General features: G+C 42.3%; 4 protein-coding genes and 3 long non-coding RNA genes across 9 annotated transcripts; 3 read left to right on the top strand and 4 right to left on the bottom strand.

Moving 5' to 3' along the window:
* Positions 1 to 17,695: 17,695 nt before the first annotated feature.
* LOC129773823 (uncharacterized) lies at positions 17,696 to 19,312 on the top strand. Its single transcript, XM_055777474.1, has one exon. It carries the CDS (start codon positions 17,696 to 17,698, stop codon positions 19,310 to 19,312), a length of 1,617 nt encoding a protein of 538 aa, XP_055633449.1.
* Positions 19,313 to 20,731: 1,419 nt separating this feature from the next.
* LOC129773822 (uncharacterized) lies at positions 20,732 to 25,038 on the top strand. Its single transcript, XM_055777473.1, has 6 exons — positions 20,732 to 21,087; positions 21,129 to 21,458; positions 21,536 to 21,764; positions 21,888 to 22,250; positions 22,313 to 23,134; positions 24,427 to 25,038. Exons 1-6 carry the CDS (start codon positions 20,732 to 20,734, stop codon positions 25,036 to 25,038), a joined length of 2,712 nt encoding a protein of 903 aa, XP_055633448.1.
* A 9,104-nt stretch (positions 25,039 to 34,142) lies between these two features.
* On the bottom strand, positions 34,143 to 35,823 carry LOC129779917 (uncharacterized). The gene is made up of 3 exons (XR_008743801.1): positions 34,917 to 35,823; positions 34,525 to 34,724; positions 34,143 to 34,424 (listed from the first exon to the last, which is right to left on the bottom strand). It is a non-coding gene; the product is annotated as an uncharacterized LOC129779917 (long non-coding RNA).
* Positions 35,824 to 38,991: 3,168 nt separating this feature from the next.
* Positions 38,992 to 43,428, top strand: LOC129775761 (uncharacterized). Of its 3 annotated transcripts, none has more exons than XR_008743008.1 (6): positions 38,992 to 39,205; positions 39,717 to 39,849; positions 39,911 to 41,324; positions 41,379 to 41,596; positions 41,651 to 41,904; positions 41,967 to 43,428. It is a non-coding gene; the product is annotated as an uncharacterized LOC129775761 (long non-coding RNA). The 3 variants fall into 3 exon arrangements; XR_008743009.1 differs by lacking the exon at positions 38,992 to 39,205 and adding an exon at positions 39,449 to 39,517; XR_008743007.1 differs by lacking the exon at positions 38,992 to 39,205 and having other exon boundaries at positions 39,545 to 39,849.
* A 1,106-nt stretch (positions 43,429 to 44,534) lies between these two features.
* On the bottom strand, positions 44,535 to 46,070 carry LOC129773820 (uncharacterized). The gene has a single exon (XM_055777472.1). It carries the CDS (start codon positions 46,068 to 46,070, stop codon positions 44,535 to 44,537), a length of 1,536 nt encoding a protein of 511 aa, XP_055633447.1.
* Positions 46,071 to 46,229: 159 nt separating this feature from the next.
* On the bottom strand, positions 46,230 to 48,423 carry LOC129773819 (uncharacterized). The gene is made up of 3 exons (XM_055777471.1): positions 48,075 to 48,423; positions 46,553 to 48,004; positions 46,230 to 46,462 (listed from the first exon to the last, which is right to left on the bottom strand). The coding sequence occupies exons 1-3, from the start codon at positions 48,421 to 48,423 to the stop codon at positions 46,230 to 46,232; spliced, it is 2,034 nt and encodes a 677-aa protein (XP_055633446.1).
* Positions 48,424 to 57,030: 8,607 nt separating this feature from the next.
* LOC129778239 (uncharacterized) lies at positions 57,031 to 60,000 on the bottom strand. The gene is made up of 2 exons (XR_008743408.1): positions 59,716 to 60,000; positions 57,031 to 58,285 (listed from the first exon to the last, which is right to left on the bottom strand). It is a non-coding gene; the product is annotated as an uncharacterized LOC129778239 (long non-coding RNA).
* Between the last annotated feature and the right edge of the window lie 979 nt (positions 60,001 to 60,979).

The raw sequence follows: 60,979 nt of genomic DNA, 5'->3' as shown, positions 1-60,979 counted from the left end.
GTTATGGAGTTAAAGGAGACAAAGGACCCGGTTAAGGAATAGTGTATCGCACGGTTCCACATGGCAACATCCAGTGTATCAAACCCGCTATCCGTTGTTTAGCTCACCGTGATGGTGTCAACGAAACCCTTGCAAACCGACGCACAGAAGCCGAAGATGCCAAAACCAAGGAAAGCAGCAGCGACTCCGAAAATCTACCGCTGCCAAAAAGTTAACAACTACTACATCCGACTGAAACCTCATTACATTAGCACGCAGCAGATTCCAGACAACCCATTTTACCATTCCAGTTCTTTTCAGGACTTTCGATATTGCTTTGAAACGAAAGAGTTTAATTTATTGTTTTCCACTGATCATAAAAATGAAATAAAACTACGATCAAAAATACTGTTTACTTTTCATCATTCTTTGTGTGGACACCGACTGGACAACATCGTTGCTGGACGGGCTGGACGGCGAGGGATCGAGTGCCTTTCTCAAGGCAAGAGGGCGGAGGTGGTAGCGCTGGAGTAGAATAGAGTAGAGTTTTCAAAGGGCCTTTCTCAAGGCTAGAGACGAATGAACTGCAAAAGTTTAAAGTCTCTATAATACAATACCTTCATTCCTTCCTGTTTACTTTTACATTTTCTTTGATCATGTGCAACTAACAGGAAACTTATCACGTCAGAAACATACTTTCCATCAACCAACCTGACTGGATGCGGTAAGGGAGGCGAATGACATATGTATGCATATGCTCCGGTCATACACAGCACGTTTCAGACAAATGCCTCAAGGAATTTTCTAAAATAATATTTTGCCGATGCCTTTGCGCGAACTACACAGGCGAGTAGCACCATAATAGCAAATCAAATGTCGAAGTTCGTGATATGGGTGCGTTCATCGCTATTCGGTTCGGCGTCGGTTTAACCCTTTCATTACGGCAGTGTGCTCCGCCGAAGTGCTACCCCTGTACGAAGCACTGCGCCGAAAAGTATGCACATCGCGCTGGTGTGATCGAAGAGCAGTATGAATTTCATGTCGTCTAAAGACGACGCTCGTACACACAGCTCGTCGCGTGGATGTCGTCTATAGACGACATTCGTACACACAGGACGTCGCGCGGATGTCGTCTATAGACGACGCTCGTAACGGAAGGGTTAACCATCAATAACTACGCTTGGCAACATTGACATCTGGCAATTTTCATATAAGATTTTTTCCCCGCATGTTAAAAGTGGTTTTTCATGTACATAAAAGCGCAGCGTAGTATGTCAACTGCTTCCCGGTTAGAAAATAAATGATCGTTAGAAAATAAATGAGCGACCCGTCCAATTTCAAACGCTTATTGCTCATTCATTTCATGATGGATTGATGAGATGTTTGCATCATACGTTGTCGGCACTCCATAATATTTTTTCACATTGAATAAAATAATATATATCATGTAACTAACAATCGAACAATTAAAAAATCTCAACCACTATCCAAACAGAAGATACCTAGGCCTGATTGATCGAAATTGACGTCATTTCTTTTTCGCGCCCGATTCGTTCGTTCACCGGCAAGCTGTATGACAATCGAGGAGGAGGCGCCTACATCACACATACCAAATGATATAAAAGGATGGAGCGTTCGTGGATTTTATTCATTTTTACAACGGACGTGGAATGGACAACAGTGGAGAGCAGCAGCAGTGGACGCGGCTAATATATAGACGAGCATCGAAGCTGTGTGGTCAATAGGCTAGCTGTGCCTCACATCAAGCTTCTATGGCAGTATAAGCAGCGACAAACTACTACTCTACTAGTGGCAGCAGCAAGCATCGCGAGCGGAGCATTTCGGGCACGCTCTCTCCATCAGAAGTGCGAGCACATGCTTCTTGGAATCGTGAAAGTGCAGCAGTGAACTTCAAGACGAGCATCGAATCTGAGCGGCCAACAATTGAGCTGTGTCTCATATCGAACTTAAGTGGCAGTAGCAGCAGCAGCGGCGGTAAACATCGAGGCCTAACATCAACAATCGAGCTGTGTCCCGCATCGGTCCAGTACTGATGGCAACAGCAAACATCATGAGCAGAAAGTTTCAGGCTGTTCTCTCTTTTTGCTGATGCTGCTGCTCAGTCAGATTTCTCATTTTGTTCGACGCTCAGATCGGTAAACATATATGTTTTTAGTGTTTTAAGTGTGGTCACATCAGATCAACATCAACCAACATGACTTCATGCGGCAAGGAAGGCAAAGGAGGATCGAAACGTATCGCAAGGTTCTACATGACAATATCCAGTGTATCAAATTCGCTATTCGCCGTTTAGCTCGACGTGATGGTGTCAACGAAAACCACCAAAATAAAAACAGAAATAAGCAGCAGCGGCTCCGAAAAAGCTACCGCTGCCAAAAAACAACAGAAGTGAATTGTTGTTTTTCTTGCCCCATAATGTTTTACGCGAGTAAATATGTCGGAATATATGTTCACGCAATATGAGCGCCAATCTCGTAAACGTGCATCGGAGCTGAAACAACTTTCTATCACTGATACCGAAAGCTCGATTGTAACACTGGTGAAATGAACAAAAAATACCCAACAACCAAATCAAACGGCCCTTTTCAGGGCCATCAGATCATTATCAAAGAGTTTAACAATATATTTTTTCAAACATCCAAAATCAGCATGCGACAGATAGCCTAACGTAATCCTACGTCAACTATGCGGTCGTGTCTCGGACACAACCTTCTGTGACTTTTTTTTTTTTGGCGCTTAATACTTATGACAGACATACAGCTGTACTACCGCTGTACTTCGAAAATTGTATGTCTGTCACCATGTACAGCGCTAGAACCATGCAAGCAACTCGGTACAATCGCTGTATCTGTACCGACCTATTTCACCGTTGTACATGGTTACAGCTTGTCAATTTCAACTGCTCGCAGCGCCATAGACGGGTAGTGGTGGCACCATGAACAAGTTTTGACGTAGGACTACGTCTAACCGGAATATATAGGGGGTGAAATGGAAATCTAGGCACTGAACAAGTAGGAAAAAATGCAAGATTTGGAACGCTTATAACTCGAGCATTTCTCAATAGATCGCAAAGGTTTTTGCATCAATTGATAGGAAATATATCTACGCATCTATCATAACGAATAACATTTCATTTTTCTTGAGATAAATAATTGAATAATTGTGAAATATCAAGCATTGTCAAAATGCACTATGTGCCCATTTTTGATTGGTCCATTTTGTGCTCCTCAAATCGTACCGACCAAAACGGGCAACCAGAGCAGCAGCGAAATAGAATGAAGCACGATTGGAAAGAAAAAAGAAAAAATATGAACGACACATTGGTCGCAGTCTCACACATGCGTAATTCTTGAGCCAGCCAGTCAGCTTAAAAATCCCCGCTCCGCTGCCGTAACGATTATTCTCATTCAAACCGTACACCACATCGGTTCGCATCACAACACATCAACAAACCAACCCAAGCAGCCATGTCTGGACATGGTAAAGGAGGAAAAGTGAAGGGAAAGGCAAAATCCCGCTCGAACCGTGTTGATCTGGAGTTCCCCGCAAGGGTAGCTAGGCCGAGCGCGTTAGTACCAGTGCACCAGTCCACCTAGCCGGCGTTATATAGTTTCGGCCGATCGAGTTGGCTGATTAAGCTGCTCGCGACGATAAGAAAAACCGCATTCAGAACAGAACACATTCGGTTCGGTGGACATCAAGACAACAGGCAATTGCAGCGAGTGGCGAGTGGCAAACGCAATCGCAAAACGGCATCAGGTAGCAGAAGAAAAAAGTTTGTTCTTTATACAAACTGCTTTGGTGGCAAATCCAGAACAAGGCGGCATCGAGGGCGTTCGAAATGGTTTTTTTTTCAAAACCACGAGTACTAAGTTTTCTAAATTGGAACCATTCCATAAAACAAGGCGCTTTTCAGGGCCATTAAACCTTGCAAAAAAGAGTTTAGGAAATACAGTTCAATGCTTTCTAAAACAATATCCAAAATAATAATAAAACACAAATTGATTTTTTCATAATTTGTTTGCCAGGATATGATGAGTATGTGAATTTGGCAGTTGTTCTTAGCTTATTGATTTTCACCAATTCTTAAAGTGCTTCTAGATTGAAAGTACAGTAATTTACACTTATCTCGACATTTAGCTAATTGAACGGACCTGTAATGCGACATATTTAGTTGGAGATTTTTGTAAACATAGAGTTCGGGGTCCAAATTATGACCCCACATTGAAAGTCGACACTGTACCACTGTCATCGCAAATGTTCAATTACAGGTTAAAATTACCTCTAATCCGATACTGAGTGGTGGTAATGCGACGTGCCATTGAATGTAATTTACTGTAAAATATGTCACAAGCTGGATGGGAAGAAATTTTCCAACTGTGAAAGCTGTGGCGAGTGGCAAACGCAATAGCTAAACAGGAAGGTTTAACCGAACAAGATGGGAATATCGAGTGATAACAAAAACACAACACCAAAGGTTCTTTTCAGAACCATCAACATATTCATAAAGAGTAAACAGTAAACTAATCCATTTTTCAGGTAGATAGGTAGGTATTCACGTAGGAGAAGAAAATAAAACAATATATTTAAAACATATATTTAACAAAAGCTGTCCCCTTTGTATAGTCCTACGTCACTCCGGTTATGTCCCCGACATTACCCACCCGTCTTTTTGTCAACACCGAATCAAAACACCGCAGTGTTAAATATTCAGTTAGAGACGAATGAACTCCCAGAGTTTAAAATCTCTTAAATCCAACACCAATTCCAATTCCTATTCAGTTCGTGAGGAAAAAAACTATAAACTATATATACCTGTGGCCAAGAGTAGTTGAACAATGGTAATGGAGCTAGCAAAGAAAAGGAAGGCTACGATGCTCGACAAATCGGGGATGCTGGTCGTCATTGAAGTGTGGAAGGACAATATTCTGTCCCTTCGGAGCACTTCCAAGAACTCCCACATCTACAAGCAAATGTGTGAGGAGCTGAAAGGCCACGGCGTTATACTTACGGCGGTCGAATTGAAAAACCGGATCAATAATCTCTCTCGGAAGTACAGGTAGATACTTTTTGAAAAGAATATAAAATCAAGTCAAAATAATAGCATATTTGGTCCCTATGTGGGGAAATGTGCCCTTTGTCAAAATAATCACAAGTGCCCCTGATTTTCATAAATTCCTGATCCACTGAAAAAATTCATGAAATTAATGCCAGAGATAAGATATTTTTTTGTGGCATTTGTGATTATTTTGACAACTGAGCTACTAAAAAGACATATTTACAAAGCATACGGACCAAATATGCTTTTATTTTGGCTCGAATTAACATGCTTTTCGGCTGTTAAAACGTTTGAGTCAGCACTCTACGGGCAATTTTGACGTAGGACTACGTCTAACCGGAAGATATAGGGGGTGAAATGGAAATCTAGGCACTGAACAAGTAGGAAAAAATGCAAGATTTGGAACGCTTATAACTCGAGCATTTCTCAATAGATCGCAAAGGTTTTTGCATCAATTGATAGGAAATATATCTACGCATCTATCATAACGAATAACATTCCATTTTTCTTGAGATAAATAATTGAATAATTGTGAAATATCAAGCATTGTCAAAATGCACTATGTGCCCATTTTTGATTGGTTCATTTTGTGCTCCTCAAATCGTACCGACCAAAACGGGCAACCAGAGCAGCAGCGAAATAGTATGAAGTACGATTGGAAAGGAAAAAGAAAAAAATGAACGAAACATAGGTCGCAGTCTCACACATGCGTAATTCTCGAGCCAGCCAGTCAGCTTAAAAATCCCCGCTCCGCTGCCGTAACGATCATTCTCATTCAAACCGTACACCACATCGGTTCGCATCACAACAAATCAACAAACCAACCCAAGCAGCCATGTCTGGACATGGTAAAGGAGGAAAAGTGAAGGGAAAGGCAAAATCCCGCTCGAACCGTGTTGATCTGGAGTTCCCCGCAAGGGTAGCTAGGCCGAGCGCGTTAGTACCAGTGCACCAGTCCACCTAGCCGACGTTATATAGTTTCGGCCGCCGAAGTGATCGAGATGGCAAAGCTGCTCGCGACGATAAGGATACCCGCATTCGGAACAGAACATATTCGGTTCGGTGGACATCAAGACAACAGGCAGTTGCAGCGAGTGGCGAGTGGCAAACGCAATCGCAAAACGGCATCAGGTAGCAGAAGAAAAAAGTTTGTTCTTTATACAAACTGCTTTGGTGGCAAATCCAGAACAAGGCGGCATCGAGGGCGTTCGAAATGGTTTTTTCAAAACCACGAGTACTAAGTTTTCTAAATTGGAACCATTCCATAAAACAAGGCGCTTTTCAGGGCCATTAAACCTTCCAAAAAAGAGTTTAGGAAATACAGTTTAATGTTTTCTAAAACAATATCCAAAATAATAATAAAACACAAATTGATTTTTTCATAATTTGTTTGCCAGGATATGATGAGTATGTGAATTTGGCAGTTGTTCTGAGCTTATTGATTTTCACCAATTCTTAAATTGCTTCTAGATTGAAAGTACAGTAATTTACACTTATCTCGACATTTAGCTAATTGGTCGGACCAGTAATGCGACATATTTAGTTGGAGATTTTTGTAAACATAGAGTTCGGGGTCCAAATTATGACCCCACATTGAAAGTCGACACTGTACCACTGTCATCGCAAATGTTCAATTACAGGTTAAAATTACCTCCAATCCGATACTGAGTGGTGGTAATGCGACGTGCCATTGAATGTAATTTACTGTAAAATATGTCACAAGCTGGATGGAAAGAAATTTTCCAACTGTGAAAGCTGTAGCGAGTGGCAAATGCAATCGCTAAACAGAAAAGTTTAGCAGAACAAGATGGGGATATCGAGTGATAACAAAACAATAAACTCTTTAGATTGAAGATAATTTTGTGATCCTGAAAAGGACTCTTTTTAGCCTGCATGTGAATCCAACGAGCGAACAAATCGTAATGAATGTATTTTTTTGCCATCGCTGCCTTTTAACGCTCATTCGTTCGTCTCGTTGGACTCGCCCTTCTGGCTGAGTCTGCCGATTTGTCTCTATCCTGTGAGTGTGTACCGCTAGAGTATAAAACACGCGGACCCCAAAAAAATATCTTATATTCTTTCAAACCGTAAACCCGTGTGGTTGTACGGCATCGGCATCGTGGACGTAACAAAGGAGGACAAGTTAAGGGAAAGGCAAAGTCTCACTCGAACCGTGCAGGTTTCCAGTTCCCTGTTGGTCGCATTCACTGATTGCTCCGCAAGGGTAACTAGGCCGAACGGATTGGTGCCGGAGCACCAGTATACCTAACAGCGATTATAGAGTTTCGGCCGTCGGAGTGCTCGAGTTGGCTTGCAAAGCTGCTCACGACAATCAGAAAACCCGCATCAAGAACAGAGCAGCTTCGGTTCGGCGCTCATCAAGGCAACAATTAGTTTCAGTGAGTGGCAAAGTGTTTCTCCGGCACGTCGCATTAAATGTAATTTACTGAACAACATGTCACAAGCTGGATGGGAAGAAATTTTCCAACTGTGACAGCTGTGGCGAGTGGCAAACGCAATAGCGAAACAGGAAGGTTTAACCGAACAAGATGGGAATATCGAGTGATAACAAAAACACAACACCAAAGTTTTTTTTCAGAACCATCAACATATTTTTTTTTTTTTTTTTTTTTTTTAAGTTCTTAATACGTTTATTTGTCGTTTGTATGATTAGTTAAAATTATTTACATAATATTTAATCCCCGACATCAAAATAAAATTTTAGTTCATCAATATCTATCCTATCATTACATCTATCAATGAAGGTGATATAAGTCAACAATAATTTCAATATCAATGTTCTCTCATTCGCTGCTATCCCCTCCAGTGAGGGCCGGAGAAGATTATCTGAATGGAGAACGCGACGCCTGCCAGTTATCACTAGCAGCTTTTGTTATAGTAGATCGTACGCAGCCCGTACTCTAGGGCACCCAAAAAATTTGTGTTGTATTGTCTCGATGGTGGCAGAACAGTGCAGACAACTCTCATCGTTTGTTCTCCTCATTACGTACATTAGTCGCCGGTGTGAAAATTTTTCATTTGTCCACATATAAAGGGTGCTGCGTTGCGAAGGCAATAAGTTCCGAGCAGCTATATTCATCCACAAACGTGGCCAATTGATTGCAGGATTTGCTGTTTCGACCTTCGGTTTGGCTGTTTGTTCGAGGAAAATGTGATGGATGAGGTTGGCGGAAGGTTGTTGTCGGATTTGGAAGGGGAAATTTGGGATATGGTTTAGGATAAGCTTTAGGCAGGGGAGATCTGAAGGAGGAACATTTGTGTGGGAAAGGAAAGAACAGTAGTAAGGAAGAGAGACGATTTCTTGCAGATGTCGATTGATGAGCAGCGCCTTACATTTAAGCGCTGGCAGTTGTAGATTTAGCCCACCATCCTCCCGTCTTCGCGCTAGCTGCTCCATAGGAATGGTTGCACATGCACCACGAAAAAGATAGCTTCGCATAGTGGCTGTTAATTTCGCCACGTGTACTGTAGCCGGAAGCAGATTTGCTGCCATGTACCATATCCTTGATGATACGAAAATGTTTAACAGCGTTACCTTTTGGTGCAAAGATAAGCTGCGTAAGGAATGAAGCCACACTAGACGCGAGAAATTTGTAACGAGTAAGTCCCAATTCGTCTTTACCATTGATCGTATTGAGTTGACGAAAATCACACCAAGAATTTTTATGGAGTTCTCCGTGCGAAGCCATGGAACAACGATGGGATTGGTTATAACGCCGACGTCGATTGCCGTAGTTTTCTCCTCATTCAAACGTGCCCCCGCTGACCGCTCGAAGCGTCGGAATAAATCTCGCATCGCTTCAAGTTTATCGACACTGGTTGAAATGGCACTAATGTCATCTGCGTAAGCGATGATGAGATCTGCTCCACACACTTCTTCTAATCGCCGCAGAAGCGGGTGAAGGTAGAGCACGAACAGATGCATTGAGAGAGGGTCTCCTTGACGGACAGAACGTTTGATTTGAAACGGAGCGGAGAGGTGCCCATTGATGAGTAATCGAGAGGAAGATAATGATGCTATGTGGGAGAGTAAATCCACAAACGCTGTATCGAAGCCCAAAGCTCGCATAGTACCAAACAAGAAGCGATGGTCTACACGATCGAATGCATGGTCGAGATCGAAAGAGATCAATTTTCCTGTTTGCCTGTTCGCTTTTAGTTGTGCGATCCTGTCTTTTAATGCTAAAGTTGCTTGAAATATATTGCGTTTAGCGTTCGAACATTTTTGGGAGCCAGTCAAAACTCCATGAACTCGGAGCACATTCTCCAGCCGCTGTTTTAGAACACGTGATAATATTTTGTAATCATAGTTGATTAGGCTTATTGGCCGGTAGGAGCGTGCGCTGTCCCCCGTCCCTCGTTTTTTCACTAGCACGATCACCCCATCGACGAACTGAGGTGGGAAATTTGACCTGATAGCGTCGTTAAGCACCAAATTCAATTCACGGTGTATTACATCAAAAGTGCGTAAATAAAATTCCTTCGGCAGTCCGTCGGAGCCTGGTGATTTTCTTGATGCGCTCGTGCGGATAGCCGTAAGAATTTCAGCCGTTGTGATGTCATTCATGCACGCTCCATTTACGTCATCTTGTTCGGGTATAATTCTCTCGCACTGAAATGCGCTATTTTCTTCTACATGTCCGGCTGTATATAGATTGGTGAAGTATTCGACCATGTAGTTTTGTATCGCAGTAGAATCATGCATAACTTCGTCTCTCTCATTTCTCAGCCGCTCGATAGTGGTTTTCCGGCGCACTCGCTCGCCCAGCTGGTAGGTCGATAGCGGCTCACCAGCAACGAGGGTTTCGTTAATTCGCACGAACATTTCGGAGAAAGCTCGCTGATGTGTTAGCATCTTTGCTTTTATCCGATTGATGGTGGTAAGCATGGCACGGTTGTTTTGGTAGCCATCGTACGCATGCCGTAGTAGCTGATATAATCGTTGTTGTTCACGATGGAAGATATCAAATGCTGTTCTAGACTTCCATCGGAAAAAAGACTTGATTTTAGGTTTTGCGCACGACAGCCACCATTCCATCCATGAACGGTAATTTTGCCGTTGACGAGTCCAGTACTGCCACCTTATTTGTAACTCGTTTATATTTTCGGCGGTGAGTAGATGTGGACGTAGGGACCAAAAGCCACGACCATGCGCTCTGTCGGGGAGAGGAAGGCAAATTCTTGCGGTAACTGCTTTGTGATCCGAGAAACAGCACACATGGACAGCTGTTGATCTCAGCTGTTCTCGGAGACCATTGCTCACGTAGAGTCGATCGAGCCTGGACGATGAATTGTGTGTGATGTATGTGTATTCCATCTCTCGTGGACGAATTTGCTGCCACACATCAAACAGACGTAGCTGCTGAACGGTGGCTTGAAGAGCGGGACTCGAATTTTGACCAGTCGCATCGCATTGTCTGATAACGCAGTTGAAGTCGCCTCCTAATATGATGTGATCGGAGTGATGACGAAGGTAGTATGCGATGGTGTTGTTAAAAAATCGTTCTCGTTCGGCACGTAGAACGGAACCCGAAGGGGCATACACATTGCACAGCGTAACATTATGAACACGCAGGGCAACTAATCTACCGTCCAGGCTCTTCTCTACGTGTGTGAATTTTATATGTTCTTTCAGAGCAATTGCCGTTCCTCTCCTCGTATGGTCGACATTGCATATAACGTTGTAACCGGGCAATACAAGTTGGTCGTTTTCAACCTCCTGCAGAAATACTATATCTAGCTCCATTGAGCGAACGAATGTGCGAAGGGCGTTAATCTTATTTTGGTTGGTGATGGTGTTGATATTTATCGTTCCAATATTACAGCTTACGTTATCCATTTCTAAATGCATTCGTCGTCAGAAATTCTCACATGTTCATGTTCGGCGGTGATGGTGTCTTCTCCGGAATGGCGCATTTTCTTGCCCGGCGGTTGTCTTCGTGAGCGTCGGCTGTTATTCGAGGTCTGGGAGGTTTGTGAGCAATCGGTTTCATTTCCATCAGGCCTGCGATGCGATGTGATCGCGTTCGGAACAGAAATCGGCGAGAGCTGGATTACAGCTTGTGATGTGGAGGGTTTCATTGTCGCAGGTGTTGCGGGGGGTGGCATCGTGTGTTTCTTGTTGGGTACTGGAGTTTGCATCTCACTTACTCCAAGGAGACTTGGGTGTTGACCCGCAATATCGTTAAGTCCGATTGTACGCGGACCTTTTGTCGGTTTACTTGGATTCGTTTGTTTGTTCTGTAAGGGTTCGGACGGTTTACTTTTCGTTACGCTAGCGTACGATTGATCTGCTGCGAGCTTCTGTACCAGCAGTTTCTTGTTTTGTACACATGGAATGCCTATGTGTACAAACTCATGGCAGTGTAGGCAAGTTTGTCGTTGTCCTTTGTACCTCAACGCAGTTTCTTCGCCCTGGATTGTAACGAGAGAGGGAATATTCTTGGTGACTATCATTCGAGCAACACGAACTCCGGTTTTTACACCACCAAATTCGCTGAATCTGTCGTCCCACAGTAGGTCACGAATGCTAATGACTTCGCCGTATTCTGCGAGAAAATCGGTAATCTGGTCGTTTGTGACGCTCTCGGGTAGCTCAAGCAACTTGACTTCTACCGAACCGTCCTCCATCGTAATTCGTATCTTGTAGGTCTTTCCATCAAATACGAAATCGTGTTTGTTGTCGTGCTGTTGCACTATCTTCTCGGCAAGTTGGAAGTCGTTGACCTTAACGAAGGTACATCCAAGTCGTCTGCTGGGTTGGAGTTGGAGAACATTTTCTCTCGTAAGACCAAGCTCCTCCCCAATGAACTTATGGATCTCTTCATGGGAGAGTAACTTCGGAAACTGCGAATAGTCAACGCGAAACGTATTTTCGCGGCGCGGCATCGCGAGGTGTCACGTCGCGGATAACGTTAGAAGAATAACCGATAAAAAAAACGTATTTAGTAGTCCGTGAACGACTTCCGAAATCTGCTTGTCTAAAAACGTCGACTGATCAGCTCGGAAGTTGAGCGCTAACTGATGTACCGTCTTCGCAAGCTGGGATTCAAGAATTCATTTTCATTGAAGCAGCTTTGGATTTATGAGTAATTTGAGTTGGGTTCTGATTCAAGATAGAATAGATAGTTCATCCGGCATCTTCTGGAAAGTATTCCAGCCAAATTTTATAGTTTTTCACTCAACTTGAAAACAGTTTTTTGATCTATATCAGGCATTAACGAAGCAACTAACAATATCTTTTATTTTGTTCCAGATCATGACTACTGCGATGCTGAGTATTTAGATGAAGCGTTCAACCCGGAGAACGACACATTCGCTCAATCTATGTTTATGTCACCTTCTGCGCCGACATCATCAGTATCATCGCCATCACCAACACTGCCATCATCAAGCCGCAGGCATTCCGCTTCTAAAAAGAGAAAACAAAATGTGCAGGAAAAATTGTTGGAATTGGCTATAAAATAAAACGAAAATATAGTTACTTTTATGGAGCATTCCAAGACTACAGAACTGTGTGGCATTAAACTGCCAATCATATAATTACTCAACATGCATCATAATGATGTGAGAGTAACGACACACCATCCACTCACCCCTCAACCGTCGGTTTTCCGTTCGGTTCCCAACCAGTCCACTTCGTTGCTACACATCGTTCGTGTGGTGGGTGACAATAACCGAATGAAGTCAACATTTGCGAAGGCAGCGTTCTTGAGGTAAGTTGTGGCGGCAGTTGTCGCGCATTGGGTGATGTTACGGCGTTTGAGGAAGAATCAGCAAGTCCCCTAGTTCCCACAGTTGATTGTGTGTGAGTCGTCCAAAAATGACAAGGTAGAAATGACAGATGGTAGAAAAACGATAGTCGAAGAAAAAGAAAGTAGATTGAATTGAATAAAGAAAGTAAATTTAAGGCATACGATAATAAAAGAATAATTGTTGAACTAAAAAGATAAGGCAACCAAATGTAAGTAGGAAATGAAATGAAATATTTACGTTTGAACTTATCGAAATAAATAGCTTTTAGCAGTTTCCATAAAAACGCTGGTTTTTTCTGCTCAAAGGAGAGCTTTGATAACTTCTCGTTCAACAAAACTAAAAGATTTGCAATGGCCGACAATCACCATTGCCAGGCTTGCAATGAATTGGACCAAGAACCTATGGTGGCCTGCGATAAATGCGATTCATGGTGGCATTTCGAATGCGTGGGTGTCGGAGACAGCATAAGCGAGAAGGAATTTATTTGTCCGAAGTGTAGCGGCAATACGGAAAAAGAGAACCCAACAACAGAACCCATGAAATCTGCTGATACGAACGCTGGTGGTTCGACGACAGGAAAACATTCCAACACAAATCTTCGACTACAAATGCTAGAAGAACAGAAGGTATTGATGGCGCGAAAATTGGAGATGGAACGCGCCGAGCAACGAAGACAACACGAGGTGGAGAGACTATTAAAGGACACCGAAATTGAAAAGAAGCAGTTGGAGATGGAGATAGACTTTTTGGAGGAGAAGTTCCGGGTTCTGGAACAGGATGGTGATGACGACGGTGACGACGTGATGAGTAGAGTATCCGCACAAAGCAGTATCAGCAAGGTGAATCGATGGCGAGAACAACTTCTAGGAGGTGTGGTCAATTCAACCATGGCAATCCAAGAGACCGTTCCTATTCCGGTTACATCTTCGAAAACTGCTGTGAATGTTTGACCGCAAACAACTATCCAGTCTAACGCCGAAGGAATTCCAACGACATCTGGAAATGGTCCTGTTCCCGCTACACTCCCCGAAGTCGCCGCCCATAACTCCAATAATGAGGGTGTCAATCGTCAGCATCAACCGATGCGAGCTGTCACCGTACCCGAAGGTAGAATTCCCGTTCCAGTTCCGATCCGTACTGTAGGGCTTCCGTAGGGTTGTAACGACAACACTCGTCCAATTGGTGGTGTAATAAATGAAATCCCACCACAGGGCCAGTTATTTAATGCAAAGATAGGATGTGAAACGAACAGGAGACGTTATGATACTAGTAATATTATGAGTCACGACTATGTGCTAGGTAGACAGGTGTTAGCAGGAACAAATGGCTTGCAAGGCAATGTACCGTCTTCGCAAGCTGGGATTCAAGAATTCGGTTCTCGATATTATTTTTCACCTACACAAAATCATTCATTTCTCCAAGGCGCACCCAATCAATATTCCTTTCCTCCTGGACCATCCGGTAACAGTCTACCACAGTCGTATCCTCCGTCGAACTCATACCTTTCTCGGACCAACCCTTCAATGCTCCGGGTAGGTCCCACTCCGGAACAGTTAGCAGCGTGTCAAGTTTTGCCAAAGGAGCTTCCACCATTTTCGGGCAACCCGGAAGATTGGCCACTTTTATAAGTTCATTCAACAATTCAAACGACGCATGTGGGTTCACGCACGCGGAGAACTTGATGCGACTCCAGCGGTGTTTGCGTGGTCCAGCTCTAGATGCTGTTCGAAGTAGGCTTCTATTACCAAATTCAGTGCCGCAAGTGATATCTACGTTGCAGACACTATATGGAAGACCGAAAATACTTGTGTACGCTCTTCTAAAAAAGTTCGCGATGTTCCCGCCCCAAAATCAGAAAGGCTGGAGACTTTGATAGGATTTGGTATGGCAGTTCAGAACCTCTGCGATCACCTGCAGGCTGGTGAGCAAGAGGCTCATTTGAACAACCCCACATTGCTTTTCGAGCTAGTCGATAAGTTGCCGTCAAATCTCAAACTGGACTGGGCAATGGTTAAACGGCAACAGCCGAGAGCTAACCTTCGCACATTCGCTTCGTACATGTCGATGATAGTATCGGCAGCCACCGAGGTCACGTTGACGGTGGACACGAAAATCCCTCATCATCGGATGAAGGAGAAGAATTACTGCAATTCTCATTCTGCAGAAGCTATTACCTCAGATAGTCACCCGAAGCCGGTGGATAACAGTTTCGGCATAAAACAATGCCTGATATGCAAAGATTCACAGCACAGAGTGAAAAGTTGCGATTCTTTTAAAAAATTGACAGTTGATGAGCGCTGGAAGTTGGTGCAAAAATTATCACTTTGTCGCATTTGTTTATTTTCTCACGGAAGACGTCCGTGCAGATCCAAAGAGCGCTGTCAAATTGATGGGTGTGAATATCGGCACCATCCTTTGTTACATTCTAACAAAAGGACTATGAATACGGTCACTTCGAGTAATACTGCTGTCCAGAACCATCATCGAGTAGGCCAAGGGTCACTATTCCGCATAATTCCGGTGACACTCTACGGACAGGAACGTTCAATTACGACGTTTGCGTTCTTAGATGACGGCTCATCAGTTACGCTTATAGAGAGTTCCCTTGCCGAAGTCCTTGGCGTGGAAGGTCGTTCCAGTAATTTGTGCTTGACTTGGACCGCCGGCGTCACTCGATGTGAGCAAGATTCCAGACAAGTTTCACTGCAGATATCCGGTGGTCAACGGCAGCGGAAGTACGTAATTGCCAAGGCGCATACCGTAAAGAAATTAGGTTTACCAAATCAATCCCTATGCTACGAGCGCCTGATTGGAGCCTACCCGTATCTGAGAGATTTGCCGATCCAAGCTTATCTGGATGCTGTTCCCAAAATTCTTATTGGTAACGACAACGCCCATCTCGCCGTTGCTTTGAAGAGGCGAGAAGGAAAACAGGGCGAACCTATCGCCACGAAAACTCGTCTAGGATGGTCAATACACGGCCCCACCCTATCGAATAATAATCAAGGTTTTAATCTACATATATGTCAATGTACGGAGAGAGAGACGAGGCGTTACATGAATTGGTAAGGCAATATTTTTCATTAGAGAGTATGGGAGTAGCAACTCAATGTACACCAGAATCAGAAGAAGATTTACGAGCAAAGCGTATTTTAAATAACACCACCAAGCGAATTGGATCCCGATTTGAAATCGGCTTATTGTGGAGGTTCGACGCGTTCGAGTTTCCCGATAGTTTCTTCATGGCAAGGAAAAGGTTAGAGTGCCTGGAGCGGCGAATGATTGTAGATCCACAGCTGGGTGAAGCTGGGTGAAGACTATAAAGCTAAAGGCTACATTCAAAAGGCGTCCCAAGAAGAACTACTTGAAGCAGATCCTTGTAAAATCTGGTATTTGCCTCTCGGAGTAACTATTAATCCCAAGAAACCCGGGAAAATTCGCATCTTCTGCGATGCATCCGCCAAAGTAGATGGCGTTAGCTTAAATACCATGCTGTTAAAAGGACCTGATCTACTCGTACCGTTGAAAACTGTAATCACAGGGTTTCGAGAACGGCCAGTGGCAATATGTGCCGATGTTAAGGAAATGTTCCATCAGATGGTTATGAGAAAATGCGATAGACAAGCGCAGCGAATACTGCTGAGGGAAGACCCTAAACAAGAACCGCAAGTTTATTTTATGAACGTAGCCACCTTTGGCTCAGCTAGCTCGCCGTGTTCAGCACAATTCGTTAAAAATTGTAATGCTAGTGAATATAGCGAACAATACCCAGATGCGTCTGATGCTATAAAACGTAAGCATTACGTTGACGACTATCTGGATAGTTTGGACAACGAGGAAGAAACTATAAAGAGAGCGGATGAAGTAACGTTCATCCATTCAAGAGGAGGGTTTTTAATCAGAGGTTGGATGTCCAATTCGGAAAAAGTTATTCGGAAGTTGGGTGAATTAGAGTCCGCCGAAGTGAAGGAGTTTGCAAATGAAGTCTCTGGTGGATCGGAAAGAGTTCTTGGAGTCTTATGGAAACCCCGTGAAGATGTGTTCACGTATTCGGTAAAATTTGTAGACACTCCTGAATGGCCTACCAAGCGGGCCTTATTGAGAACCGTGATGAGTCTCTACGATCCGTTAGGATTCTTGTCTCATTTTATAATCCACGGAAAAATCATCATTCAAGATGTGTGGCGAAGTAATACAAACTGGGATGAGAAAATACCTGAAAAATTGAAACAACGTTGGAAACAGTGGGTGGATCTTTTCTCTGCATTGGAGAAGACGAGAGTACCGCGATGCTACTTTCCGGGGCAGCCTACTTCTGAACTCTCGAACATCCAATTGCACGTATTCGTGGATGCTAGTTTAGTGGCATTTGCTTCTGTTGCGTATCTACGAGTGGAAGTAGCTGGTTTAGCACATTGTTCACTGGTGGCCGCAAAATCAAAGGTGGCTCCACTCAAACTAACTTCAGTGCCACGATTGGAACTCCAAGCTGCGGTTCTCGGTGCTCGATTGGTGGAAGAAATATGCGCGACGCACTCTCTACCAATTGCAAAAAGGTTTGTTTGGACAGATTCCAAAACAGTGATGGGATGGATAAGTTCTGATCAACGTAAATATCGCCAGTACGTAGGTTTCCGGATAGGAGAGATTCTCGAGAAGACAAATCCCAGAGAGTGGAACTGAATTCCATCCGATTTAAACGTCGCTGATGACGCTACAAAATGGAAAGGTGAACTAAGTTTGGAGCCGGACAGTCGATGGTTCCGTGGACCCGATTTTTTATACACGAGTGCCGAGCTTTGGCCTTCATCGGGAGAAGCAAATTTTGAGACCGACGAAGAGCAATGTACAAAATGGGTTATGGAGCATCATGTCTCAGATTCAAGAATCGATTGGAAACGATTTTCGCAGTGGCGAAGATTAATCCATACTTTCGGATACGTGATCCGGTTTACTGGTAACGTGAATGCGAAGGTTCATAAGGCCACTACAACTCAGGGCCCATTAGAGCAGCAAGAATTGGCATTAGCGGAGGCATGGGTTTTCCAAACAATTCAGAAGGAGTTTTACCCACAAGAAATAGCTGCACTTCAAGATCCGAGAGAAACGAAACCGAGTTTAGATCGCAATAGCAAATTGTTCAAATTATGTCCATTTCTGGATGCCAATGGCGTTATGCGTATGGAAAGCCGGATCAGTCAAGCAGCGTTTGCGTCCTATGATACCAGGAACCCTATAATCCTCCCACGTGGACACTATGTCACGGATCTCGTAGTCATGTGGTATCACTGGAAGTTCCTGCATGAGAATAAAGAAACGGTGGTCAATGAGATGAGACAACGCTTTCACGTATCAAATCTTCGAATAGTTGTACGACAAGTAGCTAAAGAATGCCCCTGGTGCAAGATCGTCAAATCCGTTCCGAAGGTGCCGAGAATGAGCCCTCTCCCAGCTGCGAGATTGGGAGCATTTCAGCGTCCATTTTCATTTGTGGGCGTGGATTACTTTGGCCCCATCACCATCAGAGTTTTGCGGAGTAATGTTAAACGTTGGGTGGCATTATTCTCTTGTTTGTCCATTCGTGCTGTTCACCTAGAGGTCGTACACTCTTTGTCCACGGAATCATGCAAGATGGCAGTTCGACGTTTCGTGGCTCGGCGTGGATCACCGTCCGAGATATACAGTGACAACGCAACAAATTTCTTGGGCGCTAGCAACGATCTCAAAAGTGAGAGCAAAGGGATCAATCTACAGTTGGCTGATACATTCACAAACGCTAATACGAAGTGGTTGTTTATCCCTCCATCATCGCCCCATATGGGTGGAGCATGGGAGCGAATGGTACGCTCCATCAAAGTAGCTTTCTACGCCATTTCTACTACGAAGCTTCCTACGGAGGAAATGTTTGCCACGGTATTGGCTGAAGCGGAAGGAATCGTCAATTCAAGGCCCTTGACCTTCATTCCACTTGACGAAGACAATCAAGAAGCTTTAACACCAAATCATTTTTTGCTCATGAGTTCCAATGGGGTGTTGCAGCCGTCTAGAACGATCCAACACACGGAAGCTGTATGCCGTAGCGATTGGGATTTCTGTAGGAGAATGATTGATTTGTTTTGGCGAAGATGGATAATTGAATATCTGCCTACGATAACTCGGAGAACCAAATGGTTTGGAGAAGTGAGACCGATGAAAGAAGGGGATGTTGTAATCATAGTCGATGATAAGAAACGCAATGGCTGGGTTCGAGGACGAGTTTTGGGCGTACGTGCCGGTCCAGATAGTCGAGTGCGTAAGGCATGGGTACAGACTACTGCAGGAGTTCTTCTGAGGCCAGTAGCAAAGCTGGCTGTATTAGATCTGAGTCCTAGTAAAACTGGTCTGGTGAGAGCTGACCAGTGTTACGGTCCGGGGAATGTTACGGCGTTTGAGGAAGAATCAGCAAGTCCCCTAGTTCCTACAGTTGATTGTGTGTGAGTCGTCCAAAAATGACAAGGTAGAAATGACAGATGGTAGAAAAACGATAGTCGAAGAAAAAGAAAGTAGATTGAATTGAATAAAGAAAGTAAATTTAAGGCATACGATAATAAAAGAATAATTGTTGAACTAAAGAAGATAAGGCAACCAAATGTAAGTAGGAAATGAAATGAAATATTTACGTTTGAACTTATCGAAATAAATAGCTTTTAGCAGTTTCCATAAAAACGCTGTTTTTTCTGCTCAAAGGAGAGCTTTGATAACTTCTCGTTCAACAGGTGACTTCAGATAAATGGCCAGTTCGCACATTGGCGACCGTGGCAGATTTTCTTGCTTTTAAATTGGCAGGGACTAAGCGAACCAGTAACTATGGCTATTGGGAATCACCCAATGTGTGGCTGTGAAAAGATCGACAACCGAAATAGGTGGAAAGAATTTTTCGTTTCTTTGGGAGAAAAAATGGCTGCCAAGCGAAGCGTTTCCATGGCATTTTGTGTGTGTGTCGTCAGTGCTCGGTTAGTGCAATGGTGATTTTTTAGTTGGGCATATTTGGATTAATTCAACAATTAAAAAATTAGACAGTGAGCAATAAGAGTGATTCGGCTCGGGATGAGCATCAGTCATATTTATGACAAGCATTGAGGTGTTTTGAGTTTTTTAGACTCGACAATTGAAACAAAAAAAAATCGTTTCTTTGGAAGGTGAAAAAAAAATGGCTGCCAAGCAAAGCGTTAGTACTGTATTTTGTGTGTGTATTGCTCGTGCTCGGTTAGTTCTATGGTGATTTAGGATTACTTTTAAAAATGAAAAATCTGACAGTGCATCGAGCATCGAGGCGTGTTGAGTGTAATTTCTCTCCTTGATTACTCGGGACGAGTATCGTTGAATCATTTCAATACATCGGGACGAGTATTGGTGAATTATTTCAATAGCTCGGGACGAGTATTGATGAATTATTTCGATGGCTCGGGACGAGTGTTGGTGAATAATTTATAAGCTCGGGACGAGTGTTGGTGAATTATTTCAATAGCTCGGGACGAGTATTGATGATATATTTCATTAGCTCGTGATGAGCGCTAACAAAGTTGATTAATGGCTTGGGACGAGTCACATTAACTGTATGGTAGTTCAGAACGAGCACTAGTGTTGCTATACTGCCATAGATCGTGACAAGTAAAATATGAGTTCGAAGTTCAGGAGTTTTCAAGTTCGATATGTGGAAGTGGAAAATGATTATGTTGCGCGTGTTTTGTTGAAAATTGATTAGGAAATTTTCTGAAAAGGGTGGAAGTTATTGAGGAAAAATCTTTTCTTTATTGAATGTAAAAGTGAATTCTGCATTAACTCACGTGTGTGTTTATTCATTTTAAATTTTCAGACAAGTTCAACATCGGAGAATTCCTAACTGCACGATTCACAATGTCAAACCCAGGTAAATATGTTCTGGCTCCGGTATACGAGAGCGATAATTCGTATGGGTCAGCAGACGACGAAGTGTACAGTCCGGGAAAGTACGTCCGTGCCACTAATCCAAATGAAAGCAGTGTCGGTTGCATATATGATTCACAAGATGACCCCTACGCCGCTGTGGTTGATCCGGAAATGGAAAATCGGGAACTGCGAGAGAAAGTGTTGGAACTGGAGAAGTCTATTGCTGAGCTTGGACAAAATATTTCGAGAACTTCGAAATTGCTGCTTCCTTGTCGAATGTATGCGATCCGATCAAACGATCCCAGCTGCTTCATATATCCATTGGTGATGAACTTCAAGGAATTGTGCGTGCAGCTAAGTTGCGCCCTGTCTCCAACGATCCAAGTTGCTATGAAGTATTTATTAAGAACATCGACGTATATTTGAGGTCATTAACCGACACCTCAGCTGAACACGATATGTTTTCGTCCATGCAGCAGAAGGAAGGAGAATCAGCAGTCAATTTCTATGCCCGGTTAATAGAAAAAGTGTGGCTGTGTGGTTACAGCGCAGCGGACCAAGATCGTTTTGTCCGAACTCAATTCCTTAAAGGGCTGAGGAATCGGGAATTGGCTAAAGCAGCCAGGACATATAACTACGATACAACTTTTGTTGTTCAGTCAGCAACTCGGGATGAAGCGCTCCATCACTCGGAGAATCAGCATCAATCATGGCGGTGTCTCAAGGTTTCTCTCGCGATACTGGGCTGAAGCGTAAACACAGTAATGTGAACAATAGAAGCGTTGGATCCAGGTGGAATCAAATTGGAGGAGGAACGAGGATGGCTTTGCAGCGTCACCAGCGATGCTCAAGATGTAATCGGGCAGCCCACGGTAACCAACAGTGTCCGGCGATAGACAAGAATTGCAACAGCTGTGGACGTCGTGGCCATTTCTCTGCAACTTGCCGACAGAAACGAGTCAATACTGTGCAGGACAGAAGACTTGAATCTGGCTCTCCCGGTGAATTTAATTCATCACAGGTAAAAACTGATGAGTTTTGATTAAAATTTTGTAGTAAATAAAATCTTGTACAAATATCACACTTTTGGCCTTTTTAATTCAACGTGGCTCTCTCTCTCTTTTTTTTTGTTCCTGCATTTCAGCAAATTACCACACTCTCCCTCGAAGACGTATTGGTCGACTGTACCGTTGGATCTTCTAAGGCTATAAAATTCCTCATTGATTCAGGGGCAGACACTAATGTTATTGGTGGGAATGATTGGCACAGTCTTAAAGAACAACTGCAAGCTAGAACTGTAATACTTGATCCTCTCAAGTTGGCAGGAAACAGAGGTTTGCGTGGGTTTGCCGCCGAACGACCAATGGTAGTTGAATGTGCTTTCCGAGCCAAAATTCAGGCAATTGGTTGCCAAACGCCGGCTATTATTGCAGACTTCCTGGTGGTAGAACAAGGTCGTTGTTCGTTGCTTGGTAGAAGTCCTGCTAGTGACATGGGGTTGTTGAAGGTAGGAATTTCTTCTTTTCCCTTTGTTTCCTAAGACCTTAAACCACTGGTCATTTCATTTAGGTAGGAGCTGACGTATTTAGATGTGGGCGTGTTGAACAGGATCAAGTGTTTCCAAAGATGCCAGGTGTGAAGATAAAGTTCTGCGTTGACAGCTCCGTACCACCTGAGAAAAACGCATATTATAATGTCCCGGCAGCATACCGCGAGGCTGCCAAGCTCCGATTGAAGCAGATGGAGGAACGTGGAATTATCGAGAGGGTTAATAGTGCACCGGAATGGATCAGCGGCATGTCGGCCGTACCAAAGGGAAAAGACGATTTTCGCCTGGTCGTCAACATGCGTGCGCCTAACAAGGCAATCAAACGTCAGTATTTCCGACTACCCCTATTAGAAGAAATGAAGGTGAGGTTACATGGAGCAAAATACTTCTCTAAACTTGATCTATCGAACGCCTACTATCATCTCGAGTTAAATCAAGAGTCACGAGATTTGACAACGTTTTTGGCAGAAGATGGGATGTATCGGTTTACCAGACTTATGTTTGGGGTAAACTGTGCTCCCGAAATATTTCAACGAGAGATGTGTAGGATTCTAGAAGAGGTGAAAAACAAAATCGTGTACATCGACGACATACTTCTGTTTGCTGAAACATTACAAGAACTCCGAAAGACAGTAGCTCATGTATTACGCATTTTAAGAACGAATAACCTCACACTCAATACGTCCAAATGTGAGTTCGATAAAACGCGCATTAAGTTCCTTGGGCATGAGTTGGATGAAACTGGTTTCAACATCGAAGAATCTAAAATCAAAGACATAAGGAAATTTCGTCACCCGAGTACCACATCCGAACTCCGGAGCTTCCTTGGATTGGCTTCGTTTGTAAGTTCATATATAAAGAACTTTGCAGACATATCTTCACCATTGTGGGCTGTGGTATCTTCAAAATCCTGGAAATGGGGACAAGAACAAGAGCAAGCATTTGAGTTGGTCAAAGACCGCATCGTGCACTGTACAATTTCACTTGAATATTTCTCTGAGAATGAAAAAAAACAGTTGTATATACAGATGCCTCTCCCAGCGCTTTGGGAGCAGTGCTGGTTCAGGAAGATGGTGAGAGAACACCCCGAATAATTAGTTTTGCATCTAAGGCTCTTACGACCACTGAGAAGAAATACGCCCAAAATCAGCGGGAAGCTTTAGGTACCGTTTGGGCAATGGAACATTTTGCATACTTTTTGCTAGGTAGACATTTCACTTTGCGTACTGATGCTAGAGGGATAGCTTTTATTTTGAATCGATCTCGGGAGACCGCTAAGAGAGCCTTGACGAGAGCTGATGGCTGGGCTTTGAGGCTAAGCCCATACAGCTATGATGTAGAGTTTGTACGTGGATGTGAGAATATTGCTGATCCTTCTTCACGTTTGTATGACGGGAATGATGAAGCTTTTGATGAGGAGACTAGCCCGTGGGAAATCGCGCATCTTCAGGCGAATGCTGTACAGTTCTTGATTGAAGCGGAAATTAGAGAGTCTACTGCACACGATATCACACTTCAACAAGTATTGGATTCGTTGGAATCAGGAGATTAGCCTAAAGAACTGCAGAAGTTCAAAGCGGTTTCGAATGATCTACACGGTAAAGAAGGAATGCTTATAAAAAGTGGTTGTGTGGTTGTTCCTAGTGAGCTAAGGGAAAAAACTTTGACTGTAGCACATTCAGGGCATCCATTAGTAGCAAAATTTAAAAGCATCCTGCGCAAGCGTGTTTGGTGGCCTGGAATGACCAGGGACGCTGAAATATGGGTGAAATCTTGTATTCATTGTGCCGTAAACGGGAGACCGGAGCGTAATACTCCGATGGAACGCACGTTTGCACCGAAAGCTGTTTGGGAGACCATCGCGATGGACTTCAGCGGGCCCTACGTGAAATTTGCGGGAATATCCATTTTAGTAATCATCGATTTGAGATCCCGGTACGCAATCGCCCAACCAGTTAAGTCCACCACTTTCGAGTATACCAATGATTATTGATTGGATGATGTGTTCGGAAGAGAAGGGTTCCCTAAATCTATAAAAACGGACAACGGTCCTCCGTTTAATGGGGAAGAATATTAACAATATTGCTCAGATCGTGGTATTCAAACTATTTTCTCGACACCGTTTTTCCCCCAGCAAAATGGGCTGGCAGAAAGCTTCATGAAAGTGGTGAACAGAGCGATGTCTACAGCAGTTTTAAATGAAACCAGCTACGCGGAGGAGCTTCAAAATGCAATTCATGCCTACAATGCCGGAGATCATTCAGTCATAAAAATTTCACCAGAAGAAGTGATGATGGGTCGAAGAATCAAACGTGGTTTGCCATTACTTGAACATGGGAAATCGGATTTCGATGATCGGTTGCTGGATGCAGAAGATCGGGAAGTAAAATTGAAGAGTAAAAGGCATGACGATCTTCGGAGGGGTGCTAAGAGTAGCACAGTCAAACCTAGAGACACTGTTATTATAGAGCGTCACACAAAAGGGAAAGGTGATTCTAGATTTCATCCCAAACGATTTACAGTCGTCAGAGAGAAAAATGGTAGCTTGCTGCTTGCCGACGAAGAAGGTCATACTGTAAAACGACATCTATCACAGACAAAAAAGGTTCAGATTTGGAGAGATAATTCGCGAACAAACATCAAGAAACCAGGAAATGCTGAAACATCTGAGCGACCAGCAAGGGACACAAAAGCTCCGTCATATCTCTCTGACTATATACACTCGATGGAAAATCAGTCCCTTTAAGCATGGTTTTTTGGCAGACTTATCTCACTTCTTAACTAGGCGAACCTAGCCAGAATTTTCACCTGCCCCCGGGCTTCTGAATGCCAAAGGGGGACTAGGCTCTGCGGAATGCACGTATCTGCATGCTCGTGCTGTTTTAGTCCTGACCGAGGAATTGTCGAACAATCGCGCAGGTGCTAAGGATGATCGACTTTTGGATGCCGGCCAATTCCTTCTCGATGTTCAACACCTTTAGCGCTTCCAGAAGTGTCTTCGGGATAATTCCAGTTCCAGAGAGAACGACTGGAACAATTCTTGGGACCTCCCTTAGCCCCCACAGTTCCTTGAGCTCCACGGCCAATGGTCGGTAGTTGCAGATTTTGCGACCGTGGGTCTTCTCCAGATTCTGGTTCAGTGGAATAGCGACATCGATGATGGTGACTTTGCGGTCGCTCTTGTCGTAAACCATTATATCTGGGCGGTTGTGGTGGATCGAGAAGTCGGTCAGAACAGTTCGATCCCAGTACAGCTTGAAACGGTCATTTTCCAGGACAGGTGCAGGCAGGTACCGGTAGTTTGGTACGCTGTCTTCCAGTAGAGCACATTGGAGCGCCAGTTGTCGATGAACAATACGGGCCACGTTGTTGTGGCGCTCGGTGTAGGCTGCGTTGGCCAAAACGGGACAGCCTCCCATAATGTGCTCTATGTTTTCACCTGGTTGATGGCACATCCGGCAAATGTCATCAACGTCTTGATGCCAGACGTACCGCCTGCAGTTTCTCGTCGGCATTATCCTGTCCTGGATGGCTATCATGTCGGCTTCTACTACTGAAGAGAGTTCACCACGCGTTAGCCACAGATTAGATGCGGCCTTGTCGACGTGTGGCCGGTCCAGTTGATGGCGGTGGGCACCATGCACTGACTTCTGCTTCCAAGCTGCAATCTTCTCCTCCACTGTCTGCAGATTGCAGTTGAGTTGGTACTCCGCTTGCGCCAAGTGCAGAGCGCTGTATCCTCTGTCGGCGGCGCAGACCGCCCGATATAGCGCGTTTTGGTTGGCGCGTTCTGCGAAGTACTCGCGCAGTTGTCGTACCTGGGCAACACACAGTGCAGATATGTCGACTATTCCAAGTCCCCCTTCTTTACGTGGCAGTGAAACTCTCTCCAGTGTCGATTGAGGATGGTGCATTCCGGCCTCTTTAAATGCTTTCCTCATCCTCCTCTCAAGGTCCTCTAGGTCAGTTTTGCTCCATTTGACTACACCAAAACTGAAGGTCAGCAGGGGAACCGCGAATGTGTTGATCGCGCGTACCTTGTTCCCCGCGTTGAGGAAAGTCCTCAGGACACAGTTCACTCGACTCAAGAACTTGTCTCGCAGCTCCGTCTTGATGTCGGAGTGGCGAATCCCGGTGAGCTGTCGGAATCCAAGATATTTATAGGATTCGCCACGAACCATGTCTCTTATGAACTCGCCGTCATAGACCTCGTAACCTCCGGATTCGGTAAGCTGCCCTTTCAGCAGATGGACACAGCGGCACTTGTCGAGGCCGAACTCCATGCAGATGTCCCTGCTTATGTCTTCGACAACCCGGATAGCTACACCTAGACGCTGACGTGAATCAGCGTAGACCTTGAGATCATCCATGTAGAAGGTATGGGTCACTTCTTCGTGGGCGCCGTCGCCATACCTTATTTTATAGCCATGACCGTTTCTATTGAGCGTCCTACTGAGGGGGTTCAGTGCCAGACAAAACCAAAGCGGGCTGAAAGAGTCGCCTTGGAATATCCCCCTCTTTATCTGCAGCGTTCTAGACTGCAACACATTTTCCCCATCACTGAGGTGCAGAGACGTGCTCCACTGCCTCATCGCATGCTGCAGGAACCTAACGACGACGGGATCAATTTTGTAGAGCTCCAATACCCGGACGAGAAACGAGTGAGGTATGGAGTCATAAGCCTTCCTGTAATCGATGTAGGCCATACTTAGGTTCCGCTGGTTATATACCGCCTGGCCGACTATGGCTGCGTCGATGATGGCCTGGTCTTTGCAGCCATGCGTATTTTTCCTGCATCCTTTCTGCTCTTCTGCGATGATGTGATGCTGTTCGCAGTGAGCAGAAACTTTGGCGGTAATTATGCTGCTCAGTATTTTGTACAGACTCGATAGGCACGTTATCGGTCTGTACTTTGATGGGTTCAATGTGTTGCTGTCTTTCGGGAGGAGGAAGATGACGCCACGGGTGGCGAATTCAGGAAGGTTGTGTGGGTCACGTAGCACCTTGTTGAAGCACTCAGCTATCTTTGGATGTGCGACGGTCAGCTTCTTGTGCCAAAAGTTCTGGACACCATCGGGGCCCGGTGCTGCCCAGTTCCTCAGGTACCGCGAGGCTTCGCGGACATCGTTCTCTCCGACGATGATAGCTGGCATCTCTCCAATTTCACCACAACTCTCCTCCTCCCGTCCTCACCACATTTGCCCGTCGCGATGTTCTACTGGGGTCTCCCAAATACCAGCCCAGAAGTTCGTCACATCGCTAATATCTGGCAAACCTTCGCGGTAGTCGGGCTTCTCGTCGCTAATGTGGTCGTAGAACGCTTTCTCGTTATCTCTGAACATCCGATTTTGTTCCTGGCGCTTTGCAGAGTCAGAGTGACGTTTCAGCCGTTTTGTAAGGACGCTCAATTGCTGTACCAGTGTGTCGAGTTTTTCCGTCAGCTGGTGAGCTCCCAGCTGGCGAAGTTCAGTAGGCCGCACGATCACAGCAACTTGGCGACATAATTTCGCCGATCTGCTGCCTCTTTTGTACGCCATCAGTCTTCCAATTGCGGCGCGCTTGTTTAGGATCCGTTGCTCCAATCTCCTTCGCCATGGAGGCTCACGCCTTTCACGGAGATGTTGGAGCAGTCTGCCTCTTGGCCTAATACGGTATCCTAAACTTTTGGCGGTCGCCACAGCAGCACAGTAAACTTTCAGTTGCAGCTCCTCCATGTTCTCAGCATCAACCAAGTGCAGCGGAAGAACGTGCTCGTTCATGAGCTTTACTGCACTTGTCAGCCTGCGGGAATGCTGCAACTTCGGGATCCTGGGGTGCGACAAAGGGTCCGTGTCGCGGAACTGTGAGATCGCCTCGTCGTAATGGAAGACCAGATCGCGTAGTAGTTGTTGATCTGGCTGTGGGTCTTCCGGCTCAGGGGGTTGTTGTACTGTGGCCTCCACTGGTGCTGATTCGCGTGCCCCACTCGCGAATGAATTGCTCAGCCGTACTGAACTTCGTCTCGACACATCGCTTGCTCTGCTTGTTCTGGAGCTTAGTTCTCTCTGCACCTGCTGCTTGATCTCGTCGACAAAATTTTTATATTTTATTTTATTTTCGTGAATTTTTTTTATTTTAATGGTAATAAAGTCAAATGTTCAAACTTAATTTTTTTTTATTTAATTTATTTTCAACTGGCTCAGCAACGTTAAGCATCAATGAGCCGTGTTTATGTATAGGGAAAAGCCTCTGTGAGTAGAACTATGCAAATGTTCTTTCTCATAAAGGCATAAAAACCCTATGATTTTTTCAAGAAATAGAACAATATAAATAATTATACAACAATTCATTATGAAATATTATTTAAGACTTCTTCTTGAGGATTTTTTATAGAGAAAACCACCTCCTTGAAGATTGCGAGCAATTGCGTGCATCTGAGTATTTTTGAGTTCTGAGGAAAATAGTTGAAGAAAAATGAAAACGTTAATAACCATATATTATTGATAAATAATAAAAATATTCATAACAAAAAACAAAAAAGTTGGAGAAGTAAACGATAATCAAAAATAAAAGAAAAATACACACATACTCATACTTGAAAGTGTATGGATTTGAGGAAGTAATAAATCAACATAATTGCATCGAGATTACGAGTAGCCAGAACGTCACGGATCGAAACATTGAGTGGCATTCCCTTTTTGCGAAAATTTTCTATTAAAGATAACCTTTTATTTTGAAATTCAGAGCAATACCATACAATGTGATCAATATCGTGGTAACCTGTACCACAAATACATAGGTTACTATCACTGATGTTAATTCGAAAAAGATGTGCATTCGAGGAATAATGATTAGACATGAGTCTGCACACTACTCGAATGAAATCACGAGAATAATTATATCCTTTGAACCATGGTTTGAGGGAAACTTTAGGAATGATAGAATACAGCCACCGACCTTTATCACTACCATTCCAACTTGTCTGCCAACATTGAAGTGCACGTTCACGAGGAAAATGGAGATATTCATCAAAAGTAATTGGCCTATGAAATAACAGTCCTTCCGTAGCGCCCTTCTTAGCAAGAAGATCAGCTTTTTCATTTCCTGGTATCGAACAATGAGAGGGAATCCATACAAAAGTGATATTGAATGATCTACTTATCAAAACACTTAAAAGATGTTGGATTCCAGACAAGAAATACGAAGAATATCTAGACCTTACCGAACGAAGTGCCTCTAAAGAGCTGAGACTATCAGAAAAAATGTAAAAATGTTCAGGGGACAAGGTCTGAATATGTTGTAATGCAGTGTATATTGCAGCCAATTCCGCAACAAACACCGAACAGGGTAAACTAAGCTTACGGAATATGGAGAAGTTAATATTAAATACCCCAAAACCTGTGGAACCATTAAGACTAGATCCATCAGTAAAAAAATTTTTGGTTGAGTCAATATGTTTATATCTTGACAAGAAAATTGCAGGCATGACTATTTGGCGGAGATCACTGGAAATACCACTCACATAAACTTTCATTGACAAGTCAAAATTAATAGAAGGATTGAACAAAATTGAAGGAATGGTCTGGAAACCAAGTAAAGCAGATGAGCTTTCCAGGGTCAGAAATTCAAGATATAGCGACATTCGCTTAGATTGAGTGCCTAAGGTTAGCATTTTTTCAAAGTTTGTTATCACTATCGGATTGAGTGTTTCACAACGTATCAAAAAACGAAATGATAACTCGAAAAAGCGCACAGAAAGAGGAAGGATACCAGCTAAAATTTCTAGGCTCATTGTATGTGTTGACTGCATACATCCTAGAGCAATACGCAAACAGCGATATTGGATCCTTTCCAGTTGCATAATATGAGTACGGGCAGCGGACCTGAAGCAAAAACTTCCATACTCCATAACAGATAGAACGGTTGTTTTATACAACCTAATCAAATCGACGGGATGCGCCCCCCACCAAGTCCCTGTTATGGATCGGAGAAAATTTATTCGTTTCTGACATTTTTGTTTCAAGTAACCTATGTGTTTACCCCATGTGCCTCTAGAATCAAACACAACTCCTAAATACTTGAATGACGGCGAGTGCCTAATTGTTCTATCCAAAAGTTTAAGTTGCAATTGTGCGGGACGGTGTTTTCTTGAAAACACAACCATTTCTGACTTTTCAGAAGAAAACTCAATACCCAATTTACAAGCCCACTCAACCAAATTATCAAGAGAAATCTGCAAGGGATTATACAGATGAATACTGTCTTTGCCTGTTACCGACACTACACAATCATCTGCAATCATCTGTCTCAAAGTACAGTTTCCTGATAAACAAACATCGATGTCATTTACATAAAAGTTGTAAAGGATTGGACTAAGACATGAGCCTTGAGGAAGGCCCATGTAGCTAATCCGTAAAACTGACGAAGGACCATGGGAAAAACTCATATGTTTTTCACGCATTAGGTTAAACAAAAAACTATTTAATTTTGGAGAAAACCCATTTAGATGAAGTTTTTCAAAAAGAACCTCAATGGAAACTGAATAAAACGGTCCCTTGATATCTAGGAACACTGATGCCATTTGTTGCTTACTACACAAGGCTATGTCAACCTCTGATGAAAGCAGAGCAAGACAATCATTAGTTCCTTTACCTCTACGAAACCCGAACTGCGAAGGTGAGAGGAGGTTGTTGGATTCTATCCAGCTGTCTAAGCGACATAGAATCATTTTCTCTAATAATTTTCGAATGCAAGAGAGCATTGCAATTGGTCTATAAGAATTATAATCAGACGCAGGTTTACCAGGTTTCAGAATAGCTATAACTTTAATCTGTCGCCACTCATGCGGAACAACGTTCTGCTCAAGAAAAACATTGAACAATTTTAACAAACGTTTCTTCGCATTATCAGGTAGATTTTTCAATAAGTTGAATTTGATCCTATCTGACCCCGGCGCCGAATTGTTACATGACAGAAGTGCAAACGAAAATTCAGCCATACTGAACGGAGGCGCAATATCATCAGATGTCTCCAAGAAGGGAGGTGGAGCAGGTGCTGAGTCTGGACATATCTTCTTGGCAAAGTCAAAGATCCACCTTTCAGAATATTCAATTTGTTCATTTGAATGAGTTGAATTTCTCATTTGTCTGGCAACTCTCCAAAGAGTGCTCAAGGAAGACTCTCGGGAAAGCCCATTCACAAAATTATGCCAATAGCCTCTCTTTTTGGCTTTTATGAAGCTTTTGAATTTACGCTCCAGATAAATGTAATTGTCGTAACGTTCGCAGGAGCCTGATTTACGCCAATTCTTGAAAGCATTCGATTTTTCTTTATAGAGATTTGTACAATCTTGATCCCACCACAGATTAGGAGAACGTCTGCGAAACGAATTCCCAGGAAAACGTTTCGTTTAGGCATCAATAGCACTGTCATGAATTAAACCAGCTAGAAAATTATATTCTTCTAACGGGGGTAACTCATTAACTAATGCCACTGATTCTGAAATAATTGAAGAATATCTCTTCCAATCAATGTTTCTAGATAAATCATGCTGAACATTTATAGTTTCAGACGATTTAGAATAATTTGAAATAGAAACGGTGATCGGCAAATGATCACTTCCATGTGGATCTTGGATAACCTTCCAATGACAATCTAATGATAAAGAGGAAGAACAAAGGGATAAATCTAAGCGACTTGCGCGGCCTGATGAAGGAGCAATTCTTGTTATATCACCTGTATTTAAAACTGTCATGTTGAATTCATCGCAAAGATCATAAATAGAATTAGCTCTTCGATCATCAAAAGATTCACCCCAGCCAATGCCATGTGAGTTGAAATCTCCCAAAATAAGATGAGGTTGTGGAAGAAGCTCAATTATATTCACAAGGTTTCGATAATTAAGCATTGTACTTGGTGGAATATAAATAGAAGCAATGCACAAATCTCTACCCTTGATGCGTGCCTGACACGCAAGAATTTCAATTCCTGTGACTAAAGGCAGGGGAATCCTGTAAAATGGATAACATTTTCTAATACCTATGAGAACTCCTCCATAGGAATCATCACGGTCTAAACGAATAATATTGAAATCATGGATGTTTAATATATTGTCCGAACGAAGCCATGTTTCAGATAGAGCAAACACATCGCAATTCAAAAAATGGAGCATTTGCTTGAAAGAGTCAAGTTTTGGAAGAAGACTTCTACAATTCCACTGTAGAATAGTAGAATTCTCTGACTCATCCAATAAATTAGGCATCGAAATTAATGAAGGAGAGGAGGGGCCACTTTGCAACCATTTGTTCAGCTAACTGACTGATAGTAGGAAGCCAAGCAGAAATGAGACATTTCAATAAATCTGAAATTCCGAAAATATCAAAGATCCATCTAACAATTGAAGAAAAGCAAATACCTCCTGAAAATGATTGGGGTTCAGGAACCGATCGAGAAGCAAATCTGGGATGACTTGACAATTCAGGGAAATGAACGTCATAGTTAGTCCCCAACCAGGAGGGTTACTGTTGGAAGGAGCAGAAAAATGAGAAGAAGCTTCTGGTTGATTAGAGGATAATCCTCTTTTTTTAGCAGGCTTGGAGGAGGAAGTATTTTTTCTCTTCCTGGTTCTTCCCGCGATTATTGGATCGAAAGTAGTATCCGATTCATCATCCTCTGATAAAGCAGAGAAACGATTTTCTGAAATCTCGGATACCTGAGCTGCCTTGAGTATATCAGCAAAGGATCGCTTAGAACGATCTTTAAGTGACTGTTTAAGTTTAATTGAACGGGATTTGTATTTTGGACAGTCTTTAACTGTGTGAGGAACACCTCCACAAAGAATGCATTTATCAGCATCCTTGTTGCAAATACTTTCATCATGATCGACTCCACACTTAGAAAATTTAATTTTATTGCAACAGAAGGTTTTAGTGTGACCTAACTGTTTGCAATTAGTGCATGACATTATTTTGGGAGTAAATAATCGAACTGGAAGACGAAGCTTATCAATGAGCACATAATTTGGAAGAGCTGTGCCCTCGAAGGTGATTCTAAAAGAACCAGATGGGAAATATTTCTTCTCGTTGCCATCAATTATAAATGAATTCAGCGATCGAACTTCTAAAATTTTCACATGAGGAAGTTTTACATCATGAAAAATACCCTCTGCTTTTTCGAAATCTGCTAGTTGGAGAGATTTTTCCGAAACCACACCATCGATTTCAACAATGTGTGCCGGAATATACACTCGATATTCAGCAGTGAACAAAGAATTATTTACAACTGCGTTAGCGTCTTTACAATCCGAGAGCACAACACGAAGTTTGTCTTTATTAACTTTTGTAATCTCCAAGACACTTGAGTAATTAGATTTCAAGTCTTTACAAATTTGGGTCACTCTTAACGGTTTCCCTTTGGGACGGAAGAATACCACCCAACGATTTTTCGATGAACCCGAAACGTTCTGGTATTGTCGTATTCGAGAAAGATTCTTGGGAGGAATATTCTCAATGATTGGATGTTGAGGAGAATTAATTAGATTTTGAACCGAACTGAGTGAAACAGAATAAATTGTTGGCTGTGTCGAATTTAACTGTGATTGTTTTTTATTTTTCTTCGAAGGACGAACTTCAGAAAAACAATTACTAGGAGAAGCTACGATGCTCATATCAACATCGGAGGGTTCGTTCCCCTCCATTTAGATAGAATTGTGTAATAAAAATGAGAGCAGAGAGAGCATAAAATGCCTAACACTCACAGAAAATAAAACTATTATTTTTGTATATTTAAAAAAAAAATTAATTAATTAATTAAGTAACACAAAACAAAAACTTAGCTGTTTTATATTTTCCAGAGGCAGGGAATCTTCAGAAATCCTGCACCAAGGTTCAATACAGCGGGAAGCTTCACACACACCGAAAAACACTTGAAAATTCAAAATTCGTATATCTTCTTCGGGGAATTCCACTCGCTAAACAAATGGCTCCAATAACTTCACAACTTCTTCGAGAAATAGTCTTCAAAACACTGAAATGACATACAAGAAAAAAAAAATCACGAAGAAAATCTGCAATATTCGTTTTGATGAAAATTATACGTCACCTTTATTCCACGGCTTGCTGATGTAAACTTCATTTTTTTGTTCCCTCTTTTTTTCTGTGAGAAGAAGGAAGATGTGTGGCATTAAACTGCCAATCATACAATTACTCAACATGCATCATAATGATGTGAGAGTAACGACACACCATCCACTCACCCCTCAACCGTCGGTTTTCCGTTCGGTTCCCAACCAGTCCACTTCGTTGCTACACATCGTTCGTGTGGTGGGTGACAATAACCGAATGAAGTCAACATTTGCGAAGGCAGCGTTCTTGAGGTAAGTTGTGGCGGCAGTTGTCGCGCATCGGGTGACTCCAGATAAATGGCCAGTTCGCACAAGATCTTCAAATAATCGCGCTCATGAAAGAAAATAACGCGTTGATGAGCAAGCTGGTCGATAAAATTTGAATTGGAAATTGGAAATTTGAACCATATAAAACATGTTCAAAAAATCAAATGAATACAGAAATTGATGAAAAGTTTGCGGTGGTGGGTACCACCCAGTGAATATAGAGGGAGATAATGGGACAGTTTCCCTGTGATATTTACCGAAATGTACCATCAGTGCGTTTCTAATCCTGGATGCTGATGCGTTTTCGTTTCTTACTATCAATCCTCTTTGTGGTTGTTGCTTCGAATTTAAGGTTTGAATCTGGATCATCCATTTTTTGTTAATATGGTCATTGTGGTTGTTACATAGGTTATGTAGAATGCAGCAAGTTTTGATAATTGTATTGACATTATTTAGGTCGACCTCCAAACCTTTCCCGATTCTTCTGAAACGGGCCTTCAGATGGCCGAAAGCATTCTCTACAACCCGTCGGCATGCTGATAGATGATAATTAAATAACTTTTCATGCTCCGGCTGATCTACAGAAAATAGAAACGGCTTCATCACCTGGTTTGACAGTCTGAAAGCCGAATCGCCGATCAACAGTATCGGTACTACAACCCCTTCGATTAGTTTCGAATGCGCTTTAAATGTCTCGTTCGTGCAGTGTACTTTGAGTTTGGAGTTCTCAAAAACAGTTGAATCATTTGAACGGCCAGCAACTCCTACGTTGATATATGTGAACCGGTAACGATGATCCACCGCAGCAAACAGAATAACCGAATGCCATCCTTTGAAGTTATAGTAGTCGGTTGCCTCATTTTTTGGTACTTTGACTTCTATATGGCATCCATCAATGGCACCGTAGAATTGTGGAAACCCAGTTTCTCGAAGCCACCGACTATTTCTGATATCTTCTCCGAGGTTGGTGGGTATGCGTCAAACACTTCGTGTTGCACAACATCTACAACCGCATTGCAGATTTCAATGACCAGTTCACCCGTAGTTGTTCTTCCTACACCGAATAGACTTCCAATAGTTCTATATTCCGCTGACGATCCGAAAGCATACAGGGCAATAGCGATGCGTTTCTCCAACCGAATAGCAGACCGCCAAAGAGTATCTTCTCTTTGCAGGTGATGTAATTTTTTGACCAACAAATTAAACGTACATCTGTCAAACCGAAACGTGTTCGTGAACTTTTTATCACTAAACTTTGGTACTTCATCTTCCCAAAATCTAGAATTTTCTACCTGAAAGACCGATATAGTTAGAGAAATTAAAGTTGATATTCAAATGCATCTTACAGTTGACCACACCCTACGTTTTCGGGATTTAACCGGACTAGAGAGTAACGAAACGTATTTCCTGTAGAGCTTCCTAGATATCAAAGCTAACATCCTATATTTTCTGCTCTGCTTCAACAGCATTTGAATTTTTCTGTTATTTTGAATCATTTTCGTTCTGATTACGTTCAGCATCCTGAAGAAATAAAGATACAAAAAATAAACAAGCAAGAACGTTGACGGCATTGAGCTTCGTATTACGAAACGGGGGAGTAGGCATGACAATATGGGTTTGCAGAAGAAATGAACACACTTTCAAAATAAAAACTATGAATGATAATTATTTTTCCCAAATCAAATTAGTACTCCATGTAAATGAAAATCACTTTTGCATGCAAGTGGTGAAAAATATCATACAAAAATTATGTCTAAATATAATTTTATATTATAATGGTAAGTTTTGGTGAGAATATTTGGAAATTTATAGAAAATAGTTTAAATTAGGGTCAGAACAACGTACGTAGGCAAACAACGCCAAGAAAAAAATTTCATACAAATTTTAATAATTGAAAACTGCCTTAGGGTCGACTAATCTGATAGAGAACAGTTGGCCTCACACAAACTAATGTCGTATCCAGATGTCGACACCATTCCGTCGTCAACCCGAATGCAATAGATTTAAATTCCTGATTGTCAGTTTGACATGCGGTACAATGTACAACCAAAGTATGTCTGTCATGGTACGATAGTACCTGTACAACGCTGTACTCTTACAACGCAAGTACAGCTGTATGTCTGTCCCTGGTATAACATAGTTCCGTTTTTGTGGAAGAATTGGGGCGATATTAACTTAATCAACAGTTTGGCAAGTCAATTATCAACTTATAAAATTTAGCTCGCTGTTACGCAATATATTCTTTGTTCAAATTTATTGAAATAAACTTCACAACATAAGGGGATATTCTAATGTAGAGATACGAATTTTGGACGTTTTTTTCGAGCTCCGTAAGATTAAAACAAAGAGTATTTCTACGATCCATTATATCAATATTTGTTCATCTATCTTTTAACAATAAAACAAAAATGGAACGGACCAAAAACAATCATAACTAGAATAGTTACAAGCTGATGAAGTGAGGGGGTTCAGAAAAAAGTTGTGCCATGGCTTACACGATTCCAGTTGTGCCATGGCGTACACGATTGGTTATTTGAAACAAAAAAATCGCACAGATTCTAAATCAGTAAAGATGCCGCTATCGCATGAACCTTGGACAAGTCAAAAACATCTTTTTTGACAAAATGGCGGCCGTTAGAAAAACAAAATGCCGATTAAAACGTTTACCGATTCCTTTAAAATAGTAAAATTCCAAAAATGTCATTTTTTTAGATGATCATGCGATCGAGAGATTCATACAATTTGTATTCACATAAATTCGACATGAATCGGTTTAGTAGAACTTGAGATATCGTGTACGCCAGTTTGAAAAAAACTAGTTTCGAAAAAAACCCTTTTGAAGTTCATTGTTATGGACGTACTAGGTTAGATACCGCATCACTGAAGAGACTCGGTAAATAATGGGATTTTTAATATGTAGTTTCGAATGCCTAAAGTACAGAAATAGGAAGAAAAAAAATGTATGATTTTTTTCAATTTCTAGACTAGAATATTGCCTTAAAGGAAAACTTAGCGAAAAGCGCTATATAATAGTATCAATTGAAATAAACGTAGATTCATCTATCAAACATTGTTCAAAATAAGGTTATAAATTCAAGGTTCCCCCAATATGATTATGAAAACATTTGAATACATTTTTTCGTACCATGTGAAAATATTTGAAAAAATCACCTGGCATCCCTGCTCAAGAGGCTCAATGCCCTCAATACCAATGGGTACATATCGAGGTAGAGTAGTAGGCGAAGTGTATCTGTATTGGCTCATGAAATCAGTTAACTGTTTTTTTTAACAGATGACAATTGTATCGTGACTTATTTGGATTATTTATGTGGTACGTGGGGGAGTGAGAATGGCAATATCACTTTTATCCGTCTTTTTCGACGTTATTTCACAAATATTCACTACACGCTACTGCACATTAGTCTCATATTCAGCGAGAACTTTTGATAAATTACTTCCTGAAAATAGTATTTTCACATGGATTTGGTGGGCAATCAAAGATAAACACAACGACTGACGTCACTATTTGAGAAATAGTTATGGCAGCGCTCGCTATGTCACTCGAAACCAAGGAAAGTGAAGTGGAAGGTAAAACGTAATGTCAGAATTTCCAGTGGCGGTACAACGATCAACGCATTCCCTGAATCACATTAGCCGAGCCAGCTGGCGGAAGCATATGCATAAAGGTTACTAGGTTACTATTTTCAACGACAACTGTTTATTTATTATACTGCTTCAAATACCTTCGACGAAATCTAATGTAACCATACCAACGTCAGTAATAACATAAACAAATCCAAACTTTTCGTCTTGCCATTCCTCATACGTCTTTTCTAAATAGTGTAAATTACTGTTAACTCCACCATCTTGCTCGAAACTCTACCATCTTAATTATTTTTTTTCCAGGACATTAGGTCGTATGAATAAAAAGAAGTATTTACTTATTCTGCCCGTTTCCAAGTAAAGTAAACTTTCCTAGTATTTACTCGAATATGTATGAATAAAAGTTTACTTTACTAATTTGATTTTCGAATTCGCACATAGTTTTTACTTTGTCAAACATCTATCAACTGATTGTTTAGATTTCGTTTCAAAACGTTTTTTTTTTTGGACAAAGCGTGAATTCGCGATGAAAAAGTGTCGACGTCTGATGGCGACTTTCAATTAGGGACAAGATTTTTTCACCACCTGCAAACAAGTATTTTTCATTTAAACAGAATGCCAAATTGGTACGTGAAGGTTATTTTTCATTCATAATTTAAATTTTAAAAACGTGTTCATTCCGCCTGAAAATCAATCAATTTTTTTTACGCTCCCCTAAACTAGTAAACGAAGCTCAATGCCATCATCAATGAACATAGTTTTTACTTTGTCAAACATCTATCAACTGATTGTTTAGATTTCGTTTCAAAACGTTTTTTTTTTTGGACAAAGCGTGAATTCGCGATGAAAAAGTGCCGACGTCTGATGGCGACTTTCAATTAGGGACAAGATTTTTTCACCACCTGCAAACAAATATTTTTCATTTAAACAGAATGCCAAATTGGTACGTGAAGGTTATTTTTCATTCATAATTTAAATTTTAAAAACGTGTTCATTCCGCCTGAAAATCAATCAATTTTTTTACGCTCCCCTAAACTAGTAAACGAAGCTCAATGCCATCAATGCGGATCGTTAACTTGTTTAACTTCAAGCGCAAAATAGTAGCATTATACATAAATCGGATATGACATAAAAACGAATAATAGTGTTTTCAGATCCAAAGTATGCTCATGAGCATACTTGATAATAACGAAGTAAATACTTGATGAATGCTGTTTTATTCATACGAAATCAGATAAACATCCATTTTCGAAAAGTAAATACTTTGTTGTTTCTTTTATTCATACCAAACGTAGTAAAAACCAAAATGTATAGAAGTATTACTACTAGGTGGGCCAATCTGCTAAAACCACTCTGCAGCCATCTTGAAAGTCTACTGTGTTCTGTTTACAAATAAAACACAATACGTTTTTTTATAACCAATTTGCCATGTGATACGGCCATTTGCATTACAGACGTCTCTTCATTGAAAACGAATGATTTCAATAGATCTTTATTTTGCTTAATCGGGCATTTTCAACGCACGAAGACACAAGCACGGATAAAAAAGCAGATTCGCTGGAAATTGGAGAAATAATCCCGGTTGAAGTAAGTAGCTATTGGCCATCTTCGTTAATGTTTGTAATGTTTGCATTTGTTTGCTCTGCAGGCATCATCACATTCGTTTTTATACCGGTCCCACAACGAGTGGTGCATACATTTGGAGCTTCTACATATCTACAATATCTCCCGTAACGGCTCGTGATCTGCGTGTTTTAACGGAATATTTTAGATGTACTATTACTCCGGCACTTCCACCCTCAGTGGCCAGTCGCATCCCAGAAAGACGGGTGTCGCGTCCCTGTACTGAGTCCAAATCGTACGCTGAAACGCCAGATAGTGTTGCTACCAGCTAAAGCTAATGATCGTTCGTTCAATGGTGCTGCTGCTGCAGCTGCTACTGCCGCTCCAGCCAAAGGACTGTCCAAATATGAGGATGACCAGTGTATCGTATCAAAAATTGACAGTCGCAGAAATTTTGAAACGGGAACAAGGTTTGAAGAATCTTCAGGAAGAACTTCGCAACGAAGAAACTATTGAAGAAGTTGAAACTAGGATTGGGCGATCTTTATAAAAAGATCGATCTTATCGAATCGATTTTCCAAACGGCTTAGGAATCGATCAACTGATTAAATCAGTACTAAAGAATCGATCTTTGCTGAATCGATCTTTACCGAATTGATTTTTGAAAAATTAAAAGCTTTTTTTTTTGAATATGCATGTTCTATATGAATGTCGTCTTTTCTTTGAACAGGGAATACAAATTTCATATTTTTATTTGAATATCAAAAGCATTTTGTTTTGGTTCTCAGCATGAAGGCCATAGCCACAGGGCATCCATCTTGTGCTGTCAGGTAGTCGTTTTATTAAATAAATTAATTGAAAATAATTAGAAATTCAACAACTGCCCAAAACTCAGCTGACAATAAGAGCCAATCGTGCCATACGTTTGTCATTTAGTCGAAGCCGATTCTTAATTTTGGCGCCAGGCTCAGAAAACAACCTTTCGCCTGTAAGGGATGTCAACATCAGGTTTAGTGATCCTATGCGCAATCGTTTACAGTTCATCCCCTCAGTAACTGCTACTAGTTCCGTCTTTGTCAGCATTTGAACAGAAATAAATCGTAGAAGAGGCACTCCAAATGTTGACATTATGTTCAAAAAAATGTTGACATTTGGTGACATTTGGTGATATAAAAAACAAATTTACAAAAAGATCGAAAAGAACGAAAGCAACAAAATCGATTTTCTCGATTTTATCGAGTACAAAAAATCGATCCAAAAAATCGGAAATTGGAATGGAAAAGATCGATCTTCTAATAATCGATCCGAGATCGCCCAATCCTAGTTGAAACAGTCTAAATACGTAATGATGAAAGAAAATTTCATCGTGACTTCAAGTAATACAAACATGAACAACCCTCGAGCTTCGATACCAGTCCCCTAACGAAAGGGTTACTCAGTGCGGTCGCATTTCCAGCTCATTCGAAAAACATAAAGTCAGTTAATACAAATCCAGTCAGGTAAGACTTTTTTACTTTTCGTTTTCACATTCATCATTCCATCTATTCTTTCAGTTGTTGGTCGCCTATCAATATCGCGAAACTGCTTCAACGTTTACTTTTACATCCGGGAGGTACCTTCTATACCGCGACATATGTTACCTATTGGAGCAATCCGAACAGGGTCCAATCTAATCATCACACCGTCAGTGACGATAACTCCCACGAGTGCACCTTCGAATAGTGTAAAACTCAAAGCACTCTGATATCAGCTGGAGAAAACCTTGCTATAGGTATGGTATTGATTGTATCTGATGCCACAAAGTTAATTAAAAAATCGTGCACAGATCCCACCGCTCACACCCAAAATGTACTTCATTCCGAATGGATGCTGAGGTGGCTGTTGGGAGGATATACAATAATTCCGTGGATTAGTCAATGAGCTATTTTAGAAGAAAACAATACGACGTTCTTATAGAAGATTATTATAATGAATTTTCCCGGAGATCCTTCCAGCTGTGGGGACAGAAGGTGGATGTCGTCTTTTGCACATCAATTACAATTTGTCGTTCGGATTTCTCCCTGCGGCACGAACACATATGTAACGCAGCAACGGGACCATTTCTTGAACAGTATTTCTAATAATAATTCTCTGTCCAACAGATATTTTGGATCTACAACACAAGGTTCTAGAGGACATCCGTGCAAGAACATGCAAAGCAAGGATTGTTATAGTGATACACTTTCTCATTTGGAAGAGAAATTCTGTGAGTGCGCGTGCGAATGTGTTTTTACGAACAGGAAACCGATGAAGGGGCATTCTCTTGAAATTACGCAATATTTTCACGCATTTTTTCTGAGCGCATCAGTTGCGTAAAAAATGAAGTGATACTGATAGCAACTGCATGTGTAATTACTGGAAAGGTTTGCCGACCAACATACCTATTAGTAAACTTGAAGTATGGAAAGTATCGTGTTTGGGCATGTGTGCTTCGAGTTTGGCGTCGATTTACCACCGCTCGAGCAGAAGCGGCCGAGGTCACGGTAAAACCTTCCGGAGTAAAAGGTTCATTGCACTGATTCACATACGAACAAATGTTGATGGTTTAGAAAGGATACCAAGAAGGATAAGCTATGCTCTTGAGTAACATTGAATATGATGATGTGTATGAACATCCGGATGAGGACGCTGAGGACCGGCAAATGTTCTCGATACGGTCGAGATGCGAGCGGGAAGAAATATTGCAGAATTTATTAGAAAATTATTTCGCTATTTCGCAAAACCGATGGGTCGGAATAAGGTGATCAATGTAAAGTTCAGCGAGGATGATAGCGAAGAGAAAAATCTATAGACCAGAAAAAAGAGTTAGTGAAAAAAATTGTTCATTTAAGTACGTTAAACGTTCTTAATTCAAGCAGTAACGACACTGATTTGCTCATTGATTAGTAATTGAGCTGCTATTTGGATGAATAAGAGTGAACATACTATTTCGTAAATTTACATGTACATATTTAATAGAATTATGTATTTAAATAGAAGTAAACTTTTTTTATATAAACATATGTATTTCAGTATTTTGCGGATAATCGGAATAATTATCTGAATAAATATTGATCGTAATGACCTGAATATTCATTTTCGACATTCAAGATTTTATTTATTCCTAGAGATGATTCTAGTTTAATGATTGAAAAATATACTGTATACTGGTATACTTGCACTCTCAGTGGCCGAACGAGAAGAGAATGGATGGAGTTCAGGCAGCTACAAACCCCCCAGTGACTGTTCTCCCGACGGGAGAAAAAATCAACTGATTGGTCATTGGCGGAGGCTATGATAAACTCAAAAATATGGTAGGAGTGATCCGACCGACACCCGCCCGTGTTCGAAGTTACCGACGCGACAGACTTCGTAGGAACCGAATTCAGATGCCAATTGCTCAGCAATAAAATTAGAAAAAAAAGGAGAAACATAAAAAAAAGCCTTCTGCATGCTCACACAAAAACCGAAAAAGGGTAGCAAACATTCTATGGTTTCATTTGTGTATGTGCTATCTAGGGTATATCGATAACCAAAAAGCCTTGAAGGATAGAGTCGCTAGGTGAATGAACAAATAACATTTGAGAAAAATAGACGCATATTATTATTCGTTCTTCAAGCTTGTTTTATTTTCTGAACTGAACAATTGCTGCACACTACTCGATTTTCCAACGATTTTTAAGACCGATTGGGTCACTGCACTGAACCTGAAACGAGATGCGCAGCCAGTTGTCGTTTTTGTTAGGAAACCTGACGAGAAGGTACATGTGCCGATTACTCAACCGGCGCTAGAAGCAAACTAATCCCTCCCAACGTTCGAAGGTATTTTCACCAAACTTGTTGTGTGTCTCCAGTGTAATAAACCATTGTGTCTGCAGTGTAATAAACCCTTCCGGCGCGTATCTGTGAGTAGAAGAGGATGATGCTGCTTTGTTGACTACTGTTACCATTCACGACTGAAGAAGTGCCGATCCAACTGGAAGGAGGTCAAATACTTCGAACACTTAATTAATGCAAATGAAATCCACGACAGTTTCAACCATCTCCCAGATGCCAATTACTACTTTAGTAATGCTTGCACTCGCGTTGGTTTTCACCTGTACCAAATTCCATTACATGGCCGTCGTTTCACGCTGTAAATAGATCATCGTTAGCCGAGAATTCAAGAAATATTTGTTGTTGATAGTTCCTCACGCTTAATTTGTTTTCTGAATAGAACAAAACGAAATAGTTGAAAAAGTTTCGCACATATGTTCGTATGCACATATGTATTAGTGACTCCCTTCCGCATTTTTTTCTAAACAATCCCCTCTCACATTCCTCGCTACTCACCACTCCCCTTGCTAACTTACTGAAGATACGGACTCACCTTAGTAATACCAAGACGGGTCTATGGTACTAGGTGAGGCCGTTTCGTCACTAAGTTGGTTAGGGGAGCGGTATATGAAAACAGTACGGAAGAAAGCAGAAGGGGAATTATTTCCTTGAAGCGTGAAAGAGACAGACTGAGTGTGAGGTGTGAGAAGAGTAGTTTTATAGTGGGGGGCTATAACATGGGAATATTTCATTCGTATTGCTTGAATATCGTATTGCTGATTTCTACAAAAACATGATTTTGAACCTAACATAACACCGGCCATCTTGAAAATTCATTTTTCAACAAAACTTAATTCTATGTGTTATAATTCAAATTATTCTTCTGGGCAAATCTTCGATACTGATCGCTTCAGTACTCCTCCTGAGGTTTGTAGGGTCACCATACGAATGATGTCATCAGGTCCGGGGTGGACCTCCAGGATACGCGCTAGGGGCCAGCGCGTCGGTGGAAGGCTGTCATCCTTCAAGATTACTACGCTGCCAACTGCAAGGTCGCATCGTTTCGGGTTTGTTGTGAACTGCGTTTGAAGTTCCTTCAGGTACTCCGACCTCCATCGGTGCCAAAACTGTTGACTATGGGCTTGAATTCGCTGATAGTAATTCAGTCGATTCATCGGTAGATGGCGGATGTCTGGTTCGGGAAGTGGCTTGATCATATTCTTGATAAGAAAATGAGACGGAGGAGGCACGGTCAAGTCGTGAGGATCGTCGGACAGAGGCATGAGGGGACGAGAGTTCATGCAACCCTCAATACGGACGAGGATGGTCAGGAGTTCTTCGTAAGAAAGCAGCGAGTCTCCTAGTTGTCTAACGAGCTGCTTTTTTGCCACTTTAACCGCGGCTTCCCAGAGGCCACCGAAGTTAGGGGCTCGTGGGGGAATCAGATGCCACTGTATTCCGTCTTGAGCTAGATATTTGGTGATTTTCTCATTTTCAGGTTCTGACTGAAGTCTGGAATACAGCTGATGAAGAGCATTCTTTGCTCCGATAAAATTTGTACCATTATCGGAATAGATATGGTGCGGTTTGTTCCTCCGATACATAAATCGATCCAGAGCCTTCAGGAACGTGTTGGTGCTCAAATCGCCTGCCAGCTCGAGGTGGACCGCCTTGGTGCTAAAGCACACAAATACACAGATGTAAACCTTCTGTGATGCTGCTCGTCTGTGGGCGGGCTTCAGGTAAAGAGGCCCACAATAATCCACTCCCGTACAATAGAAAGCTTCGTTAACCGTGACACGGCTGGAGGGTAGTTGGCCAACAGGTTGTTCTATCGGGCGGGGGTTTGCTCTATGGCAATTGAAACAGCTTCGGAGGACGCTCCTTATAGCTCTGCGACCATGTAACGGCCAGAATTCGTCTCTCAGAACCGCGAGAGTTACGGTGTTACCACCATGGATCAGCTTCTTGTGGTGATGCATTATCAGCAATTTGGTGAATGGATGGAAGCCGGGAATGACAATTTGATGACGAATGTTGTAGGATTCGGCCGAAAGTTGTAACCGGCCACCAATTCGTATTACGCCTTCGGAATCCAAGAACGGGCAGAGGAGCCGGAGCTTGAAATTTTTTGATACGGATTGCTCTTTGCGCAGAGCCTTCAGCTCACCGGGGAATACTTCAGCTTGCACCAATCTCACCAGGAACATTTTAGCAGCGTGCAATTCTGGGACGAGAAGCACTCGGCCAGAGATTCGAGTGTTCTTCGGTCGAGCATTATGGATGAAGCGAAACGCAAATCCCATTACATTTATCAACATGTTGTATGACGAGAATCGCAGGAAAAGTTCGTGTGGTGCAGAAGCTTGAAGGGTGAGAACAGTTGCAGGGCGCTGCTCCAACTCTTCCATTGGGATCCCGGCGCTAGGGAAATTTTGTATAGGCCAACTTCCTTTAGGTTTGTGCAACGTGCAGCCATAGGGACCCATGGGTTGTAGCTTGTATCTCGGAAATGCGATTCGCAACAAACGTTTTCCAAGTCCGCGGTGGAGACTTCATCCATTGCAGGACTACCGTGGAATCAGACCAAAAATAATTCTGAGAGGAACTACCTTTTCGAACAAACGGGATGCGAGAAGAGCTGCGCGTAGCTCGAGTCGTGGAATGCTGATCGGTTTAAGCGGGGTCACCTTGGATTTAGAAGTCAGCAGATTTACTTTGACGTTGCCGTTGGCGTCTTCCGAGCGGATGTAAAGGCATGCTCCATATGCATCCTTTGACGCGTCCGCAAACGTGTGATACTCTGCGATACGAGTATTCGAAATGAATGCATTTCGAGCAACTCTAAAATTTGAAAGTGCGGGAAGCTGACGACTGAATGCTTTCCACTTACGGTGAAGATCTGGGGTAATTTCATCGTCCCATCCTAAGCACAGGAGCCAGAGCTGTTGCATCAAGATTTTGGCTTGAACGATGACGGGGGACACAATCCCAAGAGGATCGTACAGCTGGGCAATCGTCGACAAAATTTCCCTTTTAGTTGGCACCGAATTCTTCGGATTGATGGAAACGTTGAAGCAAAGTGTGTCAGTTTCCGGTTCCCAGCAGATCCCGAGAGTTTTTATTGTTTCTTCAGGATCAAACTGCATGGGGGATCGTGTGCCTTGGAGTTCTCCAGGAATCGCTGAGAGTACTTCGAGGAAGTTGCTAACCCACTTCCGCAAACGGAAACCGCCTCGCTGTAGAAGTTCCATCAAGTCCCTTTGTAGTTGAATAGTTCGTTCTACAGTGTTTTCACCAGAAATCAAATCGTCCACGTACACGTCTTTCTTCACGACTCGGCTGGCTTCCGGAAAATTGGAACCTTCATCTTCTACCACCTGCTGCAGCGTCCGTGTTGCCAAAAACGAGGACGGGGCAAGGCCATATGTAATCGTGGAGAGTTCGTAGGCTTTGATGGGCTCGATACTGTTAAATCTCCAGAAAATTCTCTGGAGCGGTCGATCGTCTAGATGTAGTGATACCTGGCGGTACATTTTCTCGATGTCCGCTACGAGCGCAATTGGGAACTGTCGAAAACGCAAAACGATCGTGATCAATTCGTCCTGAACGACCGGTCCAACGAGGAGGGCTTCGTTTAATGAATGACCGGAACTCGTCTTTGCTGAGCCGTCAAAAACGACACGAACTTTAGTCGTCGAACTGCTCTCCTTCACCACGGGATGATGAGGAAGATAGCAGGCATCTGGGCGATCAACATCGCCATCGGGTACTTCTGTCATGTGTCCAAGAGCAATATACTCTCTGATGAAATCATGGTACTGCGGTTTCAGTTCTGGCTTGCTTTCCAGCATTCGTTCCAGCCGACGGAATCGTTGAAGAGTTGTCTCCTTCGAGCTTCCAAACATCTGTTCGAATTGTGGGTGCCTGGGCATGCGAACGATATATCGGCCAGAGTTGTCTCGAGAAACGGTTCGACGATAGAAGTCCTCACATTGCTGCTCGTCTACTGAATAGTTTGTTCCGCTCACATCCTCAAGATTCCAAAAGCGTTCTAGCTGATCATCAATTGACGGGATTTGGGCTACGTGACAAGCTACCTTTTCACCCAAATCGTTGCTTTCCATACGGCCAGCCACGATCCAACCGAATACGGTTTCCACAAGTATTGGAAGATTGTGAAACAATTTGATCCGTCCGTCACGCAACAAGGTGTAGAAATGGCCTGCACCAATTATGATATCAATTCTACGGGATACGTTAAATTCGGGATCGGCTAATGAAACCGATTTTGGGATCTTCCAATTGGCAGTATTGTACGAAACTGCTGGGGTATCGCTGGTGACTTTTCGCAGGACGAGAAAATCTATGAGCTGCCTAAAATTGCTCACCCTGGATCGGAGCTCAGTAGTCACCTGGTGCTTTCGTAAGAGATCCATCTACTCCCGAAATGGGAACGTTGACTGTCGTGCGGGTAAGATGCAACTGCTGGCACAACCGTTCACTGATCGCGTTTGGCTGTGACCCTGTGTCCAACAGGGCTCTGGCGAAGTGCTCTTGTCCATACGCGTCTACTATTATGAGCACCACGGTGGAGAGGAGTACGCTCGTACTGGTTCCATTCACAGCTGCGCTGGATGCGAGAACGTGAGCGTTACAGTAGGGAGCCATAGTTTCGGTGGTGGCAATGGCCGTTACCACGCGGAAAGGACCAGGTAGAAGGTCAGGGTTGGCTTGAACTTCGATGTGGCCGGGATGTATCATCGAGTGGTGTCGTTTGCTACAATGTTTACACGAAAACTTTGAGCGGCAAGCGCGCGCAAAATGGTCGCTACGGAAGCAGTTACCGCACAACTTCTTGTCGTTTACGACCTTCAAACGACCTCTAACATTCATTCCATTGAACACGAGACAGTCCATAAGCTAATGTCTCTGCTTTTCAGTCATAGCATTCGTACTGACACGAGGAAAATTCTGCTTCTTGATTCCGGAATGGTGATTTCCAGTTTTCGATGACGATGGACTGGGGCGGTTGATCATGATCGTCTCCAGCACTCGAGTTCTCTTCTGCAAAAATCCAATCATTTTCTCATAGGTCGGGTTGTCATCCGACACGATAGATTCCTCCCATGCACTGTGTGATGCATCATCCAGCTTGTCTACGAGTAATTCCATAAGAATGGAACTGAAATGCTCGACGGGCTCTCCCAACTGCTGCAATACTTTTGTATGACATTGAAATTCGTCGAGTATGCGGTACAGTGCCTCAACTGAATCATTCGGGATCTTCGGGTATTTCAGGAGTGCCCGAATGTGCTTTTTCCTCTAAAGACTCTTGTTGGAATACCGTTTCACAAGCGTGTCCCACGCGACAGAATAGTTTGCAGCGGTGATAACGATGGATTGGATGAGATTCGCTGCTTCTCCCTTTAGAGCAGCGCGGAGGTAGTGAAACTTTTGCACACTCGATATCTCAGTTGACGAGTGAATCATGGAAAGGAACGTGTCGTGAAACGTGAGCCATCCATTGAAATCGCCATCGAACTCGGGCAGCGTGATCGTCGGCAGTTTCACGTTCGATAGCGACGAGGGAGCTGACAACTGCGCGGGGTTAGCTTGACCAGAGGTCGATGCCTCGTGCGTTTGAGGGGCGGAGCGCTTTGATATCAGACCAGCTTTCACTCGGAAATATCTTTCCTCGACCTTGGCTCTCAATTCATTTATTTCCCAACACGAATTTCTCATTATCGTCCAATTCTTCGTACTCCAATTGCACCGTCTCAAATGATTCCATCAGTTTATCGATGCGCTCCAGTCGTAGAGGTACTTCGTGTCCATGCTCGTCTGGATCAAAATTACGCAGGAATGACTCCAAACGGGTAATAGAATCGATGATATTTTTCCGCTTCTGCTCTTTCGCTTTCATTTTCTTCTCGTTCGGATTCGGGTTAGGATTCGACATCGCGACGGCGGCTTCGAACACAAATGCACAGTCGACGAGCTAAAATGATCGAAAAGAGACCCAGCAGTATCGGAAAAAGTCGTAGGTGTAATTGGAATGGTACTCACCTTGTACCTCTTCCAAAGAGGCCTTGTATAAAAAATACGGGTGGGTAATATCGGGGACATAACCGGAGTGACGTAGGACTATACAAAGGGGACAGCTTTTGTTAAATATATATTTTAAATATATTGTTTTATTTTCTTCTCCTACGTGAATACCTACCTATCTACCTGAAAAATGGATTAGTTTACTGTTTACTCTTTATGAATATGTTGATGGTTCTGAAAAGAACCTTTGGTGTTGTGTTTTTGTTATCACTCGATATTCCCATCTTGTTCGGTTAAACCTTCCTGTTTAGCTATTGCGTTTGCCACTCGCCACAGCTTTCACAGTTGGAAAATTTCTTCCCATCCAGCTTGTGACATATTGTTTAGTAAATTACATTTAATGCGACGTGCCGGAGAAACACTTTGCCACTCACTGAAACTAATTGTTGCCTTGATGAGCGCCGAACCGAAGCTGCTCTGTTCTTGATGCGGGTTTTCTTATTGTCGTGAGCAGCTTTGCAAGCCAACTCGAGCACTCCGACGGCCGAAACTCTATAATCGCTGTTAGGTATACTGGTGCTCCGGCACCAATCCGTTCGGCCTAGTTACCCTTGCGGAGCAATCAGTGAATGCGACCAACAGGGAACTGGAGACCTGCACGATTCGAGTGAGACTTTGCCTTTCCCTTAACTTGTCCTCCTTTGTTACGTCCACGATGCCGATGCATCGGGTTTACGGTTTGAAAGAAAATAAGATATTGGGGTCCGTGTGTTTTATACTCTAGCGGTACACACTCACAGGATAGAGACAAATCGGCAGACTCAGCCAGAGGGGCGAGTCCAACGAGACGAACGAATGAGCGTTAAAAGGGAGCTATGGCAAAAAAATACATTCATTACGATATGTTCGCTCGTTGGATTCACATACAGGCTAAAAAGGGTCCTTTTCAGGATCACAAAATTATCTTTAATCTAAAGAGTTTATTGTTTTGTTATCACTCGATATCCCCATCTTGTTTGGCTAAACCTTCCTGTTTAGCGATTTGTTGCCACTCGCCACAGCTTTCACAGTTGGAAAATTTCTTCCCATCCAGCTTTGTGACATGTTGTACAGTAAATTACATTCAATGCGACGTGCCGAAGCGCCACTCAGTGTCGCATTGGAGGCGATTTTAACCTGTAATTGAACATTTGCGATGACAGTGGTACAGTGTCGACTTTCAATGTGGGGTCATAATTTGGATCTCTATGTTTACAAAAATGTCCAACTAAATAAGTCGCATTACATGTCCGTCCAATTAGCTAAATGTCGAACTAATTGTAGATTACTGTACTTTCAATCTGGAAACAATTTAAGAATTGGTGAAAATTGAGTAATCAGGAAAGTCCCCAACTATCAATAAGCTCAGAACAACTGCCAAATTCACATACTCATCAGATCCTGGCAAACAAATTATGAAAACATCAATTTGTGTTTTATTATTATTTTGGATAATGTTTTAGAAAGCATTGAACTTTATTTCCTAAACTCTTTTTTGGAAGGTTTAATGGCCCTGAAAAGCGCCTTGTTTCATGGAATGGTTCCAATTTAGAAAACTGAGTACTCGTGGTTTTGAAAAAAACCATTTTGAACGCCCTCGATGTCGCCTTGTTCTGGATTTGCCACCATCTGCTACCTGATGCCGTTTTGCGATTGCGTTTGCCACTCGCCACTCGCTGCAACTGCCTGTTGTCTTGATGTCCACCGAACCGAATGTGTTCTGTTCCGAATGTGGGTTTTCTTATCGTCGCGAGCAGCTTTGCCAGCTAACTCGATCACTTCGGCGGCCGAAGCTATATAACGCCGGCTAGGTGGACTGGTACACTGGTACTAACGCGCTCGGCCTAGCTATCCTTGCGGGGAACTCCAGATCAACACGGTTCGAGCGGGATTTTGCCTTTCCCTTCACTTTTCCTCCTTACCCAGTCCAGACATGGTTGCTTGGGTTGGTTTGTTGATGTGTTGTGATGCGAACCGATGTGGTGTACGGTTTGGATGAGAATGATCGTTACGGAAGGAAGGAAGGAAGGTCTTGTATTATAGAGACTTTAAACTTTTGCAGTTCATTCGTCCTTAGCCTTGAGAAAGGCCCTTTGAAAACTCTACTCTACTTTTACTCCAGCGCTACCACCTCCACCCTCTTGCCTTGAGAAAGGCACTTGATCCCTCGCCGTCCAGCAACGATGTTGTCCAGTCGGTGTCCACATAAAGAATGATCGTTACGGCAGCGGAGCGAGGATTTTTAAGCTGACTGGCTGGCTCGAGAATTACGCATGTGTGAGACTGCGACCAATGTTTCGTTCATTTTTTTCTTTTTCCTTTCCAATCGTGCTTCATTCTATTTCGCTGCTGCTCTGGTTGCCCGTTTTGGTCGGTACGATTTGAGGAGCACAAAATGGACCAATCAAAAATGGGCACATAGTGCATTTTGACAATGCTTGATATTTCACAATTATTCAATTATTTATCTCAAGAAATATAAAATGTTATTCGTTATGATAGATGCGTAGATATATTTCCTATCAATTGATGCAAAAACCTTTGCGATCTATTGAGAAATGCACGAGTTATAAGCGTTCCAAATCTTGCATTTTTTCCTACTTGTTCAGTGCCTAGATTTTCATTTCACCCCCTATATCTTCCGGTTAGACGTAGTCCTACGTCAAAAATCAATCAACAACTAGCAGGAATCGCCGGGCAGAATGTGGATGATCGGACTGCTACAGTGTGTCGATTTCAACAGGCAAGCGATGTTAGCCGAACAACGGGCAGCAGTAACTGGACAGCGGGCAGTAATACACTGATGATATGAATAGTAGCAGCAGTAAACGGGTGCTTCTTCAAATGAAGCCTTGTATTAGTTGCGATCAATACAACTTGGATCGCATCGGTGTAAATCAGATGAGTGTACGTTTAAGAAAAGTTATAGCGACGACGGGGTTAATCTCTCTCAAAATTCTCGATTGTTTCGTGTTTGGATGCTGGGTATAAATGCGATGATGTAGCGGCTATTAACAACAAGCGACTTTCGTAAAGCTGTATACGATGAACACTCAATGTTGAGGTTAGTTGATCGTTCGTCTTAACGTTTGCGGGGCGAATCCTGTGACCTGTATCCTGGTCACGGCACCAAAATGATGGGTGCGAATGCTTATGGGACGGGGTTTCTCCAAAGCCTTTCTAGCTGGGGTGATTTTCCGTATAAATGTGGAAATATAATCGCGATCGCCACGTGGATCGCGGATGGTTTTGGCGGGGAACACTTCGTAGCGAGAACACTATGTAAATTGTTTCTCTTCTAATCCAATCGTATATAGTATAACACTCCAACTTTATTCGTGAATACTTTGCGGAAACTGAATACTGTGTGACAGTAAAGCGGAAAAGGTGGCCATAGGTGTGAGAAGAGTAGTTTTTTAGTGGGGGGCTATAACATGGGAATATTTCATTCGTATTGCTTGAATATCGTATTGCTGATTTCTACAAAAACTTGATTTTGAACCTAACACAGCCTATTGGCTCAATACCATCAACGCGAACTGCTCCACCTATATCATGAGACCTTGATTAAAATAGACTGACTAGCGAAATGTATACAAAACTGTGAATACCAGATTGCCACCAGGAAAAAGGGACCACTCCACGAGTTGTGTTTCCGCACGACCTACCTGGTGAATAGTTGGAAACCGAAAGCGGGTAATGCGATGGCGACTGCTACGATGAGCCAGTGGAATGGGTGCTCACAATGAGTGCCTGCTTGTAGGGGTGATACTCAACGTTCAGCACAATACCCACTGCTTTGAGTAGTTCAACCCGTTCCACACATTCACCATCTTCTCAAAAAAAAAAAAGAAATCGATTTTTTTTTTATCCCATTTATTTATTTATCAGGCTCATTAGCATTATCTGTAACAGAGCCGGGTTTTTATCGTGTACATGTACATATGTTTATGTTTCTATAAATTGTAAATTACACAGTAGAAGTAGTAGCCATTTAGGCGTTAGATGTTCTGTTCCATTACATTATAGTAAATTACACTGTAGTAGCCATTTAGGCGTAAGGGTATTCTTTCTGTTCTTCCAATGTTCAGCAGACCGGACAGCGGAGACAGTTGATATTGATCATTGTTGGGTTATTTATAGAACAGCAGCCCGATGTTTCTTGCAGAGCAGAGCAGTTGTATGGATGAATCGATCTTTGTTCCACCGTGGATCGATCTCCATAGCTGATGATGGTTGCGTGGACGTAGTTATTCTATAACAACACAAAGATGGTCAATTGAGGGCCCTGAGTTTGAACTCACGATCGATCGCTTAGTAAGCGAACGCGTAACCAAGTGGCTACGAAGACCCCCTGAAAGAAATCGAATTGTTTGACTTCGCTCAAAACCTAGGTTGGCGATCCAACAATTACTTAGATTCTCGTACAGTCTGAGAGGTTTTAACTAGGCTATCTCTATTATGTTTATCTTGTCGAAAATTGTTGTAATATATTTGATAACTTTGCTGTCTGGCCAACGATGGATACTACAAAGCCCATTCTTGTTATTGGCTGGTTAGGAACAGTTTTTTTTTGTGAAATCATTTCGTGTTTGACCCGATTCTATAATTATCAATACCTTGACACTACATTTTATTTCCGCGTCACTTTGATAATTTTTCATACCCTCCAAAAGTCGAGCTTCAAAATCCGAGGCAACTTAAATATTTATTTAATTTTGGTATGCAATTCTATGCTCACTATGGAATTTCCTCACTTCTTATTTGTGCATCAATTTTCTTCATCCCTGGAGTACTGCTGAGAGCGACGGAGTGAGGGATTTCACGAGATGGCATTGTTGTTCATTATTGAAAAAAAAGAGCAGATCTTCAAAGTCTGATTTATTGATCACGTTGGAGTTGTGAGAGTTACATCGATGTACGGCACTAACAAAATATAAATACCCTCATATCAATTTTATTGAAGAATTAACGAGGAGTATTTATATGGTCATTGTTTTGCCACCTTGAATTACAAATAATGTTCTTTTTTTTGTTGTTTTGACGTAGGACTACGTCTTTCATTTCTATACCGGGGTGTAAAATCAAAGTTTCGAAAACGAAAGCGTTACGCCGGAGACCGAGATTTTGAGCGTTAATAGCTCCTAAACAACTGAACGAAATGGTATGATAAACACTTCATTCGAAGGATAAAATGTCTACGCGTTATATACTTGTTACTTTTTGATCCAAAAACTTGTTTCAATAGTCTTAAAATTGCTTTCAAAACAGGCTATTGAAATCACCAATCGATATATAAGCGAGCGGCGCTCGGAAATCCACTCAGTTCTAATTGAACAGCGATTGGAGCATGTTGTCGCTGTTGCGGTGAAGCTCTTTATTTATCATGAAAGCGCGGATGAACGGTGTCACCAAGAGCCTGTTTGTGCACCCTAGGCCAGAAGGGAATCTATCAGGAGGAGAGTGATGCCACAAACGGTTCCCTGGGAAGACATCGCTACACACACATACACGCGCGGCAATTAACAGGTGGTTATCGAGTTGGAATTAACCACTGGTGGGCCACCAGGAAAATGTGGAAATATCTACTCGTTACTGAAAATAATCTGCCAGTTCCTCTGGGAATTTTCAAAATATATTCATGTGAAAGAGTTTAATTGAATGTTTTCTATCCATGTAACACTGTGACCAAATATGTTTCAATCAAGTGCTATTAACAGGTGGTTATCGAGTTGGCATTAACCACTGGTGGGCTTCCAGTATCGAGGAAAATGTGGAAATATCTAATCGTTACTGAAAATAATCTGCCAGTTCCTTTGGGCATTTTCAAAATATATTCATGTGAATGAGTTTATTTGAATGTTTTCTTTCCATGTAACACTGTGATCAAATACATTTGGTTTTGTGGTTTTTCAATCAATCGCAATTAACAGGATAGCTTCAGAAGATTATTCTTCCCCATCAGTAGGATATTTCCGTATCCAATATTGTATGCGCCCGCAATCGATTATTGCTCAGTCGCCGAAAGTTCCGAGCTCAGAGAGTTCATTCCCCTCTAGTTTGCCTTCCAAATTGCCATCGTAAACCACACCTTCTCTCGATTCAATCACACACAAAAAGCATACTTAAGCGATATTCTGGTGGTGAGACACATTCATTTTTCGTGAGAACATCGACAAGACAACATCGTTGCCTAACGTGCTGGAGGAGGTGGACGGCGAAGGATCGACACATACACGCGCAGAACTCTTTCCGTTTGGATGCCATTCAGCATCGAGAAAGTTCCGGAAAGATCTAATCATTGCTGGAAAATAATCTGCCAGTTCCTTTGGGAATTTTCAAAATATATTCATGTGAAAGAGTTTAATTGAATGTTTTCTATCCATGTAACACTGTGACCAAATATGTTTCAATCAAGTGCTATTAACAGGTGGTTATCGAGTTGGCATTAACCACTGGTGGGCTTCCAGTATCGAGGAAAATGTGGAAATATCTAATCGTTACTGAAAATAATCTGCCAGTTCCTTTGGGAATTTTCAAAATATATTCATGTTAAAGAGTTTATTTGAATGTTTTCTTTCCATGTAACACTGTGATCAAATACATTTGGGTTTGTGATTTGTCAATCAAGTACAGTTAGCATGTTAGCTTCTGAAGATTATTCTTCAGAACAAGGTTTTTCGTATCCTATATTGGATGCATAAGACCTTGTGCCTCCAACGTAACGCTCTCGTTTTCGAAGTCTCCCAAATATTCATTCATTCATTCATTCAGAATGGATTTAGATTCAACTTCACATAATGATCTCTAAATCAACGATAGTCCTACGTCACCCTTGCGATTATACCATAGATATAACCCACTTCCTGTTTTTTTTTCATGTATAGTACCGCAGAAAAACGAAATCGTATCGTCATGTATCTTGTACAACCGGCTTCACTGGAGAATTTCACACCTCGGATAGATCAACTTGGATCTGGTTAACCTACTTATGTATCATTTGTCTTGTAGTGTCAAAGTGCGAATGAAAATAATCGCGAGGAACAGCGGAATGTGGACAACAGAGCAGTAATGCCAGTTTTACAGACCTGGCTGTTAATTTACAGACTTTTACAGATTCTTTTGGACATTCGAAAAAGAAAAACACCTGGCATCTTTGCAACAGAGAAGTATAGTGTTTACTTTCCAATAATTGGTGATAATTTTTGTTTGATGGATATCACAATCAAGGAAATATTGTAAAATCGTCGTGGTACTACCGATTAAATAAAATAAAATATATGTTATGAAAACAAAAACTATTTATTGAATCCATATTTTACAGGAGCAACATTTTCGCCGGAGACCAATAAAAACAAAAGCTTTATTCAATGAGCACTCTCATTGATTAAGCGAATATAGTCCTTCAGGAAACCCGGCATTCGTCTTTCCCGGGTGTGACGCCCTGATGAGCCTTGACATTTTTCAGTCGTAGTTTCATGGTGAGTAAAAGTTACCGACGAACTCTCCTGTACTTCACGCCATGGTTTTACCTTTTTCGTCTGCGATACGTGTCGTTTGCATACTTTTCCATCGTTATCGATGAGAGTGAGACTACCATTACGATCTTTAACAACCGTGTGCCTGGTCGGAGAGAAACGAGAGTCACCTTTAGAACGATTATGCCGTTCGATGATGACTTCATCCTCCGGTGTAATTCTGCAGTGACGAGCACCTCGTTATCGACGCTGTAGTTGCTCTAACCTTACTTGTTAGCCTGGCATGAAACGCAACTGCTGATTCTCCGTTTTCTTGCACCATCCTTGAAAACGCCTCGTGTTCGGCCGCGGGGTCTGTCATTGATCTCAAGTATTTCCGGATGTTCGAAACGAAAGTGTCATAGCACCCAGGGCTTGACAAGCTCGGACGTAAACTAGCAGCTTTTAGGATGTCTTGTAGTTCATCGTTCATAGAAAAATACAACTGCATGGATTTTTTTACGGGGTCCACAATGTTATAGAGTGAGGCCGCTATCTCGAAATTTTCCACATAGCGATTCCATTGTTCCTACATCTTATTGGCTGAGATTCCTGTGGGGAATGATTACAGGTGATCCCAACGAATGCTCGACGAAGAACTTCCACCACTTTCACGTTGATCAACAGCGTTGTATATGGTCCAACTTTTGTCGGCGACATTGTCAGTTGGTACTGGCATGTTTTGGAACCTGGTTAAGGCATTGTTTATGTTCGCTATAATATGCTCCATGCGATCAAGCTGATCGGCGTTGGCATGTTCCATAACCACCGAATCCTTCTGTTGTGTCACTGGAGTTGTTGGAGACTCAGAAGGGGATCTTGACGAGTATGGGGGCGATCTTGATGTCTCATCTTCGGAACTTTCATTATTCGAGCTAGAGTGATTAGCGTTGGTAGCGTCATCGACAGAGGATTCTGTGGCCGACTCGGAGTCGTAAATGCGACGAATGTGCTTTCCGTAATTAAGCATCCTTTATGAGGTTGTTTACTGTTTTTTTTAGCCTTGATTGTTTCGTTAACTGAAATGACACATGAATACAATCACGATTAGTTTCCTAATACTTTCTGAATTTTCAAAATGGACTTCTATCACAGTACGATGTTTTGATTTTTTAGACATTTGCGCAGTCCTTCTGACCCGCATTGGGCGGTCCTGTGACCCGCCATGCGCGGCCCTTGTGACTCGCCATGCGCAGTCCTTATGACCCGCCGTGCGCGGTCCTTGTGACCCGCCGTGCGCGGTCCTTGTGACCCGCCGTGCGCAGTCTTTGTGACCCGCCATGCTTATCAGATTATTTGCGGATAATTCAGGGGGCGCGATTTCTTTCTGGAATCCTCTTCACATATTGCAGCACGAAACTCATATGCACGGTGCTATGACCTGCGATGCGCGACCTTTCAGATCCGCTCAATAGAACTTCTTCAAGACCACGAGGTTTTGACGTAGGACTACGTCTTTCATTTCTATACCGGGGTGTAAAATCAAAGTTTCGAAAACGAAAGCGTTACGCCGGAGACCGAGATTTTGAGCGTTAATAGCTCCTAAACAACTGAACGAAATGGTATGATAAACACTTCATTCGAAAGATAAAATGTCTACGCGTTATATACTTGTTACTTTTTGATCCAAAAACTTGTTTCAATAGTCTTAAAATTGCTTTCAAAACAGGCTATTGAAATCACCAATCGGTATATAAGCGAGCGGCGCTCGGAAATCCACTCAGTTCTAATTGGACAGCGATTGGAGCATGTTGTCGCTGTTGCGGTGAAGCTCTTTATTTATCATGAAAGCGCGGATGAACGGTGTCACCAAGAGCCTGTTTGTGCACCCTAGGCCAGAAGGGAATCTATCAGGAGGAGCGTGATGCCACAAACGGTTCCCTGGGAAGACATCGCTACACACACATATACGCGCGGCTATTAACAGGTGGTTATCGAGTTGGTATTAACCACTGGTGGGCTTCCAGTATCGAGGAAAATGTGGAAATATCTAATCGTTACTGAAAATAATCTGCCAGTTCCTTTGGGAATTTTCAAAATATATTCATGTGAAAGAGTTTATTTTAATGTTTTCTATCCATGTAACACTGTGACCAAATACAAATACAGGTTTTGTGATTTTTCAATCAATCGCAATCAACAGGATAGCTTCTGAAGATTATTCTTCCCCATCAGTAGGATATTTCCGTATCCAATATTGGATGCATAAAACCTTGTGCCTCCAACGTAACGCTCTCGTTTTCGAAGTTCTCCAAATATTCATTCATTCAGAATGAATTCAGATTCAACTTCATACAAATGATCTCTAAATCAACGATAGTCCTACGTCACCCTTGCGGTTATACCATAGATATAACCCACTTCCTGTTTTTTTTGCGTCTCTCACTATGAAACTAACCTTGTTTTTACCACTTCTTATGTCCACGAGTTGTGTTTCCGCACGACCTACCTGGTGAATAGTTGGAAACCGAAAGCGGGTAATGCGATGGCGACTGCTACGATGAGCCAGTGGAATGGGTGCTCACAATGAGTGCCTGCTTGTAGGGGTGATACTCAACGTTCAGCACAATACCCACTGCTTTGAGTAGTTCAACCCGTTCCACACAAAAACGAGACATCAAACTTTTTGTGTCCACTTGTGCATAAAAGCAGGGGATAGTAACTTCAAGCAAAAAAGTGGGACCGATTCGAGATTGCTTTTATGTAAACAGTGAACTTACACTCTAAAAATTGCACCGACTTGCACTGACGACTGAATGATATTGTCAATTTGTGCGAGATGCCTCAAAACAGCTGGGAATAAATATTGTTTATATACAGTAAGTTACATTTAATGCGACGTTTAGATTATTGGACAGACCTGTAATGTGACACGTTTAATTGGACATTTTTGTAAACATCGAGTTCGGGGCCCGAATTAAGGCGTCATATTAAAGTTGCCACCAGACTTAGACACTGTACCACTCACATCGTCAATGTTCAATTACAGGCCAAAATCGCCTCCAAAGCGACACTGAGTGGTGCCTCGGCATGTCGTATTGAATTTAAATTACTGTATTATATTGTTATTTATGATCGTATCATAAGCAACGAACACACATTTATTTTCCACTTGCAACCGTATTCACGATCATTGGATGGATGAATATACGATTTATACATGCATCTAGTACGACTATTGTCATGCATATATACGATTTAAAACAGACAACCAAAAAACGAATGGCGGAAACGTTCTTGATAATTATTATAATTATTACAGATTTTTGTAAATACAGGTATGTTTGGAATATTGCGTTAAAAATTATTTTTAAGTCCGAATATTTCCGGTTTCAAGAAAAGTGAAAGTTAAAGTTGCTTTTTTTATTTTTAACTTTTAAGAACGAAAGATTATCTGTTTGCCGGTCTTTTGCGTTCTGATAAACATAGTTACAAAAATAAATTAGTTCAACTTCATCATTCAATTTCACTTAACTCAAAACTGTAAACATGAGATTATGAACTTGACAAACCAAGCTGCCAAGTATGCCAACTCAGCAAACATTAAATCGTATAACTATCGTATATAGAGCATCGAATATCTGATATTTTGGGTGATATATGATGCGCCCAAATAGCATATACAGTAAGTTACCTCTAATCCTCGACATACCGAGGCACTACTCAGTATCGCGTTAGAGGTGATTGGCCTTTAATTGGACATTCACGATGAT

This window comes from Toxorhynchites rutilus, chromosome 3 (assembly GCF_029784135.1).
Source record: "Toxorhynchites rutilus septentrionalis strain SRP chromosome 3, ASM2978413v1, whole genome shotgun sequence".
Classification (NCBI taxonomy): Eukaryota; Metazoa; Arthropoda; class Insecta; order Diptera; family Culicidae; genus Toxorhynchites; species Toxorhynchites rutilus.
This window is presented reverse-complemented; position numbering and strand designations above follow the sequence as displayed.

Bases quoted from the DNA above. Each gene is read 5' to 3' on its own strand.
- LOC129773820 (XM_055777472.1), bottom strand. From the start codon at position 46,070: ATGGAAGAGTTGGAGCAGCGCCCTGCAACTGTTCTCACCCTTCAAGCT.
- LOC129773823 (XM_055777474.1), top strand. From the start codon at position 17,696: ATGGAGCATCATGTCTCAGATTCAAGAATCGATTGGAAACGATTTTCG.
- LOC129773822 (XM_055777473.1), top strand. From the start codon at position 20,732: ATGTCAAACCCAGGTAAATATGTTCTGGCTCCGGTATACGAGAGCGAT. The intron at 21,088-21,128 runs GTGCGTGCAGCT...CAACGATCCAAG, and splicing joins GTGATGAACTTCAAGGAATT to TTGCTATGAAGTATTTATTA. The intron at 22,251-22,312 runs GTAGGAATTTCT...CATTTCATTTAG, and splicing joins GTGACATGGGGTTGTTGAAG to GTAGGAGCTGACGTATTTAG.
- LOC129773819 (XM_055777471.1), bottom strand. From the start codon at position 48,423: ATGATACATCCCGGCCACATCGAAGTTCAAGCCAACCCTGACCTTCTA. The intron at 48,005-48,074 runs GTGACTACTGAG...TCCTGCGAAAAG, and splicing joins ATCTCTTACGAAAGCACCAG to TCACCAGCGATACCCCAGCA. The intron at 46,463-46,552 runs GTAAGTGGAAAG...CTCGTATCGCAG, and splicing joins AATTACCCCAGATCTTCACC to AGTATCACACGTTTGCGGAC.